This window comes from Mustelus asterias, chromosome 21, assembly GCF_964213995.1.
Source record: "Mustelus asterias chromosome 21, sMusAst1.hap1.1, whole genome shotgun sequence".
NCBI lineage: Eukaryota > Metazoa > Chordata > Chondrichthyes > Carcharhiniformes > Triakidae > Mustelus > Mustelus asterias.
The window spans coordinates 4,648,115-4,709,062 of record NC_135821.1 but is presented as its reverse complement, the minus strand read 5'-3'; the positions used below and the strand labels follow the sequence as shown (position 1 = coordinate 4,709,062).

At 45.9% G+C, this 60,948-nt stretch overlaps 6 protein-coding genes, 1 long non-coding RNA gene and 1 other non-coding gene across 8 annotated transcripts in view; all 8 read left to right on the top strand.

The window, feature by feature from the left end:
• Positions 1-513: 513 nt before the first annotated feature.
• LOC144508874 (ferritin, heavy subunit-like) lies at positions 514-2,362 on the top strand. The gene is made up of 4 exons (XM_078237089.1): positions 514-615; positions 1,293-1,439; positions 1,791-1,916; positions 2,216-2,362. The coding sequence occupies exons 1-4, from the start codon at positions 514-516 to the stop codon at positions 2,360-2,362; spliced, it is 522 nt and encodes a 173-aa protein (XP_078093215.1).
• Positions 2,363-8,210: 5,848 nt separating this feature from the next.
• On the top strand, positions 8,211-10,404 carry LOC144508873 (ferritin, heavy subunit-like). Its single transcript, XM_078237087.1, has 4 exons — positions 8,211-8,315; positions 9,335-9,481; positions 9,812-9,937; positions 10,258-10,404. Exons 1-4 carry the CDS (start codon positions 8,214-8,216, stop codon positions 10,402-10,404), a joined length of 522 nt encoding a protein of 173 aa, XP_078093213.1. The 5' UTR covers positions 8,211-8,213.
• Positions 10,405-13,999: 3,595 nt separating this feature from the next.
• LOC144508872 (ferritin, heavy subunit-like) lies at positions 14,000-16,890 on the top strand. The gene is made up of 4 exons (XM_078237086.1): positions 14,000-14,101; positions 15,741-15,887; positions 16,290-16,415; positions 16,744-16,890. Exons 1-4 carry the CDS (start codon positions 14,000-14,002, stop codon positions 16,888-16,890), a joined length of 522 nt encoding a protein of 173 aa, XP_078093212.1.
• A 3,768-nt stretch (positions 16,891-20,658) lies between these two features.
• On the top strand, positions 20,659-22,846 carry LOC144508871 (ferritin, heavy subunit-like). The gene is made up of 4 exons (XM_078237085.1): positions 20,659-20,760; positions 21,620-21,766; positions 22,111-22,236; positions 22,700-22,846. Exons 1-4 carry the CDS (start codon positions 20,659-20,661, stop codon positions 22,844-22,846), a joined length of 522 nt encoding a protein of 173 aa, XP_078093211.1.
• A 4,006-nt stretch (positions 22,847-26,852) lies between these two features.
• Positions 26,853-31,440, top strand: LOC144508870 (ferritin heavy chain B-like). The gene is made up of 4 exons (XM_078237084.1): positions 26,853-26,960; positions 30,211-30,357; positions 30,860-30,985; positions 31,294-31,440. The coding sequence occupies exons 1-4, from the start codon at positions 26,859-26,861 to the stop codon at positions 31,438-31,440; spliced, it is 522 nt and encodes a 173-aa protein (XP_078093210.1). The 5' UTR covers positions 26,853-26,858.
• A 137-nt stretch (positions 31,441-31,577) lies between these two features.
• Positions 31,578-31,651, top strand: trnat-agu (transfer RNA threonine (anticodon AGU)). The gene has a single exon. It is a non-coding gene; the product is annotated as a tRNA-Thr (tRNA).
• Positions 31,652-39,134: 7,483 nt separating this feature from the next.
• LOC144509490 (ferritin, higher subunit-like) lies at positions 39,135-46,766 on the top strand. Its single transcript, XM_078238397.1, has 4 exons — positions 39,135-39,236; positions 40,465-40,611; positions 43,057-43,182; positions 46,611-46,766. Exons 1-4 carry the CDS (start codon positions 39,135-39,137, stop codon positions 46,764-46,766), a joined length of 531 nt encoding a protein of 176 aa, XP_078094523.1.
• Positions 46,767-51,035: 4,269 nt separating this feature from the next.
• LOC144509022 (uncharacterized) overlaps positions 51,036-60,948 on the top strand; it is a 13,146-nt gene continuing 3,233 nt past the window's right edge. Inside the window, exon 1 of the long non-coding RNA XR_013500380.1 lies at positions 51,036-51,211. This is a non-coding gene — a long non-coding RNA (uncharacterized LOC144509022). The remainder of the gene's footprint in view (positions 51,212-60,948) is intronic.

Here is a 60,948-nt window from a genome sequence, read left to right as displayed (position 1 = left end):
AAGTGATTTCCTTGGCCGGGGAAGTCCAGGGCAGAGACAGTTTGATCTCACAATGAGAGCTGGCCTGTTATGGGGTGATGGTAAGAAGCACATCTTCACACAGAAGCTGCTGCAATCCTGGGCCTTGCTCACCCTAAATGTTGGCATGGACGTTAGCTATTTGTTAGGCAAGGGCATGATGGGATAGGTGAGCCAATAGAGTTGAAATGAGATCAGGCATGATATAAAGGAATGGTGGGATAGGCTTGAGGGACCGATTGGCCTCCTCCTGTCCTGATGCTCTGAGTCATCCACACCTGCCTGTATTCCACCGCTCTGATTGGCTTGGGATATCACACCCCACCATGATTGGTGCCTTTATTGATGGAAGACTCCTGATTGGCTGTCAGGGATTGTCAATCACCGTTGGTGATGTCATTCCCAGTTTGAATGCAGGATGTCCCAGTGGTATAAATACAAGAGCGTGTGGCTAAACAGGTCACCTTGTTTGAGTTATCGTCCAGTGAGAGTACAATGGCTTCCCAAGTGTGTCAGAACTACCATAAGGACTGTGAGGATGCTGTTAACAAGCAGATCAACCTGGAGCTCTATTCCTCCTATGTTTACCTCTCCATGGTGAGGCTTTGTGATTTTTGGGGTTTAAATTTAAAATAATGGTCTGGTTGTGCTCTGAGCAGGTGCAATATCTTTGCCAATGAATTTGGCTTTGAATGATAGTTCTTGCTGATAAATCTCATTGAGGGACAAGATCTTGTTAACAGACTGCTCCCTGTCTAATAATGTGACCTGATTCTGAAGAGTTTCCATCTGAAACAGGCTCCATGAAGTTTCCAACAGAAGACTCATCTTTCTTTAAGCTCTTACTTAGTCAATGCAGAGTGGACTGGGCAACCCTGAATCTATCCCCTTGGTGGATTCATGAGCTGCATGAATCTAATTGAATTATCCAACTTGAATGGAAGTAATCTAATTGGGTGACCACTTATAAATGTTCTCCTCCCTCTGCCATTCTAAATGGGTAAATCCTGTTGTGTTGAACTTTCCTTCTCCCAAGGTGAAATCATTCCAGGAGCAATGAATTGGATTAAATTGAAGTTTTTCTACTTTAAGCATTGATTTCTAAAATCTCCATGGTGGGGGAGAAGGAAAGAATGTCCCACTATTGGATTAAACATGGGCTGATGGTTGAAGCTAAACTTGAGCCCATTTCTGAGTAAGGAAATGACCTGCGATGCTTGTTCTAAATTCCAAGTGGCCCATGGATAATCTCTGCTCTGACTCTTTACCCACAGTCCTCTTACTTTGACCGGGATGATGTTGCCCTGAGTCACTTTGCTGAGTTCTTCAAGGAGCAGTCACATGAGGAACGGGAACACGCTGAGAAACTGATGGAATTCCAGAATAAACGTGGAGGCAGACTCATCCTGGAGGATGTCAAGGTTGGATTCTGTCTTGATGTCACCTTATTTTTCTTAAATAGTTGTTTATTTTCCCACAGCATCCTTGGGTTCCTGCTGCCTAGTGTTGACCTGAGAATGGGTGCATGATGAGTTGGTGTGGCTTTGACCTTTGGATCACCCTGAACTAATGGCTAAAGCAACAGTAAATGGGGTTCTGGGCTGTAAACCGGCTTAAACTTTGGGCTCTGGTGCAGAGAATGTGCTTCCAATTAAAATAATTTGAGAATGGGCTTTGATTCTACCCCTGTTGCCTTCAGTTGATGGATGGATGTAATGGTTTCCAAGGTAACATCCCATGGCACTAATGAAACCTATTATGTGCCCTTTCAGAAGCCAGAGCAGGATGAGTGGGGCAATGGTCTGGAGGCCATGCAGAGAGCTCTGCAGATGGAGAAGAATGTGAACCAGAGTCTGCTGGATCTGCACAAACTCTCCTCTGGGAACACCGACCCTCATGTAAGTTGGATGTTGATACTGGAATCTGCCCTTCACAGTTGCTGAGTCTGAGCTTTCACAGTTGCTGAGTCCATCCAAATCTTGGATCTGCATCACTGAATGTTTCCCAAGGCATTTGGATTCTGAGACCTCTGTTTCTTGAGGCACTCTCTCCCAGTTTAATGGAATTGTGATTTGCTACTTATACACACTAACTAAAATTACCCACTTGAAATACTTTCCCCATCCACCCAGTGCAACTTGAGGGTAACTCACTCCTGGAATAGATCTTCCATGTTTCTCCTGTCTTTCCTTTCCAGCTGTGTGACTTCCTGGAGACTCACTACTTGGATGAACAAGTGAAGATGATCAAGAAGCTTGGAGATCACATCACCAACCTGAAGAGACTGGGAGCCCCTGAGAATGGCATGGGAGAGTACCTGTTTGACAGGCTCACCCTCAACTGACTGGGATTCTAATGGAAACATCAATTTTGCTGCATTTGAAAATAAAATCATTGTCTCTGTATAATTCTGTAGCTGATTTCATTATTTTGCAATATTTGATTTCTTTTAATCCCAGGACAATTACTCTGATTCTGAAACTGCACATTTCTAACACAATGTGGTTTCCCCTCAGCTGTGGGTGAAATGCCATGGTGTTGTACTGAATGTAATATCAAACCTTTCCCAGTGTGGTGAATCTCTGCTTCAGATTCATCTGTCAGGGAAGGAAGATATCCTGTACAGGAGTGTCTCTAACCCCTCACCGTATTGTTGCGGGTAACTATTGAGCAGCAGGTTCACATTACTTAATTTTTGGGTCTGAGTGAATACAGAATTAGCTAGCTAAAACATTCCACTTCAAAGAAGTGAATTCTTTCCTCCCAATCATGTCTGAAGCTGAACAGGTGCCAGAGTGTGGCGAACAGGAGATTTTCACAGTAACTTCATTAGTGTGAATGTAAACTTTACTTTGTAATTAACAAACTTGGCCAAAGGTGTTCCCAGATCAGACGTGACGTTCACGAGGGGCCACGGGCTCAAGGTGAGAGGGGTGAAGTATAACTCAGATATTAGAGGGATGTTTTTTACACAGAGGGTGGTGGGGGCCTGGAATGCGCTGCCAAGTAGGGTGGTGGAGGCAGGCACGCTGACATCGTTTAAGACTTACCTGGATAGTCACATGAGCAGCCTAGGAATGGAAGGATACAAACGATTGGTCTAGTTGGACCAATGAGCAGCACAGGCTTAGAACCATAGAAAATTACAGCTCAGAAACAGGCCTTTTGGCCCTTCTTGTCTGTGCCGAACCATTTTATGCCTAGTCCCACTGACCTGCACTTGGACCATATCCCTCCACACCCCTCTCATCCATGAACCCGTCCAAGTTTTTCTTAAATGTTAAAAGTGACCCCGCATTTACCACTTTATCCGGCAGCTCATTCCACACTCCCACCACTCTCTGCGTGAAGAAGCCCCCCCCTAATATTCCCTTTAAACTTTTCTCCTTTCACCCTTAAACCATGCCCTCTGGTTTTTTTTCTCCCCTAGCCTCAGTGGAAAAAGGCTTGAAGGGCCTGTTTCCCGTGCTGTACTGTTCTTTGTTCTTTGTGTTTTGGCGCCTGTTCGGGTACACTGAGGGAGAATTTAGCATAGCCAATGCACCCTAACCAGCACGTCTTTTGGACTGTGGGAGGCAGCAAGAGCAGGCAGAGGCAACCTAGGGAGAATGTGCAGACCCTGCACAGACAGTGACCCAAGCTGGGAATCAAACCTAGGTCCCTGGTGGTGTGAGACAGCAGTGCTAATCATAAAACACTGGATTTCTCTTTGCAGCTCATTTTGGTGGGGTTAAAACTCCATGCTTTAGTGACGAGTTCTTTTTGAATGTGTCCCATTAAAAGAGTTTCACTTTCCCAACTCATTTACTGGTATTTTGCTCCTCACTAAAAAGGGATGAGCAGAAATAAGCCATTTGGCCCATCAAGTCTGCTCTGCCATTCAACAAAATAACATATTCCTCCATTCCACTTTCCTGCCTAATCTTCGCCCTCAATTCGTTATGCTAATTAAAAATCTCAGCCTTGAAGATATTGACCCAACGTCTGTGGCAAAGAATTCCACAGATTCACTACCCTCTGAGAAGAAATTCCTTCTCATCTGTTTTAAGGGGACACCCATTTATTCTGAGATTATGTCCTCCAGTCCCAGACTCACCCACAAAGAGAAACAACCTCAGCATCTACCCTGTCAAACCCCCCAGAGAATACGATGTGTCTCAATAAGGTCATCTCTCACTCTTCTAAACTGCAATGAGTGCAGCTCAAACTCTCCTCATGAGAAAATACCTCCAATCCCAGGATCAATCTAGTGAACCTTCTCTGGACTGCCTCCAATGCCAGTACATCTTTAGATAAGGAGACCAAAACAGTTCACGGTATCCCAGGTATTTTGTAGAGTTTTAGCAAGAAATCCCTGTTTTTACACTCTATTCCCTTTGAATTAAAGGCCAACGTTCCGTTTGCCTTCCCTATTACCTGCTGAACTTGCAGGCTAGCTTTTCGTGATTTATACACGAGCGCCCCCAAATCCCTCTGCTGGAGCTTTCTGCAGTCTTTCGCCATTTAAATAATACTCAGCTTTATTCTTCCTACCAAAGTGCCTCACTTCGCATTTTCCTACTTTATATCCCATTCGCCAGATTCACTCATCTAACCTGTCTGACGCCTCAGTCTCTTTCAATCATTTGGGGCCATGATGTGGAGATGCCGGCATTGGACTTGGGTAAGACGTCCCATAAGAATGTAGGAACTAGGAGCAGGAGTAGGCCATCTGGCCCCTCGAGCCTGGCTGATCTTTATGTGGACTCAGCTCCACTTACTTGCCTGCTCACCATAACCCTTAATTCCTTTACTGTTCAAAAATTTATCTATCCTTGCCTTAAAAACATTCAACGAGGCAGCCTCAACTGCTTCACTGGGCAGGGAATTCCACAGATTCACAACCCTTTGGGTGAAGAAGTTCCTCCTCAACTCAGTCCTAAATCTGCTTCCCTTATTTTGAGGCTATGCCACCTAGTTCTAGTTTCACCCGCCAGTGGAAACAACTTCCCTGCTTCTATCTTATCTATTCACATCATAATCCTATATGTTTCTATAAGATCTCCCCTCATTCTTCTGAATTCCAATAAGTATAGCCCCAGCCTACTCAGTCTCTCCTCATGACCCTCTCAACTCAGGAGTCTCACAACACCAAATTGAAATCCAACAAGTTTATTTGGAATCACGAGCTTTCGGAGCATTGTTCCTTTATCAGCTGAATCATTTGGGGTCAATAGTGTGAGAGTTCAGTGTGGACGTGTTTTGAACCAAATCCCCTGCCTTTACCCTCAACAGTTTCTTCAATGTATTTATTAACGGGGATCCAACTGTGCTCAACTTCCAGTTGCAAACTCGATGCCGATTATATTGTGAACTCTGACCCTGAGAGAACGCTATCGGATTCAGTGTGAGGAAAGACAAAGAAACCAATCACAATGACATCACTGGCAAAGCTCCACAGAATGGATTATTAGGAAAATTGGATGCAGCCTTTGGATATTGTTGGGAATGGGTCGGGTCTCGAAGATGGAGTAGGGAGAATGGACGCTCACTCCAATTGGCAGGGTGGGTCTGGTCATCTTCCCTGGGATTGGCACAGGGTCCTCCACATTTCATTGTCTTTATAAATGACATAGATAAGCGAATCGAGAGCCATATATTCAACTCTGCTGATGGCATTAGGGTGGGTGGCACAGTAAAAAGCACCAATGGGAGAGAAGCTGCAGCAGACATTGATAAAGCAAGGGTGAAAAACAGTGTCAAAAAAAGTTCAAAGAGAGGAAGTGTGAGGCCATTGACGCCATTGCCAAGAAAGATGAATCCGAATGTTTGCTAAATGTTGAGGAGCTCGGAACCCGTCTGGTTCACTAATACCCTTTAGGGAAGGAAATCTGCCGTCCTCACCCGGTCTGGCCTACACGTGACTCCAGAGCCACAGCAATGTGGTTGACTCTCAACTGCCCTCTGAAATGGCCGAGCGAGACACTCAGTTCAAGGCAACTAGGGTTGGGCAATAAATGCTGGCCCAGCCAGCGACGCACATGTCCCACAAATGAATTTTTAAAAACTGAGGGGGAAGAGAGGGGTTTGGGGTCCATGTATGAATGAGGAGTCATAGAGTTTGTAGAGGTTTACAGCATGGAAACAGGCCCTTCGGCCCAACTTGACAATGCTGCCTATTTTTAAACACTAAACTAATCCCAATTGCCCGCATTTGGCCCATATCCCTCTATACCCATCGTACCCATGTAACTATCTAAATGCTTTTTAAAAGACAAAATTGTATCCGCCTCTACTACTATGTCTGGCAGCTTGTTCCAGACACTCACCACCTTCTGTGTGAAAAAATTGCCCCTCTGGACACTTTTGTATCTCTCCCCTCTCACCTTAAACCTATGCCCTCTAGTTTTAGACTCCCTACCTTTGGAAAAAGATATTGGCTATCTAGCTGATCTGTGCCACTCATTATTTTATAGACCTCTATAAGATCACCCCATCAGCCTCCTATGCTCCAGAGAAAAAAGCCACAGTCTATCCAGCCTCTCCTTATAACTCAAACCATCAACTCCCGGTAGCATCCCAGTAAATCTTTTCTGCACTCTTTCTAGTTTAATAATATCCTTTCTATAATAGGGTGACCAGAACTGCACACAGTATTCCAAATGTGGCCTTACCAATATCTTGTACAACTTCAACAAGCCATCCCAACTCCTGTATTCAATGTTCTGACCGATGAAACCAAGCATGCCGAATGCCTTCTTCACCAGTCTGTCCACCTGTGACTCGACTTTCAAAGAGCTATGAACCTGTACCCCTAGATGTCTTTGTTCTGTAACTCTCCCCAATGTCTTACCGTTAACTGAGTAAGTCCTACCCTGGTTCAACCTACCAAAATGCATCACCTCGCATTTGTCTAAATTAAACTCCATCTTCCATTCGTCAGCCCACTGGCCCAATTGATCAAGATCCTGTTGCAATCGGAGATAACTTTCTTCACTGTCCACTATGCCACCAATCTTGGTGTCATCTGCAAACTTACTAACCATGCCACCTATATTCTCATCCAAATCACTAATTTAAATGACAAATAACAGTGGACCCAGCACTGATCCCTGAGGCACACCGCTGGTCACAGGCCTCCAGTTTGAAAAACAACCCTCTACAACCACCCTCTGGCTTCTGTCAAGAAGCCAATTTTGTATCCATTTGGCTACCTCACCCTGGATCCCGTGAGATTTAACCTTATGCAACAACCTACCATGCGGTACCTTGTCAAAGGCCTTGCTAAAGTCCATGTAGACAACATCAACTGCACTGCCCTCATCTACCTTCTTGGTTACCCCTTCAAAAAACTCAATCAAATTTGTGAGACATGATTTTCCACTCGAGTAGTGGGATTTACAATTCATCTACAGAAGTCACTAAAATCAAATTGAAATGACAAATAAAATTTCAGTCTTCATCTCAAGGAATATCAAGAAGTGAAGGCTCTGCTCCAGTTGCGAGTTAGAGAACATCTAGAACATTCCTTTCTGATATATTCGCTGTGGAGGGACAGCTCAAAATACCAGAATGATACCAGGGATGAAGGGGTTAAATCATGAGTAGTTTAAAAAGTTAAAAAAAAACAGGAAATTATTATAATTGAGGATTGGACAAAGTAGATAGAGAGAAACTATTTCCTTTGGAACAGTCGCTATAATCTTATTAAATCTTGGCCATTTACGACTGACACTAAGAAGCTTCTCTTCACAAACCGGAAAATGGAAATCTAGCCAAACCCTTCCTAAAACATTGGGAACAGCTAAATATTTCAAAGCTGAGCTTCTTGGGTTTTTGTTAGGTAAGGGGATGAAGACATATGGAACCCAAGTGGACGAATAAGATGCACATTAGCAATATTGTAATTGAATGATGGAACAGGTTTGAGGGGCTGAATGGCCTCCTCCTCTTCCTCTATTCTCATCATAGAATAATCAACCAAACCTGCCTGCATTCCAGAGCTCTGATTGGCTCTGGGTATCACACACTCCACCCCCTCTCCCTCATTGGTGCCTGGATTCATGGCCAATTCCTGATTGGCTGTCAGAGATTGTCAATCAGTATTGGTGCTGTCATTGCTGGTTTGGATGCAGGATGTCCCAGTGGTATAAATACAAGAGCTTGTGTTAGGAAGGGGTAGTTGCAGAACTTCCTACATTGAAGTAATAGTGAAGATGGCTTCCCAAGTGTGTCAGAACTACCACAAGGACTGTGAGGATGCTGTTAACAAGCAGATCAACCTGGAGCTCTATTCCTCCTATGTTTACCTCTCCATGGTGAAGTTTTGTGATTTTGGGGGTTTAAATTTAAAATAATGGTCTGGTTGTGCTCTGAGCAGGTGCAATATCTTTGCCAATGAATTTGGCTTTAAATTATAGTTCTTGCTGATAAATGTTATTGAGGGACAAGATCTTGTTACCAGACTCAGAATTGACCCGATTCTGAAGTGTTTCCGTCTGAAACAGGTTCCATGAAGTTTCCAACTTTAATGTAACAAAGCCAATGTGCAGAGTGGACTAGGTGTCCAATCTCCTTTGGAGGATTCATCTTTATTGGGGAATGGAGGATTCATGATGTGTGAATCTAGTCAAATAGATGGATAGAAGTAATTAACTTTAATTGGGTCACCACTTTGTACTGAATTGATAACTTGTGTTTTTCTCCCTCTACCATTCTAAAATGGGTAAACCCTTTTTGTGCTGACTTTCTCTTCCCCAAGACTAAATCATTTCCAAACCAAGAATTGGATTAAACTGAATTGGAAAGAATCATTTTCCACTTGGATTTTAAAATCCCCACTGTGGGGAGAGATGGGGGAAGAATGTCCCACTGTTGCATTAAGCGTGGGCTGAATGAAGCAAAACTTCAGCCCCTTCCTTATTAAAACTTATAGAAAACTGGATAGAGTGGATGTGGGGAAGAGGTTTCTGTTACTGGGTGTACTAGGATCATGGGGCATAGCCTCTGAGTGAAGAGTTAACTCTGGAACTGAGATGAGGAGGAATTTCTTCAGCCAGAGAATGGTGAATCTGTGGCATTTATTGCCACAGAAGGCTGTGGAGGCCAGGTCATTGAATGCATTTGAGGCAGAAATAGGTTCTTCATTGGTAAGGGGATAATGGGTTTGAGAAATTTATTAGCCATGATTAAATGCTGGAGCAGACTCAATGGGCTAAACGGCCTAATCCTGCTACTATATCTTGGTGCTCTTTCTGAGTAAGTAAATGATTTGCAGTGATTGTTCTGACTTCCAAGTGAACCATAAATAAGCTCTGATCTGACTCTTTACCCTCAGTTCTCTTACTTTGATCGGGATGATGTTGCCCTGAGTCACTTTGCTGAGTTCTTCAAGGAGCAGTCACATGAGGAACGGGAATATGCTGAGAAACTGATGGAATTCCAGGATAAACGTGGAGGCAGAGTCATCCTGGAGGATGTCAAGGTTTTCTTTTGCTCCACTTCACTGGTTTGTTTTCCCACAACATCCTTGGGTTCCTACTGTCTGCCATGATTAAAACTGTCCAGTGTTAAACTGAGAATGGGTGCATGATGAGTTGGTGTGGCTTTAATCTTTGGATAACCCTGAGCTATTGGCTAAAGGCTCAGAAGAAATTGGGGAGGGGTGGTGGTTTGTGCTGTGAACTAATGGCTTAAACAGTGATTGGCTCTGGTGCATTGAATGTACTTTCCATGGATGAAATTGGGCTTTGATTCTTCCTGTCACCTTGTGTAACATTCCATGGCATTAACAAGACTATCTTTCCCCCTCCAGAAGCCAGAGCAGGATGAGTGGGGCAATGGTCTGGAGGCCATGCAGAGAGCTCTGCAGATGGAGAAGAATGTGAACCAGAGTCTGCTGGATCTGCACAAACTCTCCTCTGGGAACACCGACCCTCATGTAAGTTGGATGTTGATATTGGAATCTGTCCTTCACTTGGGGTTTCACGCGTGCAGACTGTAGATGGTGTCTGCTGTCAATAGAAACAGATCTGGATTACTTACTGTTCCCAGGGCATCTGGATCTTGAGGCCTCTGCTCTCTGAGGCACTCGTTCACTCCCAGTTTAATGGAATTGACTTGCTCTCTGGGCATATTGAGCCAGAATTGCCCTCTTCACCCAGATGCAGAACTTTGTCACCCTCCCCAGTGCCAAAAATTCTCATCCAGGAAAGATCATTGCCAATAACATCATTAATTTCTCCTGTCTTTCCTTTCCAGCTGTGTGACTTCCTGGAGACTCACTACTTGGATGAACAAGTGAAGATGATCAAGAAGCTTGGAGATCACATCACCAACCTGAAGAGACTGGGAGCCCCTGAGAATGGCATGGGAGAGTACCTGTTTGACAGGCTCACCCTCAACTGACTGGGATTTGGGAATCCTTGTTTCACTTGTGTATAGAAATAAAATCCAATTCTGCTTTCTATGGAAATAAAGTACACTACTTATCATGGAAATGTTTCTGCATAATTCACTAGCTGACTTTAATTCTTTATTACTTCGGATATGTCACTGGCAAGACCAGGATCTGGTGCAAATCCCTAATTGCACTTGAACTGAGTGGCTTGCTATGCCATTTTGGAGGGTAGTTCAGAGTCAACCATGTTTCTGAGGATGACCGATTCTTCCCTGAAAGACATGAAGGAACCAGAGTTTTCATTTTGTTCCTGGGACATGGGTCTTGCTGGCTGGCCAGCATTTACTGCCCATCTCTAGTTGCCCTTGAACTGAGTAGCTTGCTAGATCACTTCAGGGCAGTTGAGTCAACCACATTGCTGTGGCTCTGGAGTCACATGTAGGTCAGACTGGGTAAGGATGGCCGGTTTCCTTCCCTAAAGCACATGAGTGAATGAGATGAGTTTTTCCAACAATGGTTTCATGGTCAGCAGTGGGTCGTTGATTCCAGACTTTTACTGAAATCAAATTCCATCATGGCACGATTCAAACCTGGGTCCCCAGAACATTTTGCTATGTTTCTGGATTAATAGTCTAGGCCTAATACCACTAGGCCATTATCTTCCTGATGACAGTTCACAACCCTTTTGGGTGAAGTCCTAAATCTACTTCCCCCTTATTTTAGGCCATGCCCCTAGTTCTAGTTTCACCTGCCAGTGGAAACAATCTTCCTGTTTCTAATCTATTCCCTTCACAATCTTATGTTTCTATAAGATCCCCACTCGTTCCTCTGAATTCCAATGAGTATAGCCTTAGTCTCTCCTCACAAGCCAATCCTCTCAACTCCAGAGTCTCTCAACAACGGATTGAAGTCCAACAGGTTTATTTGGAATCATAAGCTTTTGGAGCATTGCTCCTTCATCAGCTGAATCATTTGGAGTCAATAGTGTGAGAGTTCAGTGTGGACGTGTTTTGAACCAAATCCCCTGCCTTTACCCTCAACAGTTTCTTCAATGAATTTATTAACGGGGATCCAATTGTGCTCAACTTCCATTTGTAAACTTGATGCTGATTATATCGTTAACTCTGACCCTGAGAGAACGCTATCAGATTCAGTGTGAGGAAAGACAAAGAAACCAATCACAATGACATCACTGGCAAAGCTCCACAGAATGGATTATTAGGAAAATTGGATGCAGCCTTTGGACATTGTTGGGAATGGGTTGGGTCTCGAAGATGGAGTAGGGAGAATGGGCGCTCAGTCCAATTGGCAGGGTGGGTCTGGTCATCTCCCCTGGGATTGGCACAGGGACCTCCACATTTCATTGTCTTTATCAATGACATAGATAAGCGAATAGAGAGCCATATATTCAACTCTGCTGATGGCATTAGGGTGGGTGGCACAGTAAAAAGCACCAATGGGAGAGAGAAGCTGCAGCAGACATTGATAAAGCAAGGGTGAAAAACAGTGTCAAAGAAAGTTCAAAGAGAGGAAGTGTGAGGTCATTGACTCTGAATCAAGAAAGATGAATCCGAATGTTTGCTAAATGTTGAGGAACTCGGAACCCGTCTGGTTCACTAATGTCCTTTAGGGAAGGAAATCTACTTTCTACTTCGTCCCCATTGATGTAGACAGGGGCATGTTCTCCTTTACGCTTCCTGAAGTCGATGACAATCTCCTTCATTTTGTTGACATTGAGGGAGAGATTATTGTTGCCGCACCAGTTCACCAGATTCTCTATCTCATTCCTGTACTCTGTCTCTTCATTCTTTGAGATCCGACCCACTACGGTGATGTCGTCAGCAAACTTGAAAATCGAATTGGAGAGGAATTTGGCTGCACAGTCATAGGTGTATAAGGTGATGCACTATCAATTACGACGCGAAGACTTCTGAGAGTGAGGGAAAACTAATAGGCTTTTATTCACAGAGAACAGGAGCACACCCTTGTAGCTGACCTGGTCTGGACTGAGGCAAGGAGGAGGGACCATCACCTTTATACCCCACTCTGTGTGGAAAGGGAGGTGTCCCAGGTGGAGAGGGAGGAGTCTCGGGCCAGGTGCAGCATGGGTGTGTCCAGGCACATACATGTAGTGACAGTGGTTCACCACGTAAAGAGTATAGCAGGGGACTGAGAACACAGCCTTGTGGGGCACCGGTGTTGAGGATGATCGTGGAGGAGGTGTTGTTGCCTATCCTTACTGATTGTGGTCTGTGAGTTAGGAAGTTTAAGATCCAGTCGCAGAGGGAGGTGCCGAGGCCCAGGCCATGGAGTTTGGAGATGAGTTTCGTGGGAATAATAGTGTTGAAGGCTGAGCTGTAGTCAATAAATAGGAGTCTGGCATAGGTGTCCTTGTTATCCAGGTGTTCTAAGGTTGAGTGCAGGGCCAGGGAAATGGCGTCAGCTGTGGACCTGTTGCGGCGGTAGGCAAACTGTAGTGGATCCAGGTAGTCCGGGAGGCTGGAATTGATTCGTGCCATGACTAATCTTTCGAAGCACTTCATAATGATGGATGTCAGAGCCACCGGATGATAGTCATTAAGGCACGCTGCTTGGTTTTTCTTAAGTACCAGGGCGGTGGTCGTCTTCTTGAAGCAGATAAGGACCTCAGATTGTTGTAAAGAGAGGTTGAAGATGTCTGCGAATACCTCCGCCAGCTGATCCGCACAGGATCTGAGTGCACGTCTGGGTACCCCATCCGGGCCAGTCGCTTTATCTACAGAAGCCAATAAAATCTAATGGGCCGTCACAAACACAAATGGAAACGACGAATAGAATTTTAGTCTTCATCTCAAGGAAAATCAAGAAGTGAAGGCTCTGCTCCAGTTGCGAGTTAGAGAACATCTAGAACATTCCATTCTGATATATTGGCTGTGAAGGGACAGCTCACATTCACCAGAATGATACCAGGGCTGAAGGGGTTAAACCATGAGGACAGTTTATGGAAATGAGTTGTGCAGTCCTTAAAACGTAAAAAAAAAGAATTTATTATAACTGAGCATTGGACAAAGTAGATAGAGAGAAACTATTTCCTTTGGAAGAGTCGCTATAATCTTATTAAATCTTGGCCATTTAAGATTGACCCAAAGAAGCTTTTCTTCACAAACCGGAAAGTGGAAATCGAGACAAACCCTCCCTAAAACATTGGGAACAACTAAACATTTCAAAGCTGAGCTTGTTGGGTTTTGTTAGGTAAGGGGATGAAGGCATCTGGAACCAAAGTGGACAAATAAGATGCACATTTGCCATAATGTAATTGAATGATGGAACAGGTTTGAGGGGCTGAATGGCCTCCTCCTCTTCCTCTATTCTCATCACAGACTAATCAACCAAACCTGCCTGCATTCCAGAGCTCTGATTGGCTCTGGGTATCACACACTCCACCCCCTCTCCCTCATTGGTGCCTGGATTCATGGCCAATTCCTGATTGGCTGTCAGAGATTGTCAATCAGTATTGGTGCTGTCATTGCTGGTTTGGATGCAGGATGTATAAATACAAGAGCTTGTGTCAGGAAGGGGCAGTTCTAGAATTTTCAAGGTGGGAGTGAGCAGTAATAGTGAAGGATGGCCTTTCAAGTGTGTCAGAACTACCACAAGGACTGTGAGGATGCTGTTAACAAGCAGATCAACCTGGAGCTCTATTCCTCCTATGTTTACCTCTCCATGGTGAGCTTTGTGATTATTGGGGTTTAAATTTAAATTAATGGTCTGGTTGTGCTCTGAGCAGGTGCAATATCTTTGCCAATGAATTTGGTTTTAAATGATAGTTCTTGCTGATAACAAGATCTTGCCCCTTGATAACATTTAACAGACTGCTTCCTGTCTGTATTGACTTGACCTGATTCCGAAGAATTTCCATCTGGAACAGACTCCGTAAAGTTTTCAACAGAGGATTCATCTTTCTTTGGCTAAGGAAAAGTTTAATGTGCAGAGTGGACTGGGCAAGCCTGAATCTCCCTCCTTGGAGGGTTCATGAGCTGCATGAATCTAATCAAATTATCCAACTTGGATGGAAGTAATCTAATTGGGTGACCACTTATGAATGTTCTCCTCCCTCTGCCATTCTAAATGGGTAAATCCTGTTGTGTTGAACTTTCCTTTCCTCAAGGTGAAATCATTCCAGGAGCAATGAATTGGATTAAATTGAAGTTTTTCTACTTAATTTGATTTATTATTGTCACATGTATTAGTGCACAATGAAAAGTATTGTTTCTTCTGTGCTAGACAGACAAAACATACTCTTAGGGAAGGCAAGGAGAGTGTGCAGAATGTAGTGTTTGTCATAGCCAGGGTGTAAAGATCAATGTAATAGAGTCTGACCGCAGCAGAGAATCTGTTCTTGAGTTGGTTGGTATGTGACTTCAGACTTTTATATCATTCCTGGTGGAAGAGAATGTCTGGGGTTTGTGGTCCTTAATTATGCTGGTTGCTTTTGAGGTAGTGGGAAATCTAGACAGTCAATGGATGGGAGGCTGATTTGTGTGATGGATTGGGCTACATTGATGACCCTTTGTAATTCCTTGTGGTCTTGGGCAGAGCAGGTGCCATACTAAGCTGTGGTACAAGCAGAAAGAATGCTTTCTATGGTGCATCTGTAAAAGTTGGTGAGAGTTGTAGCTGACATGCCAAATTTCCCTAGTTGTCTGACAGGTGTTGGTGGGTTTTCTTAACTGCAGTGTTGGAATGGGGGGGCCAGGACAGGTTGTTGGTGATCTGGACTAAAAACTTGAAGCTCTTGACCCTTTCTACTTCATCCCCATTGATGTAGACAGGGGCATGTCCTCTATGCTTCCTGAAGTAGATGACAATCTGTTTTGTTGACATTGAGGGAGAGATTATTGCCTCACAGATTCTCTATCTCATTCCTGTACTCTGAATCGTCATTGTTTGAGATCTGACCCATGATGTTGTCAGCAAACTTGAAAATTGAATTGGAGGGGAATTTGGCCCCACAATCATGTGGGGGGGCCAGTAAGGGGCTGAGAACACAACCTTGTGGGGCACTGGTATTGAGGATGATCATGGGGGAGGTGTTGCCCATCCTTACTGATTGTAGTCTGTGGGTTAGGGAGTTCAGGATCCAGTCGCAGAGGGAGGTGCTGAGGCCCAGGCCACAGTTTGGAGCTGAGTATTGAGTTTAAAATCACCATGGTGGGGGAGAAAAGAATGTCCTGTTGTTGCATTAAACATGGGCTGATGGTTGAAACTAAACTTGAGCCTATTTGAGTAAGGAAATGACCTGTGATGCTTGTTCTAAATTCCAAGTGGCCCATGTATAATCTCTGATCTGACTCTCTCCCTGCAGTTCTGTTACTTTGACCGGGATGATGTTGCCCTGAGTCACTTTGCTGAGTTCTTCAAGGAGCAGTCACATGAGGAACGGGAACACGCTGAGAAACTGATGGAATTCCAGAATAAACGTGGAGGCAGAGTCATCCTGGAGGATGTCAAGGTTGGATTCTGTTATCTTGATATCACCTTATTTTTCTACTGTTTAACTTCTTAAATGGTTTATTTTCTCACTGCATCCTTTCAGTTCTACTGTCTGCCATGATTTTTTTTTTAAACTGCCTCGTGTTGACCTGAGAATGGGTGCATGATGAGTTAGTGTGGCTTTGATCTTTGGATCATCCTGAGCAAGTGGCTAAAGGATCAATAAATGTGGAGGCTCAAAGGAAATTGGTTTCTGGGTGTAAACTGATGGCTTAAAATTGTGCTGATTGACTCTGGTGTAGGTAATGTGCTTTCAATTGGGCTTTGATTCTATCTGTCACCTTCAGTTGAGGGACAGATGTAATGGTTTCCAATGTAACATCCCATGGCACTAACGAGACCTATTTTGTCCCCCTTTCAGAAGCCAGAGCAGGATGAGTGGGGCAATGGTCTGGAGGCCATGCAGAGAGCTCTGCAGATGGAGAAGAATGTGAACCAGAGTCTGCTGGATCTGCACAAACTCTCCTCTGGGAACACCGACCCTCATGTAAGTTGGATGTTGATATGGGGAATCTGTCCTTCACTTGGGGTTTCACACGTGCAGACTGTAGATGGCTTCTGCTGTCAATAGGAACGCTGTGTAGATCTGGATTATTGATATGTTCCCAGAGCATCTGGATCTTGAGACCCATGTTCCCTGAGGCACTCGTTCACTCCCAGTTTAATGGAATTGTCTTGCTCTCTGGGCATATTGAGCCAGAATTGCTCCCTTCAACCAGATGCAGAACTTTGTCACTGTCCCCAGTGCCAAAGATTCTCATCCTGGAAAGGTCATTGTCAATAACATTAATTTCTCTCCTGTCTTTCCTTTCCAGCTGTGTGACTTCCTGGAGACTCACTACTTGGATGAACAAGTGAAGATGATCAAGAAGCTTGGAGATCACATCACCAACCTGAAGAGACTGGGAGCCCCTGAGAATGGCATGGGAGAGTACCTGTTTGACAGGCTCACCCTCAACTGACTGGGATTCTAATGGAAATATCAGCTTTACTGCATTTGAAAATAAAATCATTTTTGTCTCTGTAATTCTGTAGCTGATTGCATTATTTTGGATTATTTGATTCCTTTAAATCCCAATCCAGCTTCCAAAACGTGATCCAATTCCTGCCCAGGACAATTACACTGATTCAGAAACATGGGGGATTTCTGAAACTGCACATTTCTAACACAATGTGGTTTCCCCTCAGCTGTGGGTGAAATGCCAGCTGTTGTGGCATTGAATTCAATATCAACCCTCTTCCAGTGTGGGGAAATCTCTGCTTCAGACATCTGTCCAAGAATGACCTTCCTAATTCTGATATCTTGTACTAGACTGTCTCAAACCCCTCACCACATTGTTGAGGGTAGCGATGTACATGGAGCATTGAGTGACAGGTTCACGATGCAGCTTGATCTTGAGTGAGTGAATACAGAATTACCTTGCCAAAATACTCTGCATCCAAAGGAGTGAATTCTTTCCCCCTCATCCAGGGGGAAGGGGGTTAAACATTGGATTTCTTTTGTTGGGGTTAAAACTCCATCGTGCTTCAGTGATGAGTTCTTTTTGAATACCTTCAGTTTCCCAACTCACTGGTATTTTGCTCCCCAACTAAAAAGGAAAGAGCAGAAACAGGCCATTTGGCCCATCAAGTCTGCTCTGCCATTCAACAAGATGGTATTTATGATGATCCTCCATTCCACTTTCCTGCCTAATCTCCACCCTCTTCCTTTGATTAAAAATCTTACCTCAATCTTGAAGAAACTGAACCAACATCTCTGGTAAAGAATTCCACACATTTAACCCCCCCCCCCCTGAGAAATACCTCATCTGTTTTAAGGAGTCACCCTATTCTGCCCTCTGGTCTGAGACTCTCCCACAAGGGGAAACCAGCTCACTGCATCTACCCTGTCAAACCCTGCTGAGAATCTGATCTCTCAATAAGAGACATCTTGACAGATACATGAATAGGCAGGGATAGAGGGATACGGACTGCATAGAGGCAAAAGGTCTTTAGTTCAGAAAGGTATCAATGCATGCTTGATGGGCTGAAGGGCCTGTTCCTGTGCTGTACTGTTCTTTGTTCATGATGACAGCACAGGGAAGGTTCTAGAAAATATTTGGAGCATTGGGTTCAGCCTTTCAACATTGCTGGAATGTGGTTTGGATGTAGGGGACGGAGAGGAGGGCGAATAGATGTGCATCCTGTTGGCAGGAAGGGCCTAGTCAAATCCCCTGGGATCTGTACAGCCGCCTCCTCTCTTTATTATCTTTATAAGTGACATCGAGAATGGAATAGGCATTAGGATGGGTGGCACTGCAAATACCATCAAACAAAGAACAGTGCAGAACAGGAAGAGCCCCTTCGGCCCACCAAGCCTGCGCCAATGTAAAGTGCCTTCCTAAACTAAAGACCATTTGCCTCTACACAGTCCATATCCCTCTATCCCTGTCTATTCATGTATCTGTCAAGATGCCTCTTAAACGTTGCTATTGTAACTGCTTCTACCACCCCCTCTGGCAGCACATTCCAGGCACTTACCACCCTCTGTGTAAATAAATTGCCTCTCACATCTCCTTTAAACTTCCCTCCTTTTGTCTTCAGCCCACATCCCCTAGTAATTGACATTTCTACCCTGGGAAATAGAGTCCAACTGTCCATTCTATCCAGGCCTCTCATAATTTTATAAACTTCCATCAGGTCACCCATCAGCCTCTGTCACTCAAGTGAAAACAAACCAAGATTGCCCAATCTCCCCTCATAGCTAATACCCTCCAAACCCGGCAACATCCTGGTAAACGTTTTCTGTACCCTCTCCAAAGCCTCCATATCCTTCTGGTAGTGAGGCGACCAGAAATGTACACAATATTCCAAATGTGGCCGAACTATACAGCTGCAACATGACATGCCAATTTTTATACTCCATGCCGCGACCGATGAAAGCAAGCATGGCATACGCCTACTTGACCACCTTATCCATTTGCGTTGCCACTTTCAGGGAACTGTGGACCTGTACGCCCAGATCCCTCTGTATGATACTGCTTCTAAGGGGTCTGCCTGGGAGAGGGAAGTTGAGGAGGGCATTGTTAAAGTGATTGGGAATAACAGTACTAGACAGAGTTCAATGTGAGGTCATCCATTTTCATCCCAAAAAAAGTTAGTGTTTGCTAATTGTTGAGGAGCGAGGAAGTGTGCAGGAAGAGAGGGAGTTGGGGTCCATGTAGGAATGAGGAGCAGCGGGATTAAGGATTCATCTACAGAAACGATTAAAATCTAGTCGACAGCAACAAAAAAGAATTGAAAAGGCAAATAGAATTTTAGTTTCCATCCCACGAGAGCTGGAATATAAAGGGGAGGATGTGCTGCTCCAGTTGTTATCAGAGTTTCACTGGCTGTCTTGTCTGGAGACAATACACATCTTTTTAGCCTGTCCTGATGCTCTCTCCACTCACGTTGTTTCGTTTCTTAAAGACTTGATTAGTTGTAAGTATTCGCATTCCAACCATTATTCATGTAAATTGAGTTTGTGTCTTTATATGCTCTGTTTGTGAACAGAATTCCCACTCACCTGAAGAAGGGGCTTGGAGCTCCGAAAGCTTGTGTGGCTTTTGCTACCATATAAACCTGTTGGACTTTAACCTGGTGTTGTTAAACTTCTTACTGTGTTTACCCCAGTCCAACGCCAGCATCTCCACACCAGTTGTAAAGTACAGGATAAATCTCAGTGGGAGTTGAAGGGTCAGTCATGAGGGGACATAGGTTCAAGGTGAGGGGCAGGAGGTTTAGGGGGGATGTGAGAAAAAACCCTTTGCCCAGAGGGTGGTGAGGGTCTGGAATGTGCTGCCTGGGAGGGTGGTGGGGGCGGGATGCCTCACATCCTTTAAAAAGTACCTGGATGAGCACTTGGCACATCATAACATTCAGGGCTATGGGCCAAGTGCTGGCAGATGGGATTAGGTGGGAGTTCAGGTGTTTCTAATGTGTCGGTGCAGACTCGATGGGCCAAAGGGCCTCCTCTACGCTGCATGATTCTATAATTCTATGATTACAGTGTTCAGTTCTTTTCTGTAGCACAGATTGAACAATGTTGCCAGGTCTAAAAGGGTTCAATCATGAGGAGAGTTGGAACAGAGTTGTCTTGCATTCCCTTGTGTGAAGAAGAATAAGGGATGATAATCGTAGAGAAATGGAAGATGATAAATGGGTTTGATTCGATAGACGGAGAGAAAGGATTTCCTCTGGAACAGCAGCTAAATCTTAAGACTAGACCGTGGCCATTTTAAGGATGATGCTCGGAATAATTTCCTCACAAAAAGCAAAGTGGAAATCCAGACACTCTCTCCCTAAAACATTGGGAGGAAAGAAACATTTCAAAGCTGAGCTTGTTGGGTTTTGTTCGGTAAGGGGATGAAGACATCTGGAACCAAGGTGGACAAATGGCATTAACATTCAGAGCAGCTGTGATATAATTGGCTAGAGGGGCTGAATGGCCTCCTCCTGTTCCTACATTGCAATCATACAATCCAAATCTGCCAGCATTCCAAAGCTCTGATTGGTTCTGGGGATCACACTCCACCTCCTCTCCCTTTTTCATGGATCGATGGCAGATTCCTGATTGGTTGTCAGGGATTGTCAATCATCATTGGTGATGTCATTCCCAGTTTGAATGCAGGATGTCCCAGTGGTATAAATACAAGAGCTTGTGAGGGCAGAGGTCAGCTTGTTGTTGTGTGACTCTTATCCTCAGTGAGATGGCTTCCCAAGTGTGTCAGAACTACCACAAGGACTGTGAGGATGCTGTTAACAAGCAGATCAACCTGGAGCTCTATTCCTCCTATGTTTACCTCTCCATGGTGAGCTTTGTGTGGGGTTAGTGATCTAATTGTGTTGTGGGCAGGTAGAATTTCTCTGGGTCAGTGAGTTGGTTTTAGTGTAGTTCCTCCCAGTGAATGCCCCAGATGGGCTTTTGTTGATGGGCTTCACAGACTACCCTGTGCTCTAGAATAACTTCTGCAGTGTTTAGACCAGAAACTAATGCTAGGTCTGCATGAAGTTTCCAATAGAGGATTGATCTTGGTGTCTGAATCTGGTCAAATTATCCCAATTGCCATGGCAGCAATTATACTCAATTGGGTGATTTGAGAGCCCCAACCCTCTTTCTCCCCCCCCCCCCCGCCTTTTTTTTCTAAATGAGTAACCCCTGTTGTGTTGGATTCTGGTGGCCTCTCAATGCCAGGGACCCAGGTTTTATTCTGGCCTTGGGTCATTGTCTATGTGGCGTCTACATGTTCTCCCTGTGTCTGTGAGTTTCCTCTGGATGCTCTGGTTTCCTCCCACATTCCAGAAATGTGCAGTTTGGATACACTGGCCATGCTAGATTGCCCCTTAGTATCCAGTGATGTGTAGGTTAGATGGATTAGCTGTTGGAAATGGAAGGGAGAAAGGGCCAGGGTGGAATACTCAGTGGTGGTGTGTACCTGATGGGGCTGAATCGTCTCCTGCACTGTAGGATGCCATAAGACTGGATCCTTTCATGGTTTGAAGTATTAGTTATTAGGCCTTGTGGGATGGAAATGGGATGTAAAAAATTTAAATCCCTTAAATGAAAGGAGTTTCATTGTGAAGTCAATGGGTGAAATGTTTGCTGTTGCTATTTGCTTTGAGATTAGTCTAATTCTGACACTCCCTTTGTATTTGTGTGTCTCCCTGCAGTCTGCTTACTTTGACCGGGATGATGTTGCCCTGAGTCACTTTGCTGAGTTCTTCAAGGAGCAGTCACATGAGGAACGGGAACACGCTGAGAAACTGATGGAATTCCAGAATAAACGTGGAGGCAGACTCATCCTGGAGGATGTCAAGGTTGGATTTGTCTTTGATGCAATGTATTTTGCTTGTGGATTTTTAATACTACACCATTGGGCTCAGAGCATCTGAAGTGACAAACTTCTAGTGTTGAGTTGAGGATGGGTAGGGGATTAGTCAGTGTGGCTTTGATCACCCTGAACTTGAAAAATGTGGAGGGAAATCATTAGACAATATAAGGAGAATGATTAATGGTGCTTTCCATTACTTGGCTACTTTTAGCCAATGCACTGACTGTCCAGTATTGGCCTTTGTCACTACTGATGAAGCCTAATCTCCAGATAATCTGTTGGTTCTAACCTTTAACTGTAAGCATCACATCCTTTTGACTTTTTTTTCAGAAGCCAGAGCAGGATGAGTGGGGCAATGGTCTGGAGGCCATGCAGAGAGCTCTGCAGATGGAGAAGAATGTGAACCAGAGTCTGCTGGATCTGCACAAACTCTCCTCTGGGAACACTGACCCTCATGTAAGTTTCTCACTTCCTTTGAAGGAACTTTCTTGACCTTGATGTCCCAGAACTTGACATGTGAAGTGGTGACTCCAGACAATTCAATATTTAATGCAATTGGAGTCATACAAGACCTCTGTACACATTTCTGAGGTGGGTGGTGTAGTGGAATTTTCACTGGACTAGTAAACTAGAGACCCATGGTAATCTGGGTTCAAATCTCACCATAATGCTTAGTGAAAATTAAGTTCGCTTATGCCCTTTTTAGGGAAGGAAATCTTCTGTCCTTGCCCAGTCTGGCCTACTTATGACTCCAGAGCTACAGCAATGTAGTTGACTCTTAAATGTTTAACACTGATAAATGCATTGAATCAAATCCACCAACTCCAATTTTTGGGTTACTGGTACTAGCTACTGCAGACAAGTTGCAGGGAGGGTGATTCAATTTATTTCCTGAGGTAACTTTTTTACTTTCTTGCAGCTGTGTGACTTCCTGGAGACTCACTACTTGGATGAACAAGTGAAGATGATCAAGAAGCTTGGCGATCACATCACCAACCTGAAGAGACTGGGAGCCCCTGAGAATGGCATGGGAGAGTACCTGTTTGACAGGCTCACCCTCAACTGACTGGGATTTGGCAATCCCACTTGTTCAGCATTGTAGAAATGAAGAGTGAGCCAATGAGTGCTTGGTGTTTAATTCTCCTGTTCCTGAATATGAAATAAAAATGTTCACCATTGAGCTGGTTTTGTTCACTTGTGAAGATTCCCAGCAGTAACATCTCTCGGTGGTTTCCCTCATTCCCCCTTCCATATTTCTTTGGGGTGGCAGTGGTTAGCACTGCTGCCTCAGTGCCAAGAATCTGGGTCCAATTCCCAGCTTGTCTCACTCGAGTCTTCAGTTCTCCCATGTTGGTGTGGGTTTCCTCCCACAGTCCAACAGAAGTGCAGGTTGGGTTGGTTGTGCAAAATCGACCTGGTGCTAGGGTAAATGTATGGTGTTATGGGGATAGGGCCTGGGTAGGATTGCCAGTGGACATGATGGGCCAAATGGCCTCCTTCTGCACTGTAGGGATTCTAAGATTAGAACCTGAGTGCAGAAGGAGAGTCTGCACTGACTGTTTTGCCCAAGCCCCCTCCCTTGATTTCAATGTTTGTTTTGGGGGGGGGGAGGGGGGAGGAGAGAGAAGAGGAGTTGTCTGTTTAAAAGATTATTTCCCCAGCCATTGGGACATGAGTGAAGTTTTCTCTGGCAGGGGTGAATTGGTGCCTTGATTCAAGTGTGTAACTCCAGGTAATTGTTGCAATGCCTTTGTTCAGAAACATCACATGTTGCTCATTAGGCTGAATATAGAACAGCATTGGCCACTCCAGATGGGTTGTGCATCAGGTGATACATCAGCTTCTGGATCTGAAATGGGCATTACATGCAATGCTGTAAAATGTCTGCTCTACCATATTGTTCTTGGGATCTGGATGCTGCAAGGCCAGCATTTGCTCTCCTTCCTCACTGCCCTTGAGTTGAGGGGCTTGCTAGGCCATGAGGTCACCTGAGCTGGGCTGAGAGGTGGCAAATGGAGTTTAATGCGGAAAAGTGTGAGGTGATTCACTTTGGAAGTGGTAACAGGAATACGGAGTACTGGGCTAATGGTAAGATACTTGGTTGTGTGGATGAACAGAGGGATCTGGGTGTCCATGTGCATAGATCCCTGAAAGTTGGCACCCAGGTTGATGGGGTTGTTAAGAAGGCATACGGTGTGTTAGCTTTTATTGGTAGAGGGATTGATTTTTGGAGCCAGGAGGTCATGCTGCAACTGTACAAAACTCTGGTGTGGCCGCATTTGGAGTATTGCGTACAGTTCTGGTTGCCGTATTAAAGGAAAGACGTGGAAGTGTTGGAAAGGGTGCAGAGGAGATTTACCAGGATGTTGCCTGGTATGGTGGGAAAATCGTATGAGGAAAGGCTGAGGGGCTTGAGGTTGTTTTCGTTAGAGAGAAGGTTAAGAGGTGACTTAAGAGGCATACAAGATGATTAGATAGGGTGGATAGTGAGAGCCTTTTTCCCCGGATGGTGATGGCTAACACGAGGGGACATAGCTTTAAATTGAGGGGTGAGAGATATAGGACAGATGTTAGAGGTAGGGTCTTTACTCAGAGTAGTAAGACCGTGGAATGTCCTGCCTGCAGCAGTAGTGGACTCGTCAACATTAAGAGTATTCAAATGGTTCTTGGATAAACATATGGATGACATTGGAATAGTGTAGATTAGAGGGGCTTTAGATTGGTTCCACTGGTTGGCACAACATCGAGGGCTGAAGGGCCTGTACTGCGCTGTTATGTTCTACCATCATCCTAGTCTGGCCTATAGGTAATGTTGCTACAGTCCCCCTTTAAAGCCACCTTCACTAGGGATTACAATGGTTCAAGAAAGCACCATCACATTCTCAAGGACTATTGGCAATGGGGAATAAATGCTGACCCAACTAGTAACATCCACATCTCCCACCCACGGTGCTGTTGGGGAGGGAGTTCCAGGATTTTCACACAGTGACAGAATGGTAATATTTCCAAGTCAGGGTGGTGTGTGACTTGGAGGGGAATTTGTAGGTGATGTTCCAATGCATCTGCTGCCCTTGTCCTTTCATGTTTGGATTGTGCTGTTGAAGGCCATTTGGTGAGTTGCTGCATGGGTGGTACAGTCCTCACAGCACCACAGACCAGGGTTTGATTCTTGGCTTGGATAATTATCTGTGTGGAATTCGCACATCCACCCGGTGTCCGTGTGGGTTTTCTCTGGTTTCCTCCCACCATCCAAACATGTGGGTTAGGTGGATTTAGCCATGCTAAATTGCCCCTTTAGTGTCAGGGGAACTAGCTAGGGTAAATGCATGGGATTATGAGAATAGGGTCTGGGTGGGATTGTGGTCGATGCAGACTCAATGGGCCAAACAGCCTCCTTCTGCACTATAGGGATTCTGTGATTCACTGAGTAACTGCAGCCAGGCTTAACTAATCATTCACAGTGCAGTCAACAGACCCATAATCAAACACTGAATAATTGAGCAAGGTTCTGCAATGGTAGTATATACCTACTTGTCTCATGTTAATCACAGAATCCCTACACCATGTAGAAGTAGGCCATTTGACCCATTGGTCATAAACACCAAGACATCGCATTAGGCCCAGATTAAAAATAAACAAAACCCTATTTCAACCATTAACAGCAATAAAGGACATCTAAGCAGACAGGTCAGCAACAATGAAAAAAAAACAAAGCTACTTATAAAGTTCAGAGCATAGATTTTTTTTAAAATGCAAAGCAAAGTTTATTTATTAGTTACAAGTCAGGCTGACATTAACATTGCAATGAAGTTATTGTGAAATTCCCCGAGTCGCCACAGTCTGGTGTCTGTTCGGGTCAATGCACCTAACCAGCACGTCTTTCAGAGGAACCTGGAGGAAACCCATGCAGACATGGGGAGAACGTGCAGACTCCGCACAGACAGTGACCCAAGCCGGGAATCGAACCCGGGTCCCTGTGCAAGCCACTGTGCCGCACATTTCTTAAAGGCACAGTTGTGTCACAAACGACTCTCCGAGAGCACATCTTTACCCGAGCTCACCCCAAATATTTACCCCGCTAATTCCCCCTAACCCAAATGCTTGAGGCTTTTAACAAATCACAAACATTGGATGTTTCCGGCCTAAAAGAAAACAGTCTCTGTTGTTGAAGTTAATGATCCTGCAGACTAAACCCGGAGCTTTACAGCTCTTTAATTTCATTGTAAAACTTCATTTCACTGACAAAGCAAGAGTTGGTGTGAAAATGTCCTCTGAAGCTGCCTCCCATTTGTCATGGATTTGGGGATTCGCTGTGGATGATCCGCAGGTCAGTTTATGAAAGTATTCTGGTCTGATATATTGGTCTTGGAAGGGATACAGCAGAGATTCCCCAGAACATTCCCAGAGCTAAATAGCTTAAATAATAAGGACAGTTTGCATCGATGGCTTTTGCATTCCCTTGACTAGAAAAGATTAAGGGATGATTATAATTGAGGTGTTGGGCCATGTTTAGTGAGTTTGATTAGTTGGCTTGAGAGAAATTATTTCCTCTGAAACAGGGTCAATAATCGGAAGGTTAGATCTTGGCCATTCAGGGATAGTATTAGAATTTCTTCACTGAGAGACACACAGAAATTTGGGACAGTTCCTCCACTGCAAAATGTTGGGATCAATTAACCATGTCAACATGGAGATTGTAGGTTTTGTGAGGCGAGGGGTGAGAAGAAATATGGAACCATGCTAGGAAAATGGCACTTTTCAGAGCAGCCATGATAATTGGATGGGTTGAACAGCCTCGAGGGGCTGAATGGCCTCTTTCTGTTTGCAATCAAGGAATAATCATCCAAATCCTCCTGCATGCCAAAGCTCTGATTTGGCTCTGGGGATCACACTCCACCCCCTCTCCCTTATTGGTACCTGGATTGATGACAGATTCCTGATTGGCTGTCAGAGAGTGTCAATCATCATTGGTGATGTCATTCCCAGTTTGAATGCAGGATGTCCCAGTGGTATAAATACAAGAGCTTGTGTTAGAAAGGGGCAATTCTAGAACTTACTAGGTGATAGTAATAGTGAAGATGGCTTCCCACGTGTGTCAGAACTACCACAAGGACTGTGAGGATGCTGTTAACAAGCAGATCAACCTGGAGCTCTATTCCTCCTATGTTTACCTCTCCATGGTGAGGTTTTTTGTGATTGAAATTCAAAATATCATTCTATTCTAAGCTGGGTTTTTTTAAATCTAGGTGAATGGATTGGCTTCTGTCTGTCTCTATCTCTCCCTGGACTTCAGCCTGTGATTACTCTGTTTTTTGGTAGACCTCATTCAATGGGTTCCTTCTGTTGTAGTTGTTCTGAGGTGTTCGCCCAGAAACCAGCTCTTGGCTTTTGTAAGCTTGTAATTAAAGATTCATTAAACCTGGTTAATGCTGTCTAATTGGAGGCAAAAACAGTTAAGTCTAATTTGATAATGCATTAGGTCTGACCAGTTGTCTCAATTCTGGTTGAATGAATTGCTTAATCTTGTCTGAGTCTTCCTGCAATTGAGGCTGGATCCCTGAACAAGGATGAGTGTTAAATATCTAAAAGTGAACTGTTATCTTAATCTTCCCTCTGAAGATAACCTAAGTGCAACTTGATAGCTGTAATCATCATTCTTCCAAGAAATATTTCTACTCATTTGTTCATGTTCTTTAATAGTGATGTGCCCTCATTTTAACTCCAAATAGAACTCATAGAATCCCTGCAGTATAGAAGGAGGCCATTTGGCCCATCAAGCCTGCACTGACGATAATCCCACCCATACTCTATTCCTGTAACCTCATGTATCTTGCTAATTCTCCTAAGAGGGACAGCAGCCAACATAATTAAGGACCCCACAGACCCTACTTCTGTTGGGGGAAAAGATACAAAAGTCTGAGGTCACGTACCAACTGACTCAAGAATGGCTTCTTACATGCTGCCATCAGACTTTGAATCAGTCAGAGGTTTACAGCATGGGAACAGGCCCAACTTGTCCATGCCACCTTTTTTTTTAAACCCCTAAGCTAATCCCAATTGCCCACATCCCTCTATACCCATGTAACTAAATGCTTTTTAAAATACAAAATTGTACCTGCCTCTACTACTACCTCTGGCAGCTTGTTCCTGACACACACCTCCCTGTATGGAAAAAATGCCCCTCTGGACCCTTTTGTATCTCCCCTCTCCCCTTCAACCTGTGCCCTCTAGTCTTAGACTCCCCTACCTTTGGGAAAAGATACTGACTATCTAGCTGATCTGTGCCCCTCATTATTTTGGACCTACCTTGCATTAAGTTGATCTTTCTCTACCCTACTATGACTAACATGAGACTCTGCACATTTCTTTCCTTGATGAATGATATGCTTTGGTTGTACAGTGTGCAAGAAACAATACTTTTCACTGTATACACGTGACAATAAATCAAATCCACTTGACATGTACAATTTTGGACTATAGTAGGAAACTGGAGCACTTGGTGGGGGGAGTGTTCAAATTCCATGCAGTCACCAAGGCTGGAATTGAACCTGAGTCCCTAGTGCTGAGGCAGCAGTGCTAACCACTGCGTTCTTGCATGGGTTTCAACATGATCCAGTGAAGCAAATTGATTTTGTAAGGAAAACTTTCCTTAAGCCACAATTCCTTTAAAGGATGTGAACATGATTGAAGGGGGGGTGGGTTGCAGAGATGAGATTCTTCAGTTGAGGGTAAGTTGAAGAGGATAGGGCTCTTATTCTTAGAATAAGAGGAGATTTGATCAACATGTGGGGGCTGGACAGAATAGATAAGGAGAAACTATTCCTGCTTGTAAAAGGATTGAGGGTACAGATTTAAGCGATTAGCAAGAGGGTAGCAGTGGTTAGCACTGCTGTGTCTCAGCACCAGGGACCCAGATTTGATTTTGGCCTTGGGTCACTGTCTGGGTGGAGTTTGCACATATTCCCTGTGTCTGTGTGGGTTTCCTCAGTCTGACAGATGTGCTGGTTAGGTGCATTGGCCCAAACAGAACTGCTGAAGTAGGGTGACTAGGGGATTTTCACAGTAACTTCATTGCAGTGTTAAGGTTAAATTATTAGTCACTAGTTCAATTAACTGTGGAGTTTGCACATTCTCCCCATGTCTAGTGGGTTTCCTCCCACTGTCCAAAGGTGTGTGGGTTAGGTGGATTGGCCATGCTAAATTGCCCCTTAGTGCCAGGGGGACTAGCTAGGGTAAATGTTATGGGGATAGGGCCTGGGTAGAGTTGTGGTTGGTGCAGACTTGATGGGCTGAATGGTCTCCTTCTGAACTAAGATTCTATGGTATAAGCAAATGAGCAATTTGGGTCTGGAATGTTGTGATGGAGATGGATACAACTGAACCATACAAGAGGGCATTGAAGGGCAAATGGCAAGAGTTAGCTGGTGCTAACGAGCTGAATGGCCTTCTGCACCATAACAATTCAGATTGTGTAAAGCCAGGTATTGAAAGAATGGGTAATTTATCGATCATGATTTTGGCATTCAGTTGATGGGTAAGATCATCAAGTCTGCACCAACCACAATTCTACCCAGGCCCTATCTCTATGCATTTACCCTAGCTAGTCCCCCAGATTGCAATGGGATCTTAATCAACTGGGCCAGTAGGCTGACAAATGGTAGATGGAGTTTAATTTGGATAAATGCGAGATGATGCATTTTGGTAGATTGAACCAGGGCAGGACTTGCTCAGTTAATGGTAGGGCATTGGGGAGAGTTACAGAACAAGGAGATCGAGGGGTACATGTTCACAGCTCCTTGAAAGTGGAGTCACAAGTGGACAGAGTGGTGAAGAAGGCATTCGGCATGCTTAGTTTCATCGGTCAGAACATTGAATACAGGAGTTGGGACGTCTTGTTGAAGTTGTACAAGACATTGGTAAGGCCACACTTGGAATACTGTGTGCAGTTCTGGTCACCCTATTATAGAAAGGATATTATTAAACTAGAAAGAGTGCAGAAAAGATTTACTAGGATGCTACTGGGACTTGATGGTTTGTTATAAGGAGAGGCTGGATAGAGTGGGACTTTTTTCTCTGGAGCATAGAAGGCTGAGGGGGTCTTCTAGAAGTCTATAAGTGAGGGGCATAGATCAGCTAGATAGTCAATATCTTTTCCCAAAGGTAGGAGGTCTAAAACTAGAGGGCATAGGTTTAAGAGAGATACAAAAGGGTGGTGAGTGTTTGAAACAAGCTGTCAGAGGTAATAGAGGCAAGTACAATTGTCTTAAAGTGTTTACAGTTACATGGATAAGATGGGTATAGAGGGATATGGGCCAAATGCAGGCAATTGGGACTAGCTTGTGGGGTTTAAAGTGCAGCATGGACAAGTTGGGCTGAAGGGCCAGTTTCCATGCTCTTGACCTGACTCCTCCTCTTTGTCTCTACCCACAGTTTTCTTACTTTGACCGGGATGATGTTGCCCTGCATCACTTTGCTGAGTTCTTCAAGGAGCAGTCACATGAGGAACGGGAACACGCTGAGAAACTGATGGAATTCCAGAATAAACGTGGAGGCAGACTCATCCTGGAGGATGTCAAGGTTGGATTTGTCTTTAATGAACAGGCCTTGACCTTTCCTCGAGGATTAATGAATGTTTCATCAATTTAAACTTTGGGGAAAGTTCTGGTTAACTTAGTGCATGGAATTAGAAGTCATTGTGTGAAAGTGGGGCCACCAACAAGCAGTTCAAATATTAGTGTGGATGGTTGCAATACTAAAACTAGGCTCTATAATGAGCTCTTGAAGAGCCATAGTTGGTGGGTGGTATTGGGGTAAAATGGTGGATTAATCCAGTGACTGGATTGTTGCTACAAGTCAGCTTGTAGATGGAGTGGTTGAGAGCTGCACCTAAGACAAGATGTATAAGCAAAGTGTTACTGTCATTAGCAAGATTATCAGGAGCATATTTTTGGAATTCCCCACCCTAAAGCTGGAATAAATTCCCAAAAATCATCCACTTGGTTGCATTAGTAAACTGGGTGAACTAATTCTTGTTAATCCACTAACTCTATTTGCTGATGCGATTTCTTTCCGGCCCCAGAAGCCAGAGCAGGATGAGTGGAGCAATGGTCTGGAGGCCATGCAGAGAGCTCTGCAGATGGAGAAGAATGTGAACCAGACTCTGCTGGATCTACACAAACTCTCCTCTGGGAACACCGACCCTCATGTAAGTTGGATGTTATTGGAATCTGCCCTTCACAGTTGCTGAGTCTGAGCAGAGACCATCCAAACCTTGGATCTGTCACTGAATGGTTCCCAGGCTTCGAGTCTGAGGCCTCTTTGTTGAGGCACTCACTCCCAGTTTAATGGAATTGTGATTTGCTACTTGTGCACATTAACTAACTAAAATTACCCACTTGTAATACCTTCCCCCTCCATCCAGTGCAAGACAGGGGTAACTCTCACTCCTGGGGAAAGATCTTCCATTAATGTTTGAGTTAATAGTCACTAATTTCTCTCCTGTCTTGTTTCCAGCTGTGTGACTTCCTGGAGACTCACTACTTGGATGAACAAGTGAAGGTGATCAAGAAGCTTGGAGATCACATCACCAACCTGAAGAGACTGGGAGCCCCTGAGAATGGCATGGGAGAGTACCTGTTTGACAGGCTCACCCTCAATTGATTCTAGAAGCATTTTGTTCTGTACATATGGCAAGGACAAAGTGAACCAAATAGTTTCCTCTGTTCTTCCCTGTATGGAAATAAAGTTTGTTCATGATTCAACCTATAATGTGTTTATTGATCTTGTTTGACACATTAGGCTCAGTGGCTTAGTTGGTTAAAGTGTCTGTCTAGTAAATGGGAGGTCCTGGGTTCAAATCCCAGCAGAGCCTCATTGAAGTGGCAAATGGAATCAGCAACAAGGAAAAGCATCCTTTTCTTTCTATCTTTAGAGGGATATGGTCCCCAGAAGGTTTGGGTTTTAGTTCGGTTGGGCAGCATGGTCGGTGCAGGCTTGGAGGGCCGAAGGGCCTGTTCCTGTTATGTTCTTTGTTCATTGCACATCCACAACTGCAAGTCACTCCTGGTCCAGTTCCCCTTGCAAATGACTCTCTCTCTCTCTCTCTCTCTCTCTCATATCTCATTCACATTTGGTACAATACTGAGTGCAAGTTTAGTCAAGTTTACCAATTAAGCAGTCAAGCTTTGAAGCAATGGATCTCTTAACCTTTCCCTGGATCCTGAGGCTTCAAAGATTGGGCAACTGCCCTACTAGTTCATTGTGGTAATTTTCCCTTGGGGCTGAGTAAGGGTGACCAATTTGGGCTCCAATGGGAATTCACTCAAGGGGCAGGAGTTTTGCAGAGCCATTTTAGAATTGGCTGCAAATGTATTGCTCTTGAAGATCACTAAATTCCTTTATATTCACTAAGGTCACCAGGTGCATCATTGCACCTGGTGATCAGGATATATTATCCTAACACTGCCTCTGGCCCAACATCTGCTGAGTATCCAAGTCTGGGGAAAGATCATCACTAGAAAACCTCTTTGGGCAAATCTATGCCTTAGATTCCTCTAAGGGGATTGGGCACAATATATCAAGCAAGCAAAATAGGGGGAATGAAATATAAAGCAATTCTCAAGTTTGTGGAAGTTAAACCTATAACTTCCAGCCACAAGCATGCCTGACTCTTCATTTAGTGAAAACTCAACTACATCCTCAACCATGAATCATACTACAGAGATTTTAATTTGAGGGTGTGAGCTCCAGGTGTATCAACCATGACTTGCATTACTAAAGTGCCACAACCAGGGCAGCACAGTGGTTAGCACTGGCACCTCTGTGCCAAGGACTTGGGTTTGATTCCCAGCTTGGGTCACTGTGCAGACCTTCCTGTGTCTGTGTGGGTTTCCTCCCGATACTCCGGTTTCCTCCCACACTAGTTAGGGTGCATTGGCCATACTGATTTCTCCCTCAGTGTACCTGAACAGGCACTGGAATGTGGCGACCAGGGGATTTTCACAGCAACTTCATTGCAGAGTTAATGTAAGCCTACTTGTGACTAATAACTAAACATTAAATCTCAGTATTGTTTTTTGAGTGACCCTAAATGACATGTTATAGGACAAGGTAGTCTGTGGTGTGAACGATGGTGCTATTCAGTACAGATTGCTTGTAGAAAATTGCATAGTTTAAATTTAAGAGCACTGGTCATAGAAAGCAGTGAAAAAAATGCATACAAGTGTTGCAGTTGTGTACAATGGCTCCCTCTGCCAGTTAGGGCAGGAACCTGCAGCCAATTGTGTTGTCAAAACCACCTTTGTCTTTACAAGTCACTTGCTGAATTGGTAAAGCTTGTGGCCTTGTGTGGTGAACCATAGATGGTTAGCACTATGGGTACTTGTATATATGTTACACTCGTTGCGGTTAGGGTTGTTGGGTGTTCCACCTGTTATTACTGTTTGTGGTACACTCTGTATGGCTCCACCCAGGACTCCGCCTTCTTACAGGAGTATAAAGGTCACTGCTACTTCCTAGTAGTCTTTAGTCTGGGATAATATTGTTGAGTAGTGTGCTCCTATTTGTAGTGAATAAAAGCCTTTATTCCCGGGTACGTTCTAGCCTCCCGTGTGAATCAATCGTGCATCACCTTGTATGCATCTTATAGCATTGATGACAATTTCTGCTGTGTTGCCTGTGCTTTTACCTCAACCCCCACCTTCCAAGGGCAATGCTTGATATTTGACATTTAATGAAACCACCACTGGTCTATGTACAACAAGGCACCAAATCTGCAGTACGTTTCCCTTTAGAGTTTGGTCAATCCAAGATAGAACCCCGACAGTGCAGAAACATCATTAGGCCCATCGCATTTGCACTGACTCTCCAATTTAGCATCCCACCCAGGTCCTAACCCATGTAATTACCCCACTAATTCCTCCCCCCCCCCCCCCCCCACATACACCAAAGGTAAGAGGTCTCACAACACCAGATTAAAGTCCAACAGGTTTATTTGGTATCACGAGCTTTCGGAGCGCTGCTCCTTCATCAGGTCAGTGACAGGCACTCATCCGATGAAGGAACGGTGCTCCGAAAGCTCGTGATTCCAAATCTGTTGGACTTTAACCTGGTGTTGTGAGATTTATTACTGGGCCTACTCCAGTCCAACACCGGCATCTCCACATCATACACCAATGGGCAATTTAGCGTAGCCAATTAACCTCACCTGCCCATCTTTGGACACAAGAGGCAACTTAACATAGCCAATCCACCTAACCTGCACATCTTCAGACTGTGGGAGAAACTGGAGCACCCGAAGGGAACCCACGCCAATGGGGAGAATGTGCAAACTCCACGCAGTCACCTAAGGCCGGAATTGAACCCGGATCCCAGGTACTGTGAGGCAGCAGTGCTAACCACCGTGCTGCCCATAATATGTTAATAGTGTTGATAACTTGCTCCATTATCACTGTTACAGGCATCCCCCAGCTAATAATCCATTGCGTTATTTTATATAATTCACTCGGTATGTCTGATTACCTCCCCAATATATCCCAATTATTGACCTTAAACTACAAGCATTGATCGCTGATCGTTCAATGTTCCCTAAGGCGTGGGAGGGGTGGAGTGGATTTGGGAAGGGGGGTTTGGGGAGCTTGAGGGGATTGGGTGGATGTTGGGAGGGGGGTTGAGGAAGGTTGAGGGGATTGGGCGGATGTTTGAAGGGAGGTTAGAGGGTTGAGGGGAGATTGCAGGAGGGATTGAGGGAATTTTGAGAGAAAATTGGGGAAGGTTGAGGTGATTGGGCGGGAAGTTTGGAGGGGGGTTGGAGGGGTTGAGAGCTTCAAGTTTTTAGATGTCCAGATCACCAACAACCTGTCCTGGTCCCCCCAATGCCGACACTTTGGTTAAGAAAGCCCATCAACACTTCTACTTTCTCAGAAGACTAAGGAAATTTGGCATGTCAGCTATGACCCTCATCAACCTTTACAGATGCACCATAAAAAGCATTCTTTCTGGATGTATCACAGCTTGGTATGGCTCCTGCTCTGCCCAAGACCGCAAGGAACTACAAAAGGTCGTGAATGTAGCCCAATCCATCACACAAACCAGCCTCCCATCCATTGACTCTGTCTACACTTCCCGCTGCCTCGGCAAAGCAGCCAGCATAATTAAGGACCCCACGCAGCCCGGACATTCTCTCTTCCACCTTCTTCCATCAAGAAAAAGATACAAGAGTCTGAGATCACGTACCAACTGACTCAAGAACAGCTTCTTCCCTGCTGCTGTCAAACTTTTGAATGGACCTACCTCGCATTAAGTTGATCTTTCTCTACACTCTAGCTATGACTGTAACACTACATTCTGCACTCTCTCATTTCCTTCTCTATGAACGGTATGCTTTGTCTGTATAGCACACAAGCAACAATACTTTTCACTGTATGTTAATACATGCGACAATAATAAATCAAATCAAAACAAAAAGTGTTGAGAGTATTGAGCGAATGTTTGGAGGGAGGTTAGAGTGTTGGGGAAAGTTGAGGGGAGATTTCAGGAGGCGTTGAGGGAATTTTGAGGGGAGGATGGGGGTGTTGTGGGAAGGTTGGAGGGTGGTTTGGGGAGGTTGAGGGGATTGGGCGGATGTTTGGAGGGAGGTTAGAGGGTTGGGGAAGGTTGGAGGGAGATTTCAGGAGGGGTTGAGGGAATTTTGAGTGGGGGTTGGGGAACGTTGAGGGCATTGGGGGGGTGTTGTGGGAAAGTTGAGGGATTGGACAGGGCCGTGGATGTCGTCTATATGGATTTCAGTAAGGCATTTGACAAAGTCCCACATGGCAGGTTGGTTAAGAAGGTTAAGGCTCATGGGATACAAGGAGAAGTGGCTAGATGGGTGGAGAACTGGCTTGGCCATAGGAGACAGAGGGTAGTGGTCGAAGGGTCTTTTTCCGGCTGGAGGTCTGTGACCAGTGGTGTTCCGATGGGCTCTGTACTGGGACCTCTGCTATTTGTGATATATATAAATGATTTGGAAGAAGGTGTAACTGGTGTAATCAGCAAGTTTGCGGATGACACGAAGATGGCTGGAATTGCGGATAGCGAAGAGCATTGTCGGGCAATACAGCAGGATATAGATAGGCTGGAAAATTGGGCGGAGAGGTGGCAGATGGAGTTTAATCCGGATAAATGCGAAGTGATGCATTTTGGAAGAAATAATGTAGGGAGGAGTTATACAATAAATGGCAGAGTCATCAGGAGTATAGAAACACAGAGGGACCTAGGTGTGCAAGTCCACAAATCCTTGAAGGTGGCAACACAGGTGGAGAAGGTGGTGAAGAAGGCATATGGTATGCTTGCCTTTATAGGACGGGGTATAGAGTATAAAAGCTGGAGTCTGATGATGCAGCTGTATAGAACGCTGGTTAGGCCACATTTGGAGTACTGCATCCAGTTCTGGTCGCCGCACTACCAGAAGGACGTGGAGGCATTGGAGAGAGTGCAGAGAAGGTTTACCAGGATGTTGCCTGGTATGGAGGGTCTTAGCTATGAGGAGAGATTGGGTAGACTGGGGCTGTTCTCCTTGGAAAGACGGAGAATGAGGGGAGATCTAATAGAGGTATACAAGATTATGAAGGGTATAGATAGGGTGAACAGTGGGAAGCTTTTTCCCAGGTCGGAGGTGACGATCACGAGGGGTCACAGGCTCAAGCTGAGAGGGGCGAAGTATAACTCAGATATCAGAGGGATGTTTTTTACACAGAGGGTGGTGGGGGCCTGGAATGCGCTGCCAAGTAGGGTGGTGGAGGCAGGCACGCTGACATCGTTTAAGACTTACCTGGATAGTCACATGAGCAGCCTGGGAATGGAGGGATACAAACGATTGGTCTAGTTGGACCAAGGAGCGGCACAGGCTTGGAGGGCCGAAGGGCCTGTTTCCTGTGCTGTACTGTTCTTTGTTCTTTGTACTTTGTTCTTTGAGTCACAGGTGGATAGAGTGGTGAAGAAGGCATTCCACATGCTTGGTTTCATTGGTCAGAACATGGAATACAGGAGTTGGGACGTCTTGTTGAAGTTGTACAAGACATTGGTGAGACCACACTTGGAATGCTGTGTATTGTTCTGGTCACCCTTATAGAAAGGAGATTATTAAGCTAGAAAGTGTGCAGAAAAGAATTACTGGGATGCTATGGGGTCCTGATGGTTTGAGTTATAATGAGAGGCTGGATACTCTGGGACTTTTTTTCCCTTGAGTTGGCTTAGTGGTGTTCTTATAGAGGTCTCTAAAATAATGAGGGCATGGATATAGCAGCTTTATAGAACCTTAGTTAGGCCGCACTTGGAATATAGTGTTCAATTCTGATCGACACACTACCAGAAAGATGTGGAGGATTTGGAGAGGGTTCAGAAAAGATTTACCAGGATGTTGCCTGGTATGGAGGGCATTAGCTCTGAGGAGAGATTGGAGAAACTTGGTTTGTTCTCACTGGAACGACGGAGGTTGAGGGATGACCTGATAGAATTCTACAAGATTATGAGGGGCATGGACAGAGTGGATAGTCAGAAGCTTTTTACCAGGGTGGAAGATTCAAAATCTAGGGGGCATAGGTTTAAGGTGTGAGGGGCAAGGTTTAAAGGAGATGTACAAGGCAAGTTTTTTTACACAGAGGGTGGTGGGTGCCTGGAACTCGCTGCCGGGGGAGGTAGTGGAAGCAGATACGATAGTGAGTTTTACGGAACGTCTGGACAAATACATGAATAGGATGGGAATAGAGGGATATGGTCCCCGGAAGGGTAGGGGGTTTTAGTTCAGTCAGGCAGCATGGTTGGTGCAGGCTTGGAGGGCCGAAGGGCCTGTTCCTATGCTGTAATTCTCTTTGTTAGGAGGGAGGTTGGGGAAGGTTGGGGGGAGATTTCAGGAGGGGTTGAGGGAATTTTGAGGGGAGGTTGGGGGGGTTGGAGAAGGTTGAGGTGATTAGTGGGGGTGTTGTGGGAAGGTTGAGGGGAGATTTCAGGAGTGTTGAGGGAATTTTGAGGGGAGGTTGGGGAAGGTTGAGGGGATTAGTGGGGGTGTTGTGGGAAGATTGAGGGGATTGGGCAGGAGGTTTGGAGAGGGGTTGGAATGGGGTTGGGGAAGGTTGAGGGGATTGAATCTTAGAATCCCTACAGCACAGAAAGAGGCCATTCAGCCCATCGAGTCTGCACCGACCACAATTCCACCCAGGCCCTACCCCCATATCCCTACATATTTACCCACTAATCCCTCTAGCCTACGCATCCCAGGACACTAAGGGGCAATTTTAGCTTGGCCAATCAACCTAACCCGCACATCTTTGGACTGTGGGAGGAAACCGGAGCACCCGGAGAAAACCCACGCAGACACGAGGAGAATGTGCAAACTCCACGCAGACAGTGACCCAAGCCGGGAATCGAACCCAGGTCCCTGGAGCTGTGAAGCAGCAGTGCTAACCACTGTGCTACTGTGCTGCCCCCACTGTGCTGTTGGAGGGGATTGGACAGGATGTTTGGAGGGGGATTGGGGAAGGTTGAGGGGATTGGGCAGGATGCTGGGAGGGAGGTTGGAGTGGGGTTGGGCGAAGGCTCCGGGCGGGGGTTGGGGGGTGGGGGTTGAGGGAGTTTAGAGAGGGTGGGTTTGAGGGGAGATTAGCTACAGAACAGAATTGTTTTGTAAATGCAGTGATTTCTTTGTGGCCACTTTCCCCACATCGGTTGATTAATGATCCTTAGAGAATCAACATTCAGCCTCCCATTTGACGGCACGGTGGCACAGTGGTTAGCACTGCTGGCTCACAACGCCAGGGACCCGGGTTCGATTCCCGGCTTGGGTCACTGTCTGTGTGGAGTTTGCACCTTCTCCCGCGTTTCTGCGTGGGTTTTGTCTGGGTGCTCCGGTTTCCTCCCACAGTCCAAAGATGTGCGGGTTAGGTGGATTGGCCAAGGTAAATGCGTGGAGTTACGGTGATGGGGCAGGGTAAGATGCTCTATCAGAGAGAGTCAGTGCAGACTCAAAGGGCTGGCTGGCCTCTTCTGCACTGTCGGGATTCTTGATTAACTAGCAGGGTTGAGATGTCAGCAGATTCAATCTGAAGACATACAAGGAATGCAACAGCGATGACATCACAGAATGACCAATCAAACCTTTGGACTCCAAAGCTCTGATTGGCTCTGGGTCCCACCCCAGCCCCACCCCACCCTTCTCCAATTGGTGCCTGAATTGGTGGCAGAGTCCTGATTGGCTGTCAGGGATGTCAATCATCATTGGTGATGTCATTCCCAGTTTGAATGCAGATGTCCCAGTGGTATAAATACAAGAGCTTGCCTTAGAAAGGGGCAGTTCTAGAACTTTCTAGGTGTTAGTGAAGATGGCTTCCCAAGTGCGACAGAACTACCACAAGGACTGTGAGGATGCTGTTAACAAGCAGATCAACCTGGAGCTCTATTCCTCCTATGTTTACCTCTCCATGGTGAGTCCAATGTTAAGCCTGTGTCCACGTCACCCAAGTAGTTGGTATTCCTTTAGAGATTGACAGTGCATTTCCAGTCCAGTTTTAATCTGGTGAATGTATGTTTAAGAACTTTTGATTTCATTCACCTTGGTAACAGTTTCCCAATCTGGACAGATTTGGATGTCTTAAGCACTTCAAAGTAGAACTAGGGTTGCTTGTAATTGGATTGAAACTATTACACTTTAATTGGATGACTAATTGAAACATTGGTTCTTACTCATTGGAGTTTTGTGGATCCTATTTTGTATTAATCTTCTTCACAGACTTGAACTGACTGAATATTGAATTACAGAATTGGAAAATCTTTGCTTTTTATCCCATTGTTCATCCTAGATCTTCCCCCTTTTTTTAAACAAAGGGAGATCAAAGCTGCTAAACTGATCCAAGAGTCTATCCAACTTCCTAAGGCAACATTTTGCCTTATTCTGCAACCCCTAGGGAGCTGTCTCTCTCAATTAGTGTCACAAGTAGGCTTGCATTAACACTGCAATGAAGTTACTATGAAAATCCCCTAGTTGTCACACTCCAGTGCCTGTTTGGATACACTGAGGGAGACTTTAGCATAGCCAATCCACCTAACCAGCACGTCTTTTGGACTGTGAGGAAATTGGAACACCTGGGGGAATCCCATGCAGGCACAGAGAATGTGTAACCCAAGCTGGGATTTGAACTGGGGTCCCTGGTGCTGTGAGGCAGCAGTGCTAACTACTGCCAAGGAAATAAGTGGAGTTTGAGTAACAGCAATGCCTTGTTAGGTGGTGTGGTTAGCACTGCTGCCTCACAGCACCAGGGACCTGGGTTCAATTCTGGCCTTGTGTCACAGTCTGTGTGGAGTTTGCTCCCTGTGGGTTTCCTCTGGATGCTCCAGTTTCCTCCCCTACAAGATGTGTGGGTTAGGTGAATTGGCCATGCTAAACTGTCCCTAGTGTCAGGGATTTCCTTCCCACAGTCCAAAGGTGTGTGGATTAGCCATGCTAAATTGACCCTAGTGTCAGGGTAAATATGTGGGGTTATGGGAATGTGGTTGCTGCAGACTTGATGGGCTGAATGGCCTCCTTCTGCAGTGTAGGGGTTCTATGACGAACCTTGCTTTCAATTATGGGACTTGTTGGAGAACTGAACATGTTGGTCATGTGATCTGGGGCTAATTCTGACTCTCTCTCCCTTTCCATTTGTCTCCCTGCAGTTCTGTTACTTTGACCGGGATGACGTTGCCCTGAGTCACTTTGCTGAGTTCTTCAAGGAGCAGTCACATGAGGAACGGGAACACGCTGAGAAACTGATGGAATTCCAGAATAAACGTGGAGGCAGACTCATCCTGGAGGATGTCAAGGTTGGATTTTAATAGAATATTTGAAACTGTCTAGAGGAGGATTAATATTTGCATGTTTGTTAATTCTTGGTCCTTTGAATGTGAGAGTGAGCAGCCTTGAACTGTTGCAGTCCATGTGGTGTAGGTACACCCAGAGTGCTGCTCGGGAAGGAATGTTAGGATAGTGATAGTGAAGGAATGGCTATACAGTTCCATGTCAGGATGCTGGGAGGGGAAGGTGCAGTGTTCCCATGTATCTGCTACCCTTGTCCATCGAGGTTACAGGTTTGGAAGGTGTGGTCACCCTCTAACTGCTGCAGTGCATCTTGTGGATGGTGTACACAGCTACCACTGTCAGACAAATTGGAGGTTACATGGGCTACCAGGGGAACTGGATATAGAATGAAGTAGGAGAACTATATAGTGACCTTGAGAGCAAATGGTAGGATGACATGGTTGAGTTTGGCAGGTGTAATAGTTAAATAACAGATATCATTGAAACTAGGGCTTATCCTCTAGTCTAGGATGTGGATTCAAATTGACAGTCTACTGCGAGGTTGTGTGGGTTGGCCTTGGTGTCCCAAGATGTCTTGGTTTGCTATGTTATATTGTCCTTTGGTGTCCCAAGATGTGGATTGGCCATGCTAAATTGTCCCAAAATGTCTTGGTTAGCCATACTAAATGTGTGGATTATAGAGCAGGATAAGCAGAGAACATGGGTAAGACCCTGTCAGAGCCAGTGCAGACTCAATGGGCCAAATGGCCTCCTCTGCACTATAGGGATTCTATGGTTCATAATTAAATGTTAACCATCACTTGGAATCTTGAGTCCTGCTCGCTGTTTATCACCAGGTTTATTTGGTGGAGGAAGCAGTTATGGCTTTGTCTTTAGCTGACAGCTGAGTGGTTGCAGTGCCACCAGGAATGGATCTCTTGGGACTGAATTTCGGTATGGGGGTGGGGTGATCAGACTTGGAAGGCCAGAGGCTCAAAGGAGTGGTTCTGCTTGTGGAGCAGAATCTTCCCTGATTCATGGGGGTTTCCTTAAACTTTCCTCCCACATTAAAACCAGTGATTCACTAAGTTAGTTGATGGTCATGTGGGTGTTGTCTCAGGTGAGGCTGTTTCCACATATTCCCATTGGGACTATGGGATTCCTGACGAGTGCATGTTGTTTTCTGGCAGCCTGATGTCAGAGCTTCATTTGCTATCCACATGGCCCCCTGAGGAGGACATTCTCCCAGTGGGCACCCTTTAGGTTCAGTCTGTGCTACTGCAGGAAGTCAGTTTGAGGTATTCTCGTGCCCCAGGTGGGTGTCTAACCTGTGTCTTGTGGTGGTTTTGAGCAAGTGTGACACATTGGTACCACCCAGAGCAGCATAACCAACCAGTGTGATTCACCGCTCTTGGCACTGGTGTTCTGGAGGCTTGCCAACAGGTTGTCCAGTGGGGCAGACTATCCAATTTATGCAGAAACTTGGAAACAAGAGAATTTAAGGATATATGACAATCATTGTATAATGCTACTTTTTGTATATCTGGAAAAACAATGTCAAGATAATGGATGGAAAAAATCTGCTTTTGAGAAATGGCAGAGGCATGAACATGGCCTTCTGTTCCTAGGCCCTCCCAGTATCATAAACCCTACCGTGCAGAAGGAGCCCATTTGGCCCATCGAGTCTGCACCAACCACAATCCCACCCCAGGCCCTATGCCCATAACCCCACATGTTTACCCCACTAATTCCTCTAACCTACACATCCCAGGACACTATGGGCAATTTAGCACCGTCAATCACCTAACCCACATCTTTGGACTGTGGGAGGAAACCAGAACATCTGGAGGAAACCCACACAGACACGGGGAGAATGTGCAAACTCCACACAAGACAGTGACCCAGGTCCCTGGAGCTGTGAAACACCCGGGGAGGGGAGGGTCGGGATGGCGACCTCCTCGTGAACCTGGGCCTGGCGAAACGCACCATTTACCAGTCCAGGCAGCGGGCAATCGAGGGGGGCCGTCCATCCTGACTGTCTGCCCCTCTACCGCGGCTATGTTTGCGGCCGGGTGTCCCTGGAGAGGGAGCATGCGGTGTCCGTGGGTGTGGTTGGCTCCTTCCATGCCCGCTGGGCACCGCAGGGGTTGGGGTGCGTTATTGACCCTGACAATCACACTTTAATTTGACGTTTTTAAGTTTCCTTTGTACTTTGATTTCTGTTCGGGCTGTTCCCCCTCCTTTTGGGGAGCTGCCCCTTTTACTTTGTCCTGACTTGATCTGAGTTTGTTTATTTGGTTTGCCCTAAAAAGAGGGCAGCAGTGCTTATCATTGTGCTGCCCCAGTAGTATCAATCTGTACTATTATCCAATTCCTTACTAATGAGAACTCTTCCTCAACTCCAGAATTGTGATCCTCTTAACCCTGGTTCTAACTTGAAAATCCCATCTTGATTTGCTTTCCTCTTCCAGAAGCCAGAGCAGGATGAGTGGGGCAATGGTCTGGAGGCCATGCAGAGAGCTCTGCAGATGGAGAAGAATGTGAACCAGAGTCTGCTGGATCTGCACAAACTCTCCTCTGGGAACACTGACCCTCATGTAAGTCACTGATGTATTAACAGGCTTTGATATTAAATTGTAAATGTAAATCTCCTCTAGAAACACTGATACAAAAGTCTGAGGTCACATACCAACCAACTCGAACGGCTTCTTCCCTGCTGCCATCAGATTTTTTAATGTACCTACCATGTTAAGTTGATCTTTCTCTACACCCTAGCTTTGAGGGTAAATCCACATCTGGCATGTGGGAGTCTTTTAAGGAACAGTTGTTAGGGCTGCAGGATAGGCATGTGCCTGTAAAAAAAGGATAGGAAGGGTAGGATTTGAGAACTGTGGATAACCAGGGAAATTGAGGGACTGGTCAAAAAGAAAAGAGGCGTATGTTGGGTCCAGGCAGCTAAAAACGGAGGGAGCTCTGGAGAAGTACAAAGAGTAGGAAAGAACTCGAACGGGGAATTAAAAGGGCAAAAAGGGGTCACGAAATGTCCTTGGCAGACAGGATTAAGGAGAATCCCAAGGCATTTTATTCATACGTTAGGAACAAAAGGGTTGTCAGGGAAAAAATCGGACCTCTCCGGGACAAAAGTGGGGAATTATGCTTGGAGCCCAAAGAAGTAGGGGAGATCCTAAATGAATACTTTGCGTCGGTATTCACAAAGGAGAGGGATGTGTTGACTGGGAGTGTCTCGGAGGGGAGTGTTGAACAGTTGGAGAAAATCTCCATTACAAGGGAGGAAGTGTTAGGTTTGTTAGAGAATATAAAGACTGACAAATCCCCAGGGCCTGATGGAATCTATCCAAGGCTTCTTGGGGAGACGAGAGATGAAATCGCTGGGCCTCTGACGCAAATCTTTGTCTCGTCACTGGACGCAGGTGAGGTCCCAGAGGATTGGAGGATAGCTAATGTGGTCCTGTTAAGGGTAGGAAGGATAACCCGGGTAATTATAGGCCGGTGAGCTTGACGTCCGTGGTGGGGAAGTTGTTGGAGAAGATTCTTAGATAGGATGTATGCGCATTTAGAAAGGAATAAACTCATTAACGATAGTCAGCATGGTTTTGTGAGAGGGAGGTCATGCCTCACTAACCTGGTGGAGTTTTTTGAAGTGACCAGAATGGTTGACAAGGGAAGGGCCATGGATGTCGTCTATATGGACTTTAGTAAAGCGTTTGACAAAGTCCCTCATGGTAGGCTGGTGAAAAAGGTTGGATCTCATGGGATAAAGGGGGAGGTGGCTAGATGGGTGGAGAACTGGCTTGGTCACAGAAGACAGAGGGTGGTAGTGGAAGGGTCTTTTTCCGGCTGGAGGCCTGTGACTAGTGGTGTTCCGCAGGGCTCTGTATTGGGACCTCTGCTGTTTGTGATTTTATATAAATGATCTGGAAGAAGGTGTAACTGGGGTGATCAGTAAGTTTGCGGACGACACAAAATTGGCAGGACTTGCAGATAGTGAGGAGCATTGTCAGAAGCTACAGAAGGATATAGACAGGCTGGAAATTTGGGCAAAGAAATGGCAGATGGAGTTCAATCCTGATAAATGCGAAGTGATGCATTTTGGTAGAAATAATGTAGGGAGGGGCTATACGATAAATGGCAGAACCATAAAGGGTGTAGATATGCAGAGGGACCTGGGTGTGCAAGTCCACAGATCCTTGAAGGTGACGTCACAGGTGGAGAAGGTGGTGAAGGCATATGGCATGCTTGCCTTTATATGACGGGGCATAGAGTATAAAAGTTGGGGTCTGATGTTGCAGATGTATAGAACGTTGGTTCGGCCGCATTTGGAATACTGCGTCCAGTTCCGGTCGCCACACTACCAGAAGGACGTGGAGGCTTTGGAGAGAGTACAGAGGAGGTTTACCAAGATGTTGCCTGGTATGGAGGGGCTTAGTTATGAGGAGAGATTGGGTAAACTGGGGTTGTTCTCCCTGGAAAGACGGAGGATGAGGGGAGACTTAATAGAGGTGTATAAAATTATGAAAGGCATAGATAGGGTGAACGGTGGGAAGCTTTTCCCCAGGTCGGTGGTGACGTTCACGAGGGGTCATAGGTTCAAGGTGAAGGGGGGGAGGTTTAACACAGATATCAGAAGGACATATTTTAGAGGGTGGTGGGGGCCTGGAATGCGCTGCCAGGCAAGGTGGTGGAGGCGGACACACTGGGAACGTTTAAGACTTATCTAGACAGCCATATGAATGGAGTGGGAATGGAGGGATACAAAAGAATGGTCTAGTTTGAACCAGGGAGCGGCATGGGCTTGGAGGGCCGAAGGGCCTGTTCCTGTGCTGTATTCTTTGTTGTTCTTTGACTAACTCTCTCCACTCCCTCCTCCCCTATATAGTGTAAGAAACAATACTTTTCACTATACTCGTGTGTGGCAATAAATCAAGTCAATTCCTTGCATAAGTTCCTAATGTATTATGTTTTGGACTGTTTTGTCAGTTTTTCATTTATGGGATGTGGACATTGCTGGTGAGGTCATCATTAATTGCCCATTCTTATTCGCCCTTAAAAGTGGCGAGAGGCTGCCTTTGAACCACTACAATGGAGTAGGTACACCCACAGTGCTGTTAGGAAGGAAGTTCCAAGAATTTGACCCAGTGATAGTGAAGGAATGGTGACTATTATTCCATGTTGGGATGGTGGTGACTCCAGCTGCCAATGTGCTTCTAGATGGTAGCAGAGAGTCATAGACGTTTACAGCATGGAAACAGGCCCTTCAGCCACCCTTTTCCATGCACTAGTCCCAATTGCCCACATTTGGCCCATATCCCTCTAGCCATCTTGCCCATGTAACTGTCTAAATGCTTTTTTTTTTGTGTTTGGAAGGTGCTACTAGAGTGTAGGCAAGTTCCTGCAATGCATCTTGGTAGATGGTAGCACTGGTTTGGTTGTGGAAGGGATGCCAATCAAGTGGCTGCTTTGACATGGATGGATGGTCTGTCAAGTTATTGGCAGTCTAATTGATCCCATCATATTTGATGGACTCCCTAGCCAATAAGCTTGGTCAGCTTCAGGTCTTTTCCTATTGGGAGAGGTATTGGGGCACTAGAATTGAAGTGATGGAACCAGTTCTAATTCTCTCCTAGAATACATCTCATCTGGGAATATAACAGGGAAAGGATCAAGAATTGTGAACTTCAGAATGTCCTCTAGTACTGAGCTAATGGGTGGCAGTGGTTAGCACTGCTGCCTCAGTGCAAGGGACCCAGGTTTGGTTCCCAGCTCGGGTCACTGTCTGTGCGGAGTTTGCACATTCTCCTTGTGTCTGCGTGGGTTTCCTCCCACAGTCCAAAGATGTGCAGGTTGGGTGCATTTGCCAAGCTAAATTCTCCATGTGCCCAAACAGGCACCAGTGTGGCAACTAGGGGATTTTCACAGTAACTTCATTGCAGTGTGAATGTAAGCCTACTTGTGAAACTGAACTTTATGCATTTTTCAAACTAATATTTATTATTTTTTTCCCCAGCTTTGTGACTTCCTGGAGACTCACTACTTGGATGAACAAGTGAAGATGATCAAGAAGCTTGGAGATCACATCACCAACCTGAAGAGACTGGGAGCCCCTGAGAATGGCATGGGAGAGTACCTGTTTGACAGGCTCACCCTGGGGGAGAGGGACTGAAGCAAACCCAGGACAATCCTATATCATGTGCCCAATGCCCTGGCTGTGTCCAAGTCTTGACTTCAAACTGCTTGAAATAAAATCTGTTTATTACAACTGGTAGGTTGTCTAGATTTACTGCAAGAAGTTGGCATCAGCTTGAGTTGTGTATGTAGAAGTCTCCTGGCTGTTGCTAGTACTCAAATTATGAAAAACTCAGTGAATATTGTGCTCCCTTCCAAAAATTACCTGCTGTAATCGATAATTGTCCCAAGGTGCTTAACATTAATATTAGGGGTCAAATAACCACAACCTGCTGGTAGGTTGTTATGTTGGAATGTCATAGCAAACCTAAGGCCAGCTGTGAACAACCTACTGCCTAAGCCTGATTATACAATTCTGAGATTCCTGCAGGAAAGGTTGGGTCCATACACACTGAACTGTATAAGAATTTTTTAATATATAAACATAATGATCCAAATGCAGGGTGGATTGCTGAGAGGCTGTTTTCCAATAACGGGCTTTCCATTTAAGATGGAAATGAAGATTTTTTTTTTGAGAATTCTCCAGTGTAGTGGAGACTTGCCACTCGGGTCCCCTACTATCTTTAGTACTTGGAATATATCTTTAATGTGGGCTATGGATTTCTAACCAATTTGATGTTTGGGGGAGGAGGTCCTGACCGAGGCCATGATCTTACAGGATGGTGGAGTGGGCTTTAGGAGCCAAATAGCTCGCTCATTTTTGAGATATTTTGTGATTTTATTTTTTCAATATATCGAAGGAGTCAGAGGTTTACAGCATGGAAACAGGCCCTTTGGCCCAACTTGTCCATGCTGCCCCTTTTTTTTTAATAACCCCCTAAGCTAGTTTGGCTATTCTGACCTCAGTTCCCTGGTCCAGAAGCAGGAGGGTATTGAGCCCTTCACGCCTGCTCTGCCATTCATTTTGATCATGACTAATATTTAATATCCTGATTTCCTCTTCCTCCCATATCCCTTTAGTCCCAAGAGCAAGATCTAATTTCTTAATTGGGCAAGGTTTGTGGTAGTGAATTCCAGTGTCTTCCACTTTATTCAACTGTGATTGTCTGAAGAATCACTACTCTGAAGATGATCACATCACCAACTGCAAAAGACTGGGTGCTTCTGATATGGTCCCTGCTGCCTCAGTTCCAGGGATCCTGGTTCAAGTCCCAGCTTGGGTCACTGTCTGTGTGGAGTTTGCACGTTCTCCCATGTCTGTGGGTTTCCTCCCACATTACAAAGATGGGTGGATTGGCCATGCTAAATTGCTCTAGTGTCAGGGGGATTAGCTAGGGTAAATGTATGGGGATAGGGCCTGGGTGGGATTGTAGTCAGTGCACACTCAATAGGCCTTCTGCACTGTAGGGATTCTGAATGAGAAGACTTTAAGAAACAAATGTCAGATCATGTCACTAGACTTTGCTAATAATGTTAGGAGACATGGGTGACAGGTGTTGTCATAATGGAAAGTTGTAACTGAATGAGATGTACACAACTCCAGCAAACCACAAACAGATTGAAGAGAATGTTTTTCAAAACTACATGACATGTTGCATGGAATTTCACACCTCATGGGGAGTGTTAGACAGGGTAGATTCAGAAAGAATGTTCCTGATGGTGGGGGAGTCCAGAACTAGGGGTCATAGTTTGAGGGTAAGGGGTAAACCTTTTAGGACTGAGGTGAGGAGAAATTTCTTCACCAGAGCATCTGTGGAATTCACTCCCACAGAAAGTAGTTGAAGCCAAAACATTGCAATTTCGCAAAGAAATTTAGATATAGTTCATGGAGCTAAAGGGATACAGGGGTGGGGGGATCAGAATATTGAATTTGATAATCAGCCACAATCATCAAGTTCAATATTTGATAGGGGAGGCAATGGACTACTGGTATTATTGCTTGACTATTAATCCAGAAACTCAGCTCATGTTCTGGGGGACCTGGGTTCGAATCCCTCAACAGCAGATGGTGGAATTTGAACTCAACAAAAAATATCTGGAATTAAGAATCTACTGATGACCATGAAGCCATTGCCGATTGTCAGGAAAAACCCATCTGGTTCACTGATGTCCTTTAGGGAAGGAAATCTGCTGTCCTTACCCAGTCTGGCCTACATGTGACTTCAGAGCCACAGCAATGTGGTTGACTCTCAACTGGCCTCTGAAATGGCTGAGCAAGCTCAGATCAAGGGTGACCAGGAATGGGCAATAAATGCTGGTCTAGCCAATGATGCCCATGAATGAATTTTTAAAAAAGAATGGTGGAGCAGGCTCGAAGGGCCAAATGGCCTACACCTGCTTCTAGTTTCTATTCCAAAGTGCCTAGTTCTCCATGAATAGGAATACTTGCATTTATATCACACGGTGATTTACAGACAATTTTAGTCATTGGTGCAAAGCTGGAAACACAGCAAGATCCCACAAAGAGCAGGGGGAGAAATAGCCAGATAATGTCTTAATGATATTGGTAAAGGACTAAATATTGGCCAGGATTCCCAAGGAGAACTGCTCTTTATTGGTCAGGGCACTGAGTACAAGAATCAAGGTGTCATGTTGCAGCTTTATAAACCTTTGGTTAGGCCGCACTTAAACTGCGTTCAATTCTGTTTGGCACATTACAGGAAGGACGTGGAGAGGGTGCAGAAGAGGTTGACCAGGATGCTGTCTGGATTAGCGGGCATAAGCTATAAGGGGAGGCTGGGCAAACGAGGGTTGTTTTCTCTGGAGCGGCTGAGGGGAGACCTGATAAAAGTCTATAAAATGATGAGAGGCACAGATAGGGTTGACAATCTTTTTCCCCCAGAGTTGAAATGTCTAATACGAGGGGGCACGCACTTAAGGTGAGAGGGGAAAGTTCAAAGGAGACATGAAGGGCAAGTTGTCTACACAGAGAGGGGTAGGTGTCTGGAATGTGCTGCCAGGGGTGGTGGCGGAGGCAGATACGATAAGGGTGTTTACGGGACCTTTAGATAAGCACATTAATACACGAGGAATAGAGGGATAGGGAGCAAAGGCAGGCAGAAGGGATGAGTTTAATTTGGCGTTGTGTTTGGCACAACATTGTGGGCCGAAGGGCCTGTACCTGTGCTGTACTGTTCTATGTTTATTTAGTCTAGCTGAGAGAGCAGGTGAGGCCTCTTTAACCCTTTAACGGTGGTTGGCACTGCTGCCTCACCTGGGTTCGATTCCCGGCTTGGGTCACTGTGCGGAGTCTGCACATTCCTCCCCGTGTCTGCGTGGGTTTCCTCCGGGTGCTCCAGTTTCCTCCCGCAGTCCGAAAGACGTGCTGGTTAGGGTACATTGGCCATGCTAAATTCTCCCTCAGTGTCCCCGAACAGGCACCAGAGTGTGGGGACCAGGGGATTTTCACAGTGACTTCATTGCAGTGTTAATGTAAGCCTACTTGTGACACTAATAAAAAAACTTTAAACTTTAGATGTGCAGGTTAGGTGGATTAGCCATGCTAATAAATGAACTTAAACTTTAGATGTGCAGGTTAGTTGGATTAGCCATGCTAATAAAGAAACTTAAAACTTAAACACCTCATTTGAAAAAGTGCATCCCTGACAGTGTGGAACTCCTGATGTGGAGATGTCGGCGTTAAACTGGGGTAAACACAGTAAGAAGTCTCACAACACCAGGTTAAAGTCCAACAGGTCTTTTTGGTAGCACAAGCTTTCGGAGCGCTGCCCCTTCATCAGGCGAGTGGGAGTTCTGTTCACAAACAGGGCATATAAAGACTCAAACTCAATTTACAAAATAATGGTTGGAATGCGCGTCTTTACAGGTAATCAAGTCTTAAAGGTACAGACAATGTGAGTGGAGAGAGGGTTAAAGAGATGTGTATTGTCTCCAGCCGGGACAGTTAGTGAGATTTTGCAAGCCCAGGCAAGTCGTGGGGGTTACAGATAGTGTGGAACTCCCTCAGTGCTACGCAGAGGTGCATCGGCCCCGAATGTTTGTGCTCAGGTCTCGAGGGGAGGACTTGAACCCATGACATTCCAATCCAGAACCAATGTGTTACCCACTGTCTAACTTCAAGGGGAAAGCTCCAGTTTAGCAAGAGCCTGCAAACTAATAAAGTGATTGACATTTGTCCTGGCCCTCAGATAGTTAACTGAGGGGCACATGCCTAAACCGCTCCCATTGGACCAAGTTAAGTCAAGCCAAGCCTGTCACGTTATCTCTCCTGCCCCACGGGTGACCTCCGCCCCCTTACTGCCGTCAGTTGACTAAAAAATTATCTTCCACTCTTCAGCTTCTGGGGAAGTGGAGAGAGAGAGAGAGAGAGAGAGACGGAGAGAGGGATTCGGCTACTCAGAGAATCTTCGCCATGTCAGACGGGAAAGATCAGGAGAGCATCCACGCAGCAGACTCAACCGAGGCCACAGCTGCAGCCTCTCAGGCCCCCTGCGCGGAGCTGAAATCGGCCATGGAGAAATGGTGAGGAGCTTTAAACGAAATCCCCTTGCCTGATTGCGATTTAACGGGCGGCGCGCGAGACCTGGGTGAGTTTCCCTTTTCCCCCTAGCCGAGTGGGTGGCCAGAATCGCTCCGTCGTCAACACGTCTTCCGAATTCTGACGGTGAAAGTGACCTTGCCTGACCGAGGCGTCAGCTCCAATTAACCATTTTTGGGAACTTGTGTGTGGAACTCCGGCTCTGCTGTCCCCGTTATTCCGCTCGAGCTAATCCATCCACCCCACCCAACTGCAAGAGAACGGAGTCTCTTCCTTCCCACCCCTCACTCCCAACTGATAATTATCCGGAACGACGATGTCGGACGCACCCAGTCTCGGCACCGCCATGGTCTCGGCTTGCTCCTGGATTCCATGTTTTCTGCTGCCTCGCGCTCACCCCGCAATTTTAACCGTCCACCATTGCCAACAGCCAACTGCAACCTAAGCTCTGGAATTCCCTCCCTGATCCTCAATGCCTCTCTCTCCTCCTTTAAGATGCTAATTAAGGACCCCACCCATCCCAAAATCCATTCCCCCCCCCCCCCTTCCCCCAACAATTACGTATGTGGCTCGCTGTCCAAATTCATTTGACAATGCCCCAGTGAATCGCACGTCTTCCTATGTCCGTAGGGGCTATATAAATGCAACTAGGAGACGCAGAATGGTGAATCCTGGCTGCTTATCAGCTAGACCCACATTTTGCTTTGATGCATTTATTGGATAAAGGTTGGCGTGTAATTCCCTGATGTAAATTTACTTTTCAAACGCAAGTACAAGCCACTTAAAAAGGCCCCCCAATGAAGGAGGACAGCCATTTTAGTTCAAAGCAGAGAAGGATAATAAGGCCAAACATTGGAATAGGAGAAGAAATGTTCATCAGTGAATCATTGAGTCTTAGACCATAAGACATAGGAGCAGAATTAGGCCACTCGGCCCATCGAGTTTGCTCCGCCATTCAATCATGGCTGATATTTTTCTCATCCCCATTCTCCTGCCTTTTCCCCATAACCCCTGACCCTCTTACTAATCAAGAACCTGTCTATCTCTGTCTTAAAGACACTCAATGACCTGGCCTCCACAGCCTTCTGCGGCAAAGAGTTCCACAGATTCACCACTCTCTGGCTGAAGAAATTCCTCCTCATCTCTGTTTTAAAGGATCGTCCCTTTAGCCTGAGGTTGTGCCCTCTGGTTCTAGTTTTTCCTACGAGTGGAAACATCCTCTCCGCGTCCACTCTATTCAGGCCTCGCGGTATCCTGTAAGTTTCAATAAGATCCCCCTTCATCCTTCTAAACTACAGACCCAGAGTCCTCAACAATTCCTTATACGACAAGCTCTTCATTCCAGGGATCATTCTTGTGAACCTCCTCTGGACCCTTTCCAAGGCCAGCAGATCCTTCCTTAGATACAGGGCCCAAAACTGCTCACAATACTCCAAATGGGGTCTGACCAGAGCCTTATACAGCTTCAGAAGTACATCCCTGCTCTTGTATTCTAGCTCTCTCGACATGAATGCTAACATTGCATTTGCCTTCCTAACTGCCGACTGAACCTGCACGTTAACCTTAAGAGAATCTTGAAAGGGGGATAAACAAAACAACCTTCTATTGTTGCATTGACGGCATTTAAGTAACTTAAAGGTCAAACCCAGTTATAATAGGCAGGAGAAGGGGGTAAATCAATAACCAGGGAAGTGTAGCATTGGTTACGGAGGCACTAACTTGGTTAAAACATGGGAGTGATATTCCAATGGTTAAGAGAGAATATTGGTCAGTCCATCAAACGGGGAGTGGGAAGCGACAGCATTGAGGCACCCCCGTCTTTCTGTGGAAGTATCGGCCAGATGGGCTGAATGGACTCCATGTCCAGACTCACCTTGCATAGAAACTAGAAGCAGGAGTAGGCCATTCAGCCCATCGAGCCTGCTCCGCCCCACTTGAAGGGCACCCCATCCACCACCCAAACTATTCACTCCCTCCACCACCGATGCAGAGTGGCAGCCATGTGTACCATCGGCACAATGCACTCCAGCAACTCACCAAGGCGCCTTCAACTGCACATTCCAAACCCACAAGCTCTACCACCAAGGGCAGCAGACACATGGGAGCACTGCAAGTCCTCCTCCAAGTCACTCACCATCCTGACTTGGAACTATATTGGCCATTCCTTCATAGCAACATAGAAACTAGAAGCAGGAAGAGGCCATTCGGCCCTTCAAGCCTGCTCTGCCATTCATTTTGATCATGGCTGATCATCAAATTCAGTATCCTGATTCCCCCCCTTCCCTCCATATCCCTTGAAACCTTTCGCTCCCAAGAGCTATATCTAATTTCTTCTTAATCACAAAATTTTGGCCTCAACTACTTTCTGTGGTCGTAAGTGGCACAGTGGTTAGCACTGCTGCCTCACAGCGCCAGGGACAAGGGTTCGATTCGGTTCGATTCCCGGCTCGGGTCACTGTCTGTGTGGAGTTTGCACGTTCTCCTCGTGTCTGCGTGGGTTTCCTCCGGGTGCTCCGGTTTCCTCCCACAGCCCAAAGACGTGCTGGTTGGGTGCATTGGCCGTGCTAAATTCTCCCTCAGTGTACCCGAACAGGCGCCGGAGTGTGGCGACTAGGGGATTTTCACAGTAACTTCATTGCAGTGTTAATGTAAGCCTTGTGACACTAATAAATAAAGTTTATTTTTAAAATTCCACACATTCACCACTCTCTGGGTGAAGAAATTTCTCCTCACCTCAGTCCTAAAAGGTTTACCCCTTATCCTCAAACTATGACCCCCTAGTTCTGGACTCTCCCCCCCCCATCAGGAACATTCTTTCTGAATCTACCCTGTCTAACCCTGTTAGAATTTTATAAGTTTCTATGAGATTCCCTCTCACTCTTTTAAACTCCAGTGAATATAATCCTAACCGACTTAGTCTCTCCTCATACGACAGACCTGCCATCCCAGGAAACAGCTGTGTGGTAAAAAAACAATTTCCTCTGATCTATTTCTGCGAATCCTTTAATGTGTCCATAGATAATGCGGCCTCTAGTTAGGTAGGATTAATATCAGCCTGGGCTACGAGTTAGCTGCTTCATCCACAAGTTCCCCCATGAATCCCTTCGACAGAGCTGGGAAGCCATTTTGGTTCAGACAATGTTCTTTTACAGGGGCTCCAATGTTTGCACGAAGTTAGGATGGGAAGAGGATTGGTCAATGGCAGATCAATAGAATTGATATTTCTATATCCCTTTCACATCCTCAGAATGTCCCAGCTTGCTAGGTAGCCAATCATTTCTGAAGCTCAGCCCAAAATATTTTGTAGAGGAACATTTGATTTGATTTATTATTGTCACATGTATTGACATACAGTGAAAAGTTTTGTTTCTTGAGCGCTGTACAGACAAAGCATACCGTTCATAGAGAAGGAAAGGGAAGAGTTCAGAATGTAGTGTTACAGGGTGTAGAGAAAGATCAACTTAATATAACGTAAGTCCATTCAAAAGTCTGACAGCAGCAGGGAAGAAGCTGTTCTTGAGTCGGTCGGTACGTGACCTCGGACTTCTGTATCTTTTTCCCGACGGAAGAAGGTGGAAGAGAGAATGTCCGGGGTGCGTGGGGTCCTTGATTATGCTGGCTGCTTTTCCCGAGGCAGCGGGAAGTGTAGACAGAGTCAATGGATGAGAGGCTGGTTTGCGTGATGGATTGGGCTTCATTCACAACCTTTTGTAGTTCCTTGCGGCCTTGGGCAGAGCAGGAGCCAGACCAAGCTGTGTTACAACCAGAAAGAATGCTTTCTATGGTGCATCTGTAAAAGTTGGTGAGAGTCATAGCTGACATGCCAGGTTTCCTTAGTCTTCTGAGAAAGTAGAGGCGTTGGTGGGCTTTCTTAACTCTCGTGTGGGCATAACAGCCAACAGGCGCAGAGTATGGCCAATTAGACATGTTGTGTTGGTTGAAGAAGGAATGTTAGTCAGGACATTTCTCTTGTTCTAAAGTTGATATATTAGTGTCTTAAGTAGGCTGACATTAACACTGCAATGAAGTTACTGTGAAAATCCCCTAGTCGCCACACTCCGGTGCCTGTTCGGGTACACTGAGGGAGAATTTAGCACGGCCAATGCACCCTAACCAGCACGTCTTTCAGACTGTGCTAGGAAACTGGAGCGCCCGGAGGAAACCCACGCAGACACGGAGAGAACGTGCAGACTCCACACAGACAGTGACCCAAGCCAGGAATTGAACCCGGGTCCCTCACGCTATGAGGCAGCAATGCCAACCACTGTGCCGCCATGCCGCCCTTCAGTTAGTTCCACAAGATTTTTCAGACGCAGAAGCCAGACAGGAATATCAGTTTGATATTTCATCTGGAAGACAATTGCTGGAATTTCACCGCCTCGCTTGCCCGAGGCTAACGGAGAATGCCATTCTGCGAGCCTCACCCACACTGGAATCGGGTCGGCGTGCCGGTAAAAATCCGGCAAATGTCTCCGTCAATGTAGCTTCTCTCAGTACTTTTTTAATTTATTCGTTCGTGGGCGTCGCTGGCTAGGCCAGCATTTATTGCCCATCCCTAACCGCCCCTTGAGAAGGTGGTGGTGAGCCGCCTTCTTGAATCGCTGCAATCCCTGTGGTGTCGGTCCACCCACAGTGCTGTTAGGAAGAGAGTTCCAGGATTTTTGACTCAATGACAGTGAAGGAGTGGGATTAGGGTGGCACGGTGGCATAGTGGTTAGCACTGCTGCCTCACAGCGCCAGGGACCTGGGTTTGATTCCCGGCTTGGGTCATTGTCTGTGTGGAGTTTGCACCTTCTCCCCGTGTCTGTGTGGGTTTCCTCCGGGTGCTCCAGTTTCCTCCCACAGTCTGAAAGACGTGCTGGTTAGGGTGCATTGGCCGTGCTAAATTCTTCCTCAGTGTACCCAAACAGGCGCTGGAGTGTGGCGATTAGAGGTTTTTCACAGTAACTTCATTACAGTGTTAATATAAGCCTACTTGTGATACTGATAAATAAACTTAAACTTAACTTAAGTCAGGATGGTGAGTGACTGGAGGGGAACTTGCAGGTGGTGATGTTCCCATTTATCTGCTGCCCTTGTCCTTCTAGATGGTAGAGGTCACGGGTTTGGAAGATGCTGTTGAAGGAGCCTTGGTGAGTTGCTGTAGTGCATTTTGTAGATGGTACACCCTGCTGCTACTGAGCGTCGGTGGTGGAGGGAGTGGGTGTTTGTGGATGGGGGGCCATTCAAGCGGGGCTGCTTCATCCTGGATGGTGTCGAGCTTCTTGAGTGTTGTTGGAGCCGCACCCATCCAGGCAAGTGGGGAGTATTCCATCACACTCCTGACTTGTGCCTTGGAGATATGGGCAGGTTTTGGGGAGTCAGGAGGTGAGTTACTCACCACAGAATTCACAGCCTCTGACTTGCTTTTGATAATGTCACTGGAACAGTAATCCAAACTATCAAATGAGTTTCGATTTCTTTTAATAATCCTCTTTGCTAGTTGTGCCTCCCACAGCTGAATAGTCCACAGACACTCACTATCTAGAACTGGGCGAATGAGCTAGTTGATGGCTGCTAGAGTGGAACCACAAGGGTGGGAATTATTTTTAGAATCAGAGAATCCCTACGGTGCAGAAGAAGGCCATTCGGCCCATCGAGTCTACACCAATCTACCTAAATTGCACATCCTTAGACACTAAGGGACAAGTTACCTAAGCTAATCCATCTAACCTACACTTCTTGGGACATTAAGGGGCAATTTGGCATGGCCAATCCACTTAACCTGCACATCTTTGGACACTAAGGGACAATTTACCATGGCCAATCCACCTAACCTGCACATCTTTGGACACTAAGGGACAATTTACCATGGCTAATCCATCTAACCTACACTTCTTGGGATATGAAGGGGCAATTTGGCATGGCCAATCCACTTAACCTGCACATCTTTGGACACTAAGGGACAATTTACCATGGCCAATCCACCTAACCTGCACATCTTTGGACACTAAGGGACAATTTACCACGGCTAATCCATCTAACCTACACATCTTGGGACATAAAGGGGCAATTTAGCATGGCTAATCTATCTAATCTACATGTCTTGGGACATTAAGAGGCAATTTAGCATGGCCAATCCACCTAACCGACACATCTTTGGACACTAAGGAGCAATTTAGCACGGCCAATCCACCTAAACCACACATCTTGGGACTGTGGGAGGAAACCGGAGCACCCGGAGGAAACCCATGCAGACACGGGGAGAACGTGCAGACTCCGCACAGACAGTGACCCAAGGCGGGAATCGAACCCGGGTCCCTGGCGCTGTGAGGCAGCAGTGCTGACCCACTGTGCCACCGTAACACATAAAGTTGATACAGGGAATAAAGTACTTTCCAACATTCGAGCTGCAAAGATCCTTCCTTCAGGAGTAAGTCACCTCAGGAAATCCGACTTGCCCTTCTGTTGCGTGCGAGTCCCCTCACTGCCTGGTGTTGTTTTATCCTGAAGCCCTGTTGCTTAATTTGAGCAGACGGTGAGTTGGCCTGTTAATCTGGTGTGGCCACCCCGGGGCGGGGACTATGGGCTGTGTCACACACTGATGGATAATTTAAACTGTTGAGCAAAGAGCTGACTCAGCGCCTGTCAAACCAGGGAGAGTATTTCTGCCTATTTTCACAGCTGGCTTGCTGCTACATCTACATTGTGTTCGGGTAATGAGGTCTGGCTGATCATTAGTGCTGGGGTTCTGGGTGCAACTCAGCCTCATGAAGCTATCTAACATTTTTTTTCTGCAAATTTCTGGTGGGTATGCGACTGGAAAACGCTTCTCCAGCCTTGCACACAAGACTGGGAGCAGAGCGAGCCCTAATTTTAGTGCGAGTGTTGCGACTATCAGGTTGAGGGACATTTGTACTGGGGAATTGCTTTGAGATGCCCAGTTTAGCATGGTGTACATGAGGTGCAAAGCTCCTTCTACACTACCGCTGACCAGCCAAAGACGTGACCCGTTTTAGCCGCAAGCACTAATTTTAGTCGCAAATGCCTCGCATGCACTCACACAGGGTGGGGCCATAGAATCCCTACAATGCGGAAGGAGGCCATTTGGCCCATCGAGACTGCACCGACCACAATCCCTCCCCGGGCCCTAACCCCATAATCCCATGCATTTGCCCTAGCTAGTCCCCCCGACACTAAGGGGCAATTTAGCATGGCTAAATCCACCTAACCCGCACATCCAAAGATGTGCGGGTTAGGTGGATTGGCCATGTTAAATTGACCCCAGTGTCGGGGGGATTAGCTGGGGTAAATGTGTGGGGTTACGAGGATAGGGCCTGGGTGGGATTGTGGTCGGTGCAGACTCGATGGGCCTCTGTCTGTATTGTAGGGAGTCTATATATCTTTGGATATATTGAGGATCTGATTAAAATGAAAAGGGAGGCGTACGTTAAGTCCAGGCAACTGAAAACAAATGGAGCTCTGGAGGAATACAGAGAGAGTAGGAAAGAACTCAAACGGGGAGTTAGAAGGGCAAAAAGAGGTCACGAGATGTTCTTGGCAGGCAGGATTAAGGAGAATCCTAAGGCATTCTATTCATACGTTAGGAACAAAAGAGTTGTCAGGGAGAAAATCGGACCTCTCAGGGACAAAGGAGGGGAATTATACTTAGAACCCAAGGGAATAGGGGAGATCCTAAATGAATACTTTGCATCGGTATTCACGAAGGAGAGGGGCGTGTTAACCGGGAGTGTCTCGGAGGGAGGTGTTGAGCCGTTAGAGAAAATCTCCATTACAAGAGAGGAAGTGTTAGGTTTTTTAGGGAACATTAAAACTGACAAAGCCCCAGGGCCTGATGGCATCTATCCTCGACTGCTCAGGGAGACGAGAGATGAAATTGCTGGGCCTCTGACGGAAATCTTTGTCGCTTCTTTGGACACGGGTGAGGTCCCTGAGGATTAGAGGATAGCGAATGTGGTCCCGTTGTTTAAGAAGGGTAGCAGGGATAACCCAGGAAATTATAGGCCGGTGAGCTTGACGTCCGTGGTAGGGAAGTTGTTGGAGAGGATTCTTAGAGACAGGATGTATGTGCATTTAGAACGGAACAATCTCATTAGTGACAGACAGCATGGTTTTGTAAGAGGGAGGTCGTGCCTTACAAATTTGGTGGAGTTTTTTGAGGAAGTGACAAAAACGGTTGATGAAGGAAGGGCCGTGGATGTCGTCTATATGGATTTCAGTAAGGCATTTGACAAAGTCCCACATGGCAGGTTGGTTAAGAAGGTTAAGGCTCATGGGATACAAGGAGAAGTGTCGAGATGGATGGAGAACTGGCTTGGTCAGAGGAGACAGAGGGTAGTGGTCGAAGGGTCTTTTTCCGGCTGGAGTTCTGTGACCAGTGGTGTTCCGCAGGGCTCTGTACTGGGACCTCTGCTATTTGTGATATATATAAATGATTTGGAAGAAGGTGTAGCTGGTGTAATCAGCAAGTTTGCGGATGACACGAAGATGGCTGGAATTGCGGATAGCGAAGAGCATTGTCGGGCAATACAGCAGGATATAATTAGGCTGGAAAATTGGGCGGAGAGGTGGCAGATGGAGTTTAATCTGGATAAATGCGAAGTGATGCATTTTGGAAGAAATAATGTAGGGAGGAGTTATACAATAAATGGCAGAGTCATCAGGAGTATAGAAACACAGAGGGACCTAGGTGTGCAAGTCCACAAATCCTTGAAGGTGGCAACACAGGTGGAGAAGGTGGTGAAGAAGGCATATGGTATGCTTGCCTTTATAGGACGGGGTATAGAGTATAAAAGCTGGAGTCTGATGATGCAGCTGTATAGAACGCTGGTTAGGCCACATTTGGAGTACTGCGTCCAGTTCTGGTCGCCGCACTACCAGAAGGACGTGGAGGCGTTAGAGAGAGTGCAGAGAAGGTTTACCAGGATGTTGCCTGGTATGGAGGGTCTTAGCTATGAGGAGAGATTGGGGTAGACTGGGGTTGTTCTCCTTGGAAAGACGGAGCATGAGGGGAGATCTAATAGAGGTGTACAAGATTATGAAGGGTATAGATAGGGTGAACAGTGGGAAGCTTTTTCCCAGGTCGGAGGTGACGATCACGAGGGGTCACGGGCTCAAGCTGAGAGGGGGGAGGTATAACTCAGATAACAGAGGGATGTTTTTTACACAGAGGGTGGTGGGGGCCTGGAATGCGCTGCCAAGTAGGGTGGTGGAGGCAGGCACGCTGACATCGTTTAAGACTTACCTGGATAGTCACATGAGCAGCCTGGGAATGGAGGGATACAAACGATTGGTCGAGTTGGACCAAGGAGCGGCACAGGCTTGGAGGGCCGAAGGGCCTGTTTCCTGTGCTGTACTGTTCTTTGTTCTTTGTTCTTTGTTCTTGGACTGTGGGAGGAAACTGGAGCACCCAGAGGAAACCCACGCAGACACGGGGAGAATGTGCAAACTCCACACAGACAGTGACCCAAGCCGGGAATCGAACCTGGGTCCCTGGTGCTGTGAGGCAGCAGTGCTAACCACTGTGCCACTGTGCTGCCCCTGGATGTCCTACTTGCGGAGATCCTCACCCGCATCTGTATTTCCCCAATGGGCCACATGTGGCTTGCGGTTAATGCATGGGACAAACACTCCACTGCCCCAACAGCGTACCTCAGCCCTGACTCCCCCCGAGCCTGTCACAGCGCTCCAAATTTAGCATTTACCAACTACCCTGTGACTC

Coding starts and splice junctions, on each gene's coding strand:
- LOC144508874 (XM_078237089.1), top strand. CDS start 514: ATGGCTTCCCAAGTGTGTCAGAACTACCATAAGGACTGTGAGGATGCT. Junction 1,440..1,790: donor TCATCCTGGAGGATGTCAAG/GTTGGATTCTGT, acceptor GTGCCCTTTCAG/AAGCCAGAGCAGGATGAGTG. Junction 1,917..2,215: donor CTGGGAACACCGACCCTCAT/GTAAGTTGGATG, acceptor TTTCCTTTCCAG/CTGTGTGACTTCCTGGAGAC.
- LOC144508873 (XM_078237087.1), top strand. CDS start 8,214: ATGGCTTCCCAAGTGTGTCAGAACTACCACAAGGACTGTGAGGATGCT. Junction 8,316..9,334: donor CCTATGTTTACCTCTCCATG/GTGAAGTTTTGT, acceptor CTTTACCCTCAG/TTCTCTTACTTTGATCGGGA. Junction 9,938..10,257: donor CTGGGAACACCGACCCTCAT/GTAAGTTGGATG, acceptor TTTCCTTTCCAG/CTGTGTGACTTCCTGGAGAC.
- LOC144508872 (XM_078237086.1), top strand. CDS start 14,000: ATGGCCTTTCAAGTGTGTCAGAACTACCACAAGGACTGTGAGGATGCT. Junction 15,888..16,289: donor TCATCCTGGAGGATGTCAAG/GTTGGATTCTGT, acceptor TCCCCCTTTCAG/AAGCCAGAGCAGGATGAGTG. Junction 16,416..16,743: donor CTGGGAACACCGACCCTCAT/GTAAGTTGGATG, acceptor TTTCCTTTCCAG/CTGTGTGACTTCCTGGAGAC.
- LOC144508871 (XM_078237085.1), top strand. CDS start 20,659: ATGGCTTCCCAAGTGTGTCAGAACTACCACAAGGACTGTGAGGATGCT. Junction 20,761..21,619: donor CCTATGTTTACCTCTCCATG/GTGAGCTTTGTG, acceptor GTCTCCCTGCAG/TCTGCTTACTTTGACCGGGA. Junction 22,237..22,699: donor CTGGGAACACTGACCCTCAT/GTAAGTTTCTCA, acceptor ACTTTCTTGCAG/CTGTGTGACTTCCTGGAGAC.
- LOC144508870 (XM_078237084.1), top strand. CDS start 26,859: ATGGCTTCCCACGTGTGTCAGAACTACCACAAGGACTGTGAGGATGCT. Junction 26,961..30,210: donor CCTATGTTTACCTCTCCATG/GTGAGGTTTTTT, acceptor CTCTACCCACAG/TTTTCTTACTTTGACCGGGA. Junction 30,358..30,859: donor TCATCCTGGAGGATGTCAAG/GTTGGATTTGTC, acceptor TTCCGGCCCCAG/AAGCCAGAGCAGGATGAGTG.
- LOC144509490 (XM_078238397.1), top strand. CDS start 39,135: ATGGCTTCCCAAGTGCGACAGAACTACCACAAGGACTGTGAGGATGCT. Junction 39,237..40,464: donor CCTATGTTTACCTCTCCATG/GTGAGTCCAATG, acceptor GTCTCCCTGCAG/TTCTGTTACTTTGACCGGGA. Junction 40,612..43,056: donor TCATCCTGGAGGATGTCAAG/GTTGGATTTTAA, acceptor TTCCTCTTCCAG/AAGCCAGAGCAGGATGAGTG.